General features: G+C 44.7%; 1 protein-coding gene across 1 annotated transcript; it reads left to right on the forward strand.

Moving 5' to 3' along the window:
• Positions 1-34,066: 34,066 nt before the first annotated feature.
• SOX14 (SRY-box transcription factor 14) lies at positions 34,067-34,789 on the forward strand. Its single transcript, XM_077826992.1, has one exon. It carries the CDS (start codon positions 34,067-34,069, stop codon positions 34,787-34,789), a length of 723 nt encoding a protein of 240 aa, XP_077683118.1.
• The last annotated feature ends 37,300 nt before the right edge of the window (positions 34,790-72,089 follow it).

Consider the following 72,089-nt stretch of genomic DNA (forward strand, 5'->3'; position numbering starts at 1 on the left):
CCCCACCACTGCAATGCTGCCTAAGACCGGAGCGAGTGAAGGAACCGACGCCGAAGTGCTTCTGAAGACCTGGAGCGCCGCCGGGTGAGTAAACATGTAAAAGGCGCCAAGTAATTAAAAAGGCGCCACTTCTGCTCGGTGGGGGAGCGGCCGCTGCCCCGCTCCCCCCCAGCTACGCTGCTGGAAGGGGGCCTGGGCTATTGCCTCATCACTCTCTCTTGGGGGTCTTAAAAGAAAAGACTTTGGGGGGAAATAAGGAACGGGAAGTGTAAGGGACTGCGGAAGACTTTGTTACGGCCTAGCTAGGGAACTTCCACTTTCTCGAGGCTGCCCGGTTACTGTAGGACATGGAGAACCAGTTCCAACTGGTTTCAGCCGGTGCTGTCTGCCCTGTATGGCCCTTTGCCAGTTCGCAGAAAGCCCTTTCAGGAAAGTACCTTATTAGATATTCATGAGCTGATTTTGTGTACTGCTTATTAGGGCTCGCTGTTTACCCCTTCGTTGGACTCCGTCCCAGGCAAAGCTCCGGTGTGCTGGGTTCTCCACCTCCGTGACAGCAACGCTTGGAGTCCCCGTTGCAGGTGTGTCACTAACCTTCAATAAAGCCAATAACTCGAGAGCTGCATGTGGGTCTCGTTTTCCAGGGTACCTCTGCCGGCCTGCGGTGCTTCGAACACCTTGGCCCAGAACATGAAGGGAAGGAACAATGGCTGACAGAAGGGGAAGGAGCCAGCTTCTCCCAATGGCTGCCACACCTGTCATCTCCTGGGACCCCAGGATCTACTGGAATGCCATTGGGCCTCCATCATCCTGATCCTGAGAGATGTCTTGACCAGGCTGGGCTAGAGAGAGGGACTCGCATGATACCACCCCTCCCTAGGCGTCGGCAAAGTCCCAAACACCCTCTGGGATATGATACTTTGTCTGCCCCCCCGCACCTCCCAGCATATCCTTTCCTTCCCCACCTTATTCCAAACTCTGTCCTCTCTTGCTCCCTTTTCCTTCTGCCTAGTAAAAGTCCAGCTTAGCCAGCCAAGGCTGCCTACTTTGCAACACTGCTGTGAGCCTGGGACCAGGACAAGGCAGCTAAACTCAATGCCCTAAATAGCCTGATGCTGTTATGAGTTTTTCAGGTCTCAGAGTGGCTAATAAAACAAAGCGCTGTGCCTATTTTTCCAGCAGTGAGGTTGCAAGTGACAGTCAACCCCAGAGGCATGGATTGCTTTGTCTGGCTTTGCCATTCTTTTCTCTCCCCTCTTGTGTTTCTCTTCTTCGGTCACCTAGGAAATAGGACTGGACTTTACCAACAACATCTTAACTAACTTTTCATCCTTTCCCCACAAAGGACAGTTACTACCATTGAAGAAACTGTCAAAGGAGAGGGTTTTCCTTCTGAAGCAGTGATGGGCAACTTGCAGCCCGAGGGGACGCACATGGCCCATCAGGGTAATCCCTTGGCAGGCCACCAGACAGTTTGTTTACATTTTCAAGGCTGCCTGCAGCTCCCAGTGACCGCGGTTCTCTGTTCCTGACCAATTGGAGTTGCAGGAAGCGGTGCGGGCTGCAGGATGTCCACCACTGTTCTAAAGACTCTCTACATATAAATCATAGAATCATAGAAGATTAGATCATCTAGCCCAACAGTCTCAAAGCAGGATCAACCCCAACTTTTAAATCATCCCAGCCAGGGCTTTGTCAAGCCAGGCCTTAAAAACCTCTAAGGATGGAGATTCCGCCACCTGCCTAGGTAACCCATTCTAGTGCTTCACCACACTTCTAGTGAAATAGTTTTTCCTAATATCCAACCTAGATCTCCCCACTGCAACTTGAGACCATTGCTCCTTGTCTGTCATCTGCCACCACTGAGAACAGCCGAGCTCCATCCTCTTTGGAACCCCACTTCAGGTAGTTGAAGGCTGCTATCAAATCCCCCCTCATCCTTCTCTTCTGCAGACTAAATAAGCCCAGTTCCCTCAGCCTCTCCTCGTAAGTCATGTGCCCCAGCCGATCATTGTCGTTGCCCTCCACTGGATTCTCTCTAATTTGTCCACATCCTTTCTGTAGCAGAGGGCCCAAAACTGGATGCAATACTCCAGACGTGGCCTTACCAGTGCCAAATACAGGGGAATAATCACTTTCTCAATCTGCTGGCAATGCTCCTACTAATTCAGCCCAATATGCCTTTAGCCTTCTTGGCAACAAGGGCACACTGTTGATTCAAATCCAGCTTCTCATCCACTGTAATCCCCAGATCCTTTTCTGCAGAACTGCCTCTTAGCCAGTTGGTCCCCAGCCTGAAGAGGTGCATGGGATTCTTCCATCCTAAGTGTAGGACTCTGCACTTGTCCTTGTTGAACCTCATCAGATTTCTTTTGGCCCAATCCTCCAATTTGTCTAGGTCACTCAGGACCCTATCCCTACCCGCCAGTGTATCAACTTCTCCCCACAGCTTAGTGTCATCTGCGAACTTGCTGAGGGTGCAATCTATCCCATCATCCAGATCCTTAACAAAGATGTTGAACAAAACTGGTCCCAGGACCGACCCCTGGGGCACTCTGCTTGATACCGGCTGCCAACTAGACATTGAGCCATTGATCACTACCCGTTGAGCCCAACAATCTAGCCAGCTTTCTATCCACCTTATAGTCCATTCGTCCAATCCACATTTTTTTAACTTGCTGGCAAGAATACTTGAGAGACCAAAAACTTTCAAAAGGTATGCTAAAGTCAAGATATATCACGTCCACCACTTTACCCATATCCACAGAGCCAGTTATCTCATCATAGAAGGCAATCAGGTTGGTCAGGCATGACTTGCCCTTGGTGAATCCATGTTGACTGTTCCTGATCACCTTCTTCTCCTCCAAGTGCTTCAAAATGGATTCCTTGAGGACCTGCTGTAAACAGAAAGAGAACCTGAGAGGTTGTTAAAACGGCAGCCTTACTTAATACTTTACATTTCCAATGCTTTAACTGTTTTCCACCTTTTCTGTACCTTTAATAAAAGGCTTAAAAGGATGTTTAATGGTGTGTTTGCCATGGGACTAAGCAGGCTGGGGTCTCTGTGTACTATGGTGACCAGATGTCCCAATTTTATAGGGACAGTCCCGATATTTGGGGCTTTTTCTTATATAGGCACCTATTACCCCCCACCACGTCCCGATTTTTCACACTTGCTGTCTGGTCACCCTACTGTGTACTAAACCCTGAACCTTGTTTAAAACTGTAATATTGAATGGTTTCAGGGTCATGGTAACACCTTTGACACTTTGGGACTCTTTATTCCACATAAATTAATACAACAGTGCAAGGGCACATACAAGTCTTAGGCATTTTTACCATTGCGTTATCTAAGACTGCGTGGAGCAGGATGGACCTGCCCCTGAGTCCAGTCTACATTAGCTCCCCCACAGTTGCTGTCTCTGGTGGGCTGAGGCAGTGAGAGAATGGTGGGGAGTGTTAAGGAAAAGCCAAGTGTAGACACAGTCGCTCGCTATTGACCATGACAGTAGTTAACCATTGGAACAGCTATCTAGGGATGTGGCGCCCTCTTAAATCAAGAGATGATGTAGCTCAGCCAGAAGTGATGAGCTTGAGGCACAGATCAATGGATGATGTCCTCTGGCCTGTGCTATTCAGAAGGTCAGACGAGATGGTCACAGTGGTCCCTGCTGGCCTTAGCATTGATGGAACCATGAATCCCAGCCTAAGTTTACAGAGCTGGTACCTCAAAAAGCCATTGGCTTACCTGTGAGCTGAGCACGTTTAAGCTGGAATCACCGAGACAATAAGCAGGGGAGAGCAGAATGAGGAACATTTCTCTGTCACTTTTCAGAGCACACCTGCGCTTTAAATGCAGCCTGGGTGATGCTGACGACATGCACAGCAGCCATTCAGAGGGTTCACAATTATTCTGTGGTCACCCAGCTGTGTCTTACTGGTGGGGGCGTAAGAGTTGCACTGGGGCCTGCCTGTACGCCCATTAAAGACACGCACAGACTCTCCACTGTTGGTGAGGGGAGCAGCCTCAGACCCTTAGAGGAAATGAGCAGTGGGGCAGCCACTGGCAGGCATTGTTGTGCATGTTCTAAGTACACAGTGTCCTTCTCAGCAGGCAGCTCAGTGGCTCAGGGTGTAGGGTGGACACAGTGGCTGAGATGCCATGTCTGGAGGAGCAGCAGCCCAAGTCCTGGAGGTATAGGTTGCTTCCAGTGGTCCTTATGGCCCTGGGATTCTGAGGGCTGCCTCTCAGCAGGGATCGCCCCTTCCTGCCACTTGGCACATGCTGTGCTGGTGCTGGGGAAATTCTCCCTGGACCACTCGTGGGCTGTTTGTGGATCCTGCTTGCTGCTGCAGCAGTGCATAGGGGTGGGAACTGGGGCCAGAACCCTCGCACCTGAGTTCAGTCTGCAGTGCCCGCTCTCCTCTGCTCACTTCATTATGAGGCATTGCAAGTGTCACACACTGTGCTCACCAGCCCCGCCGGGTACCTTATCTGCACCACTGCAGGATCAGACCCACAGACAGGGACTCCAATACAGAAGGAGACAGAAGGAAGAGATTTAGGAAGAAGCTGGGGAAAGATGGTTTAAAGAAGATGGAGACATTTATCCACAGGGAGGAGGAGAAAATCAAAGCCAAGTATCAGATGTATACAAATATTATTACATATACTACTTTCAAGAACTGGCTCCTGTGTACCACTGCCTTCTGCTGGATGGAATAAGAACTGCTCACCTGTGTGTCATAGGCTCTAAGAGCTAACAGCGATTCTCCCTTGACTGAAGTGATAGAGGCCTGAGGTTTAGGAGCTGAGGTCTCTCCGTGCTGTCACTGTGAAGTTCCCAACAGCCATGGTGTGTGGCAGAGTGACAACCATAAAGTCCTACACTGATTTGTTACAATACCAAATAAGCAAAAGAATACTTAAAGGGAAAAATAAGAAGCTAAAGAGAGACTCAGAATCAGGAGAGGGAAAAAAAAGTCTTAGGGAGATGAAAGAAGGTTGGCATTAGAGGAAAATAAATAAGAAGATAAAATAAAACATGAACAATACAAAGTATTAAAGAGTCTCTAAAAATATGAGGAAAACAGACTTAAATGCTTCAAGAAATAAACACAGGTCCAAAGATGAAAGTATAGAAGAGAGGACCCAAGAGACATGGTAAGTTTTGCTTTCATATCATTGAAAGTTTACTGTTTAAGGGCCAGATTTGGCAGCCCATACTCATGGGGAGTCGCACTTACTCAAGTGAGGAGTCAGTATGAGTAAGAGTTGCAGAATCTGGTGCTAAATTTGTTACATGATAAAAGACTCTGTGGGATTATAGCAAGAGTTTTAGCTCCAACTAAGGTTATGTCAGGACTTATCTATGTAGAAGTGAATGATTTATAATCCTTAGTTCTTTCAGTCTAGCCACCCAGCAAGTACCCTCTGGGTCCTTCCAACAGGCACCCAGTGCAGATTGTGAATGGTACAGAGCTGTCCTGCCCAGAAGACAGAGAAATTGCTACAGTGTTTCCCTCTTTGTCAAGACGCTAACGCGTCCTTCCATTCAGATACAGCCCTTGGAAAGGAATCGGTGCTGACAGGGCAGTGATATTGGGGTGGAGAATCAGTCGCCATTGCTGCAGCCAGAGCTAGAGTAGAAGCTGGACTCAGATAAAAGACAAAGCCATCCTATTTTCCAATGAGTTAAACATTTATTTTGAGACCCAGGAATGATCCCAACATTACACTGATTTTTCTGGTTACAGTTAGTGGCTCCCACAGAGATCAGGGCCCTGTTGCGCTAGGCGCTGACTGTGCACAGAACAGACCACAGTCCTTGAAGAGAGTACAGACTAAACAAGAAAGACAGGCACAGGGCTGGAGGAAGGACACATTATGATTCCCACTTTACAATGTGGGAATTGAGGCCCAGAGATTAAATGACTTGCCAGAGGTCACATGGGGAGTCCATGGCAGAGTTCCAGCCCAGTGCCCCAATCACAGGATCATTCTTGAACTCACTTCAGCCTTCTCTCTCTATGGGCATCTCTCTTGGGTGATTCTGTAGCTCCTGCCCAAGCCCACCTTTCCTCCTGACCACTCTGCTGTAGATGTTCTGTGCCCTCAATTAGCAGTGTCCCTGCTAAGCACAGCCTCCTCCCTGCTATACTGTCACCTGGGGGCATATGTGGCCCTCTGGCCCCAGGTATTGGCAAAGGCAAAACACAACACAGCATAGACTGCTCGATGCCAGCTCGTTAGGCCTCTGGGGTACTGCTCTGGGTATGAGAGGCTGTGTATTCCTGGTCATGCGGCAAGATCTGCATGAGCCTGTGTTAGGCCCTGACCTAGGCAGGGCCATCAGACTGACATTTGGGCTAGCTTCCAGCCTTTATCCTGAATGTTTCCTTTTGAAAATCCCAACCACTAGATGCTCTTTTATGGCGTCTTCTGTACTGAGGCCACAGTCCCAATGCCGTGCTTGTTCATGTAGGGCCCTTCTAGGGTCTTCTTTCCAGTGTCTTCTCCAACCTTCTACACCCTTACAGCTCTGCCTGAGCATAAGACCCCCCCATGTTTTGTATTACGTTCTGTTTTGAGAGGCCATGCTCCACATACCTTCTAGAAACAATACCTCACCATCCCTCCTTCCGTGGCAAAGGCAAATGTTGTATTAATATTTCTGGAGTCCCTCCCTGACGCATCAATCCCAGAATAAGCCTGCACTCTCCATTAAACTTCAGCGTGGGTCAGAAACCAGTCGGAAGCACTCCCTCCGCTAAGAAGTGGTTCTGGACTATTTAGAAAAGCTGGATGTGCACAAGTCCATGGGGCCGGATGCGTTGCATCCGAGAGTGCTAAAGGAGTTGGCGGGTGTGACTGCAGAGCCATTGGCCATTATCTTTGAAAACTCATGGCGATCAGGGGAGGTCCCGGATGACTGGAAAAAGGCTAATGTAGTGCCCATCTTTAAAAAAGGGAAGAAGGAGGATCCTGGGAACTACATGCCAGTCAGCCTCACCTCAGTCCCTGGAAAAATCATGGAGCAGGACCTCAAGGAATCAATTCTGAAGCACTTAGAGGAGAGGAAAGTGATCAGGAACAGTCAGCATGGATGCACCAAGGGCAAGTCATGCCTGACTAATCTAATTGCCTTCTATGATGAGATAACTGGCTCTGTGGATGAGGGGAAAGCAGTGGACGTGTTGTTCCTTTACTTTAGCAAAGCTTTTGACATGGTCTCCCACAGTATTCTTGCCAGCAAGTTAAAGAAGTATGGGCTGGATGAATGGACTATAAGGTGGATAGAAAGCTGGCTAGATTGTCGGGCTCAACGGGTAGTGATCAATGGCTCCATGTCTAGTTGGCAGCTGGTATCAAGAGGAGTGCCCCAAGGGTCGGTCCTGGGGCCGGTTTTGTTCAATACCTTCATAAATGATCTGGAGGATGGTGTGTATTGCACCCTCAGCAAGTTTGCAGATGACACTAAACTGGGAGGAGTGGTAGATACGCTGGAGGGTAGGGATAGGATACAGAGGGCCCTAGACAAATTAGAGGATTGGGCCAAAAGAAATCTGATGAAGTTCAACAAGGACAAGTGCAGAGTCCTGCACTTAGGACGGAAGAATCCAATGCACCGCTACAGACTAGGGACCGAATGGCTCGGCAGCAGTTCTGCAGAAAAGGACCTAAGGGTTACAGTGGACGAGAAGCTGGATATGAGTCAACAGTGTGCCCTTGTTGCCAAGAAGGCCAATGGCATTTTGGGGCTGTATAAGTAGGGGCATTGCCAGCAGATCGAGGGACGTGATCGTTCCCCTCTAGTTGACATTGGTGAGGCCTCATCTGGAGTACTGTGTCCAGTTTTGGGCCCCATACTACAGAAAGGATGTGGAAAAATTGGAAAGAGTCCAGCGGAGGGTAACAAAAATTATTAGGGGACTGGAACACATGAGTTATGAGGAGAGGCTGAGGGAACTGGGGATGTTTAGTCTACGGAAGAGAAGAATGAGGGGAGATTTGATAGCTGCTTTCAACTACCTGAAAGGGGGTTCCAAAGAGAATGGATCTAGACTGGTCTCAGTGGTAGCAGATGACAGAACAAGGACTAATGGTCTCAAGTTGCAGTGGGGGAGATTTAGGTTGGATATTAAGAAAAACTTTTTCACTAGGAGGGTGGTGAAACACTGGAATGAGTTACCTAGGGAGGTGGTGGAATCTCCTTCCTTAGAAGTTTTTAAGGTCAGGCTTGAGAAAGCCTTGGCTGTGATGATTTAATTGTGGATCGGTCCTGCTTTGAGCAGGGGGTTGGACTGGATGACCTCCTGAGGTCCCTTCCAACCCTGATATTCTATGATTCTATTCTATGAACACCACTCCAGGGGCTTATCCACCGAAAAAGCCTCGGGGAGTTTGGCTTCCTGTTTCCTCTGATCCACGCTTGTTCCAAATGAGCTGGTCTGACCCCACCTCACATGACAACGCTAAAGGGTCACAGAAAGAATTGCTTTCTGCTAACACTGAACAAGGGACTTGGTTAGAATAAGGAAACAGCATCACTATTACTAGTGGGTCTCCCACTCTGTCTCCTTCACTGCAGCCCCTTCCCCAGCCCATGCTGCCTGGTTTCCCTGTTAGAGATTTAAAGAAACAGTCCACAGACCACCACACCAACCCTCCAAAACTCATGGACAATTCAGGACTTCCTGGCTTCTCTGCTGTAGTGGAGAGGGCTGCCAAGAGGGGCAGGACAGATAGCGGTCACTATTTAAACCAGGCTTCACACTGTGGCACCAGAGATACTGCTGCATGATCCTACACTTGGACCAGGGAAATGACTGCAGAGGCTTAGGTGAGCAGTGACTGTTGGTGAATGGGGACCATGTCTGGTAGGTACCAGAAAAACAAAGCCAACACTCTTTACTGAGAGTTGGCTGCAGGGACTAGGACAACTACAATAATTCACCGGCTTTCACCAACCCTGGGTAACAAGCTCACTGTTTATGAATGTCCTGATTCATCAAACTGAAGCCACACCTGTCCTGGAGAAGACGTACCTAGCTAATGGTGACGTCAGAGGCGTTTTGGAGGCAGCATCAGTCATGCAAAAAGAGAAGAAATTTACAATGGACATGAACACAAACCCCTTAGTTTGTGGGGGACCAGCTCTCGTTTGTTTCTAGCTGGACTCACCCCCCTTCCCCTGAAAGGTCAAAATAGGCAGAGAACTTCTGGTGCTGCAAGCAAGACTGGATTAGCAAGGCCTATATCAGAGGGTCAGAGAGAGGCAAGCTTTTAGCAGGATTTCCACTATCAGAATGAAAGCTTTGGGATTTCCCTTCACTTCAAAGAAAAGATGCCAATAGAAGCACATCCACTCCTTGTCACACGGGTAGGCAGAGTCAGTATTAGCATCATTGACATGTAAGCGGAGGAAGCCAGAGGCTCATCACAGTGCTTCTGTGCCGTTAGAACCTTACACGGAAATTTTCAAAGCACTGCACAAAGATTTAGCCACCCAACATCTATTGACTTAAACATTAGCAAAGCTGCTCTATCCCCGTGCACCACTTTGAATTTTTTTTTCCCCTTGGAAAGCATAAAGAGACAGCTTCTGTTTTAAACTTACAGGGAGAATCAGAAGGGACTTTTATGTAGGCATCAAACAAGCCCACAGCACAGCTACTGCTCTGGGCAACCTTCCGACCTATGCGTAGCTGGTTCCCAGCAGCCCATACAATAGTGCAATGCTTACCATGCAGTAGCTTCTGCAGACAGGGTGTAAAGTTCGTACCAGTCCACAGAGCCAGCACAACACCTGTGAGACACCTAAAGTCCCACTTACTCCTATTTTGAGATCTTAAATGAGGCTTAGGTGGTGCATTGGCCACTGCCCAGGGTGGGTTGCACCCTTAATACACATGCTGTGTATCCTTTTGTAAAAGGGACACTCAGTGCAAGAAAAACAAACTCTGTCCTCATGGGCCTACAGGCTGGGAACTTGCTGCTTTATTCAGTTGCATTGTAACACAGAGGCTGTGGTGGGAGGGGTAATCCCAATTGCAAACTAGGAGAGGTGGAGTGTGGCTCCATCCCACAATACTTTGGGTAGCCCAGTTAACCCCATGATGACCACTTTTCTACGTATCCTTCCTTCCAGCTTGCTCATGAAGATTTTAAATAAGATCCAACCTAATATCAGTCCCTATGGGAGTCCACTAGATACTGCCCTCTGTCTTGATACCTCACTGGTTATCACGGCCCTTTTGTCTACAGTCCTTCAACCAACCTTCAGTCCATGTGACAATGCTCAGATCCCAGCCAATTTGGCTTGAAGGCCAGATTCTCAGCTGGTGTAAACTGCCATAGTTCCTTTCACTTCAAAAGCTGATTCACAGCTGCTGATAATTTCGATCTCAGTTTTAAAGTAGGATGTTGTAAGATAATGTGTCAAATGTTTTATAACAATAATAATACCTAGCTCTTATGTAGTGTTTCTCATAGGAGATCTTAAAGCACTTTACAAAGGAGATTAGTTCATTATCCCCATTTCAGAGGTGGAGAAACTGAGGCACGGGCAGGTGAAGGGATTTGCCCAAGGTCACACAGTAGGTCAGTGGCAGAGGCAGGTATAGAATGGAGGTCTCCTGAGTCCCAGTCCAGTGCTCAATCCACTAGGCCTCACTGCCTCCCGTTCAATAAAGTCCAAATATCTTATTCCGTTCCCTTCTTATAGTAATGTTTAAAAAATCAATTAAAAATGCCATCAAGCTTATCTGGTATTAGTTGCCCTGTATTAATCTGTGCTGCCTGGTGCAGTGCTTTCATTGTCCTTGGAGCACATCCATTGCACTGGAGGAAGCATGCAGCGGAAAGGGGAACAGGCAGCAGAGCTGTGTAGAAAAAGGCACCTGTAAAATGTGGCCGAGTTTTCATGGTTATGCAAAGTTGAGCGTAGTACACATAAACACAGCATCAGTCCTCCTCCAGTCAGGATCAGAAGGAGCTGCATGTTTTAAGCTTTATTTATTTTTTAAAGTACATCTGTAGCCCAATTCGTTGTAAAGAAAACTTTCCGAATCTAACACAAGGGCAAACCAATGCTGTGCTTGGGATGCTGCAGAATTTGGCCCCAATCTGGCAGAGGCTTAAAACAAAGGTAGTCCCATGCGACTGCTCATGCCCTTAATGTTCAGCCTGTTTTTAAGGTTTTGTAGGATCAGGAAGAGCCAAACCTGCTGGTAAGACTGCAATTTGACCCCTGGGCCAGCATGGGGCTAGCTGCAGAATCAGAGACATGCACTTGTGCAAAAATCGGAAAAAAAATCTAGATACATTTTTCTAGCCCTTATTACCACAGCATCTGAGCACCTCACAACAGCCCCGTGTGGGAAGACAGTGCTGTTGGCCACATTACATGGATAGGAAAAGGAAGCACAGAGAGACTAAGCACACTTGGTCACAAGAAATCAGGAGCAGTGGGTCTTCTAAGTCTGAATCTAAGACCCTAACCAGTGGACCTTTTTTTCGAAGCCTGTGAAAAAGCGTTCTCTGTCTCGTTATGGTTTGTAAAACACAGGTTTTCTTTTCAGAATTTTCTGCAGAATTGGTTTTGAAACCAGTCTTCAAAACAGGAGTCTTGCTAAACCTGATTATGATTATTATTCTGAAATGGGAAAATTTCAAGTTAAAGGAAGGTTGCAATTTTGAAAGAAAACAGCATTTCACATCTTGAAATTTTCTGCTTGAGAAAAAAATGTCACGCCATAAAACGAAGTTGGGCGAAAGTAGCAAAAAGTGAAAAATGGGAACCCATAACGTTTTTGCAGCGCAACCAGCAGGCTGAATTCTTGCCTCAAAAGCTGCTGCCCAGAATGTTTTGAAAAAATTGGGGAAAAAAATCACAATCACATTTGCACAAGAAATTCTCTCTTAAAAAAATTAAAATAAATCCATCTTTGGGTTTTAAAACACATTCTAATAATTTTGAGCAGCTCTAGTGCAGACAAAGAGCCTTCAACAATGATATCTTAGGACCCTGTCCTTGGGGTGAGCAAGACACTCTACTTCCTGTTTACACAGATTTTTACTTCCTTGCTATATGCCCCCTAATGGCCACTCTGAGTAGTGGTGCTAAACATTCAGAACTAACATAACAGGGTCCGCCAAGGTGAATCTAAGCATGATTGGGAGTGAACTGTGAACTCCTCTTCTCATCTCTACGGGGGATTCTCACTCCCAGCACTGAGTGTCTCTTACACAGCCACAGAGGGCTGGGGACATACAAGGAGGTTTACCCACCTTTCAGGCCCCATGCCCTGGCAGGAACAGTCCCAATCCCCATCTCTGCACTTGGGAGAGTGCTGGCACTGCTCTCTCTATGTGCACACAGGGCCCTTTAGACTGAACATCCCTGACATCCTTTGGCCAGAACCTTGGAATTCAGGCAATGAAATGAGCCAAATCCAGCCACAAATTGCACCAACAGTTGCATGCTCATGCAGTTAGTGCCAGTGCCTTGGTGGGAGAGGAGAAAAGTGGATGCCAAATCTGCAAGGCAGCCAATCAATTCTTTTGTTTTTTATTCTCCCACCATCAGGAAGCAACCCTGCTATTTTTTTTTTTTTTTTTAGTCTGAGGACCTCATACGCAGACCAATAAAATACTCTTTCTTGTGCAAACCAGGATAAGGAAAGATTTTGAATGCCCTAAAATTCTCTTGACTGCTCTCACTGTACCCTAAAATATTCCCTCCCAGACCTGTCTCTGTGAGAGATTTGAAGCCGCAGTGGTTAGTCCAGGCACGCCTCCTATTTTTAAATTTTAGGTCATGCAATGAAGGATCAGAAACAATACCGTCTGACGTAGGTGACCAAGCACACAACTGATACATTATGAGTCATCAAACTGCTCAATTCATGGAGAACATATAGGCTGTAATTTTTTCAGACAAGTGATTAAGTAAACAGTTAGGAACAATGACTAAATCCTGTTCTGTTTGTGAAAAGAAGAAATGGTTCAATTCTTTTGATGAGCAATGCTATGGCAGGACTCACCAGATGGCACTGTTATACATAGTCTTACAAGTTCTTTTTCCTGGTGTGTGAGCAAGTTTTTAGTCTTCGAAGAAATGTTGTGTTATTGATGTTGTTAGCTTTGTCGTGCATTCATCTTTTGAAAGAAGCTGTAGCAGATAGCAGAGAGTTTGTTCTGTTGTTAATTCTTCATGTTTGGAGGCAATTATTAGAATTGAATAGCTTCCTGGGATCTGGGCTTTGGTGTGCAGGCTCAGGTTTGGAAGAAGGGATTGCCTGGATGCTGTTTGTGACTGCCTCAGTTCCAGGACTAGCACACGTGCATAAATAAAGCAAGTTACGCTTAAAATATACCTAGACTCTGCATCACTGATCTCTCCTCCACTGGGAATCTGACCTGCAAGGCCTCGAAATTTTGCTACCTCTCAGCATAGGGGCAACATTGGTGTTCAAAGTGAGACAAGGCCTTGAAATTTTGCTACTGCTCAGCATAGTGGCAACATTGATGTTCAAAGTGGGACGTGATGTCAGAAGAAAGGGCAACATTATTTATCATGTCATATGTAATTCAATTTGCTCTGGAGAGAGTTACTAAATTGTTAACTGACATATTTATGTTGTTTGGACTTGAATTCTTAAGGATTTCTGGAGCATTAGTCTTAATACTTATACTGAAAGGAGAATAAGCTGCACTGATCTAAAGCACCTTTATACTGGATAGCTACATCCACACTAGATGTTGTACTGGTATAACTACACTGGTAAAAAATCACACCCCGAACTGACCTAGTTATACCAGTACAAAAACTGCAAACCAGACCTCAGTGACAGTATAGGGAAAGAAACAACAAGAAATGAATATGTGGAAGAAAAGGGTTTGTTTCTATATAGACAGCAGTGACCAGCTTCCTCAGTTTGGATTTTGACAACGAAATACCCTGTTTTTTCCTGAGTTCGCTGGCCATGGGAAGTGTTTTCTTGATTTCCTGTCTGTAATGTCAGGATATCCCGAGGTGATGGGCAAATTTAAGTCATACAGCCTTGCATTCTTCTATAAATGATGTCACAGCCAGGCTGCTAACTCATACAGTGGCGGTTGGGAGTGAGGGTTGGATGTTTCTTTGAATATAATACTCTTTGAACTGCAGTAAGATCCATCCGCAAGAGCCTGCTTATGCGAGTAGTCCTTCCTTGGGCAAGTGGCCTGACTGAAATCCAGGGCACTGTTTGCACGCGTAAGGATCAGTTCCGGAAACAGCCAGGCCATGGAACAGCCTTGCAGCTTTAATATGGGCTTCATTCTTGCCCTGTGAATTTGCAACTGTTGTTGATTAAATCACTTTTCACAGCAGAATGTGAGGGGAGTTTTGTCTGTCTTCTCAGGCCAAGACCTTGCACCGCCCTGTGGTTTTTCAGTCTCAGGTTGACCATTGAGGCAGAATAATGACACTGATTAGGAGTGTTTATACAGCACTGACTGTTATTGTCTTGCCAATAATGGGATGCTTTCCCCGTCTACAGCAATCTGAAGTAAGCACATAACTCAGGCATCCCAGCCACTGCTCTTCCGCCTTCTCTCTGCCCATTGTCCCCTCAGTGCTGCCCAGGCCTAGTCTTGCAAATTGTTATTCAAAGGTAATAAGCTTTCTTTCCCTCTTTGCCCAACTGGGCATTGTCTATGTGGCATTCTAATAACCTCTGGCTGTTCATTTGTGCTGTAATTGCTCAAACTTGCAAATAGCGCACTTTGAAGAAACGAAGTCTTGACTGATTCGCCAGGCCTCAAGCTTGCCTTGTGTAGAACTCAGGCCACCAGTGCAAGAGAGGGAAGCTAAAGTGGTACATCTCTCTCTCTCTCTAGGTGCATTTCTTTTGACGTGTGGAGAATGTATTGCCTTGATATTTTGACTGACTCTTAAGAGATAGATAGTTGAAGCCAGTCAAGTGCTGCAGAAAGCTCACTCACAAAGGTTGTGGTGAATTCCAATACGTTCTTCAATTTGATCATTTTATTCACAGTTTGAGACATGCACATAAACAGCTCTGTGTCCACACCATTATTTGGAAAATGGCTGTTCTTCGTTCCGATACACACATTCCCATGCAAACCAAGGTATAGCTGGGTGATCAAGTGCATTTGTTATACACTACTCCTTATTCCTCTTTTGTTATCATCATGTTTGGACAGTTTGTCCATCCCCAATCAGGGTGAGGAAGCAATACCATGTGTCCTAAACCACCAATCACATGCCACTAACAATAACAACACCTTAGTGGCTGAAATATGTTTGCATAATCTACTCAGTGCTTACTTATTATGAATGATAAATACACTCTCAGAAATCAGGATCGATTTGCAAATGATTCATGAACATTACCACAAAAACAAACAGGCTAACATCATCTGATAATGTATCTGCAAGGAATAATTTGAGCAGCCCCACATAAAGCAAAACCCGTTCTAAGTGAAAAGGATGCTTCAGCTGCTTATCCCCAGGGTGAAATTTGCAGGTGCTGTGGGTAGGGTGTGCACCATAGTGGGCCCTCCTTCCTGAATTGCTCCCAGTGGAAACTTTCCTGGCTGTGTTTGGAACAAGATATAAAATGCACATTTCACCCAGGCCTTTCATTAATTGTAGGGTCTGGAATCTCCTGCCACTTCTCCTGCTTGTTAAATTGTGCTCCCTGAACCTCTTCCTGGAAGGTTAGCTAGTGTTGCTCAGGGGGAAGGAAAGGGTTACTGAGCTGACACTGTCTTTTGGCTGGGTGGGTGGAAATGTTGTTTGGTTTCATCTCCAAGCCTTAGTGAAGTATGAGCAACTGCTGAGAGATGGGCACCTTGTAAATGGGCAATAAATAAATAATGACTATCTGGTGCACCATTTGTTCTATGCACAAATATACACAGCCACTGGATCCACAATGGTGCACTTGAATAAGTATGCAGCTGCTACGTATTCAGTGTGGAGGATGCCATGACCCCCACCCCTGGGGTATGGAGGGCACTAAACACCATGGCAGGACTGTGTCAACCCACCAGTCAAACCTCCTTCTTCCTCAGTTTGGAGAGGGAGGATACAGAGGTGGAAGAGACCATGGTGGCCCTGAGGTTGTGGGAGTAGCTGTGGAATGGCTCCTGAAGTGCTCCGCAGTCTGTGCGGGGGAACTCTATACAGCCAGCCCTTGCAGAGGACATCAGCTTGAAACCCATTTATTTGGGCTTTACATGGGAGTTGAAGATTTGGTCCTAAAAGGGAACAGCTTTCTAGGTACAGGTCAGTGCCATGTATTATGTTACATGGCTGAGGTTGTTGTTGGTTCTTGAAGATTACGAGTAAATAACTTGCTTTAGCCTAATGCTTCACCTGATAGTCACTGGGCTATCTATTGTGAGCTGCAGGTTGATCCATAGCCCATATTTCTCAGATTTTGTGACGCCACATTGTATTATGATGCATTATTTGTATTTCCATCACACCTGGGAGCCCCATTCTGGGACCAGGACCCCATTCTGCCAGGCACTATACAAACCCAGAACAGAGAGACAATCCCTGCCCCCGTGAGTTCCCAGTCTGAGGCCTGGTCTACGGTACACGGTTATTTTGGAATTAGCTGAGTTAATTCGAAATAAAACTGATTCCATCCACATGATCAAACTGTTTTTTTCAATTTAAAGGGCTCTTTAATCCAATTTCTGTACTCCACCTCGGCAAGTGGAGTAGCACTAAAATCAAGATCACAATTCGGGGTTACAGGTACTGTGGACGCAATTCGACGTTATTGGCCTCCGGGAGCTATCCCAGAATGCTCCCTTGTGACCGCTCTGGACAACACTCTCAACTCCGATGCACTAGCCAGGTAGGCAGTAAATGCCCCGGGAACTTTTGAATTTCATTTCTTGTTTGGTCACCATCAGCACAGGTGACTATCAGCACAGTCCACCATCACAGGTGACCATGCAGAGTCCACCGTCACAAGATACCACGCAGTCCTGGATTCGCAGACAAGCTCCAGCATGGTCCAAACGGGAGGTACTGGATCTCGTTGCATGTTGGGGAAACAAATCTATTATGGCAGAACTACATTCCAAAAAAAGAAACACAAATACGTACACTAAAGTCTCCAGGGCCATGACGGAAAAAGGCTATTCCAGGTACACAGAGCAGTGTCGTACAAAAATCAAGGAGATCAGGCAAGCATACCAAAAAGTCAGGGAGGTGAACAGGCGCTCTGGGTCACAGCCCCATATATGTTGCTTTTACCATGAGCTGCATGCAATTATGGGGGGGTGATGCCACCACTACCCCACCACTGTCCGTGGACACCTGCAAGGAGGGAGGTGCATGGAGCGAGGAGGGTGAGTTATTGGAGGAGGAGGAGGAGGACAGTGCAGAGGCGGCAAGTGGTGAATCCGTTTTCCCCCCTAGCCAGGAACTATTCTTAACACTGGAGCCAATAGCCTCCCCCCACTCCCAAGGTGGGCTCCTGGACCATGACCTTGGAGAAGGCACTTCTGGTGAGTGAGAGCCTGATCGGAGCCATGCGGTACGGGGAAACCCAGCCACGCTGGGCTATTCGCATTTAGTTTAAAGGGCTCATCCCTGCTCAGAGCCTCATTGGAGCCACTCAGTGGGTGCGGGGGGTGGGGAGGTAGGGTGGGGGTGTTGTGTGAAGTGATCATCCCAGAGAGCTCACAGGTCCTCCTTTTATATGGCAAACCCACCAGGCATTGCTTGCTATGGGAAAGGAGCCCGGCAGTTTAAAAGCATTGAAATGAATGCGGAAGAAGCAGAATCCCGCGTGCCCCTCAGGCTTCCCATGGCTGCCTGCAAGCTGAATTCTGTTGCCCGGCCGTGTATGATAGCTTACTCACACCAAAATGGCAGGCACTTCAGTAGAAGAGGCAAAATGCGACCTTGTACAGAAAGAACATGTGCTGTGTACTATAAATTGCCTGTTTCACTGAGAAAGAGTGTCCCCTTTGTTCTCTAAAATGTATCTTTTAACATACTACCCTCCCTTTTCCTTCTCCCACAGGTGCAAATGTTTCAATGTGGCCCCATCTACTCCATCCCAGAGGCTGGTCCAGATTAGAAGGCGGAAAAAAGGAACTCGGGACAACATGTTCGCCGAGCTCATGAAGTCCTCCTGCACTGATAGGACCCAGCTGAACGTATGGAGGCAAACAATTGCGGAGTCGCGTAAAGCGTTACATGAACAAGAAGAGAGGGGGGACACGCACAATGAGAGCAGGCAGGATGCTATGGTCAGGCTCATGGGGGAGCAAACTGACATGCTCCACTGTATGGTGGATCTAATGCAGGAAAGGCAGCAAGACCACATACTGCCACTGCAGCCCCTGTATAACCTCCCTCCCTCCTCCCCAAGTTCCATAGCCTCCTCGCCCAGATGCCCAAGAACACGGGGTGGGGGAGACTATAGGGACCCACACACTCAACCCCAGAAGATTGCACAAGCAGCAGAAAGCTGGCATATCCAAAATTTTGATTTGGTTTCTGGATTTGTCCTTCCCTCCTCCTCCACCTCCCTCCCCCAGAACCCACCCTCCTCCCCTGGTCTACCTTCTGATTTATCTCAATGTGTTATGCAACAAATAATAAAGAATGGTTTTTAAACAATTGTGACTTTATTTCCTTTCATATATATATAGGGGGCGGGTAACTTCAAGAGAAACACACACAACTGTCACACTGTGCCCTGGCCAGTCATGAAACTGGCTTTCAAAGCTTCTCTGATGTGCAGTGCACCCTGCTGTGCTCTTCTAATCGCCCTGTTGTCTGGCTGTGTGAAATTGGCCGCCAGGTGACTTGCCTCAACCTCCCACCCCACCATAAATGTCTCCCCCTTACTGTCACAGATATTGTGGAGCACACAACAAGCAGCAATTACAGTTGGAATATTGGTTGTGCTGAGATCTAACCGAGTCAGTAAACTGCACCAGCGCGCTTTCAAACGTCCCAACGCACATTCTATTGCCATTCTGCACTTGCTCAACCTATAGTTGAACTGCTCCTTACTACTGTCCAGGGTGCCTGTGTACAGCTTCATGAGCCATGGCATGAAGGGGTATTCTGGGTCCCCAAGGATAACTATAGGCATTTCAACATCCCCAACAGTAATTTTCTAGTCTGGGAAGTAAGTCCCTTCCTGCAGCTGTTCAAACAGACCAGAGTTCCTGAAGATGCGAGTGTCATGCACCTTTCCCGGCCATCCCACGTTGATGTTGGTGAAACATCCCTTGTGATCCACTAGTGCTTGCAGCACCATGGAAAAGTATTCATTGCGGTTTATGTACTGGCCACCCTGGTGTTCCGGGGCCAAGATAGGGATATGCATTCCGTCTATCACCCCGCTGCAGTTAGGGAACCCCATCGCATTAAATCCATCCACAATAGTCTGCACATTTCCCAAAGTCACTACCCTTGATAGCAGCTGGTCAATGATTGCATTGGCTACTTGCAGCACAGCAGCCCCCACAGTAGATTTGCCCACTCCAAACTGATTCCCAACTGACCGGTAGCTGTCGGGCGTTGCAAGCTTCCACAGGGCTATGGACACTCGCTTCTCAACTGTGAGGGCTTCTCTGATTTTGGTGTCTTTGTGCTTCAGGGCAGGGGATAGCAAGTCACAAAGTTCCATGAAAGTGGCCCTACACATACGAAAGTTTCGCAGCTACTGGGAATCATCCCATACCTGCAACACTATGTGGTCCCACCAGTCTGTGCTTGTTTTCTAGGCCCAGAATTGGTGTTCCAAGGCATGAACCTGGCCTAAGGCCACCATGGTCTCCCAATTGCCACATGCCATGCTTCTAGGAACATCTGTGTCCATGTCCTCATCAGTATAGTAATTGTGCTGTCGTCCCTTCCTCACCTGGTTTTGCAGGTATTGCACATACTGCTGGATAATGTGCAAGGTATTTACAATGGTCAAAGCGGCAGCGGAGATCTGAGCGGGCTCCATGCTTGCTGCACTATGGCGCCTGCATGGGTAATCCTGGAAAAAGTGGGCGAAACGTAGGAGAGCAGAGTGGCAGCGGAAGAGGTGCTGTTAGGTTCATGATAGCCAAAAAAAAGTGGGAAATGGTTGTCTTCTCTAGCTTTCATGGAGGCGGGAGCCCAGAACAGACAACATGGAGAAGCTCGGTAGTGCGGCAAGAGCGGGAGAGCAGCGTTGGCAGTGGAAGCTGCGCTGCTCAGTCATGATGGCCTAGCAGAGTTGGCAGCAGAAGCGGTGGATGAGGAAGAGAAAGAGTAGACACTTATAGAGATTACATAGAAAGACGAGAAGAAATGTGAGGTGGATTCATAGTACCGGGAAAGAAGAGGTGCACTGTACTGCACAGTCTGCTGAAAGCAGTATGGCGTCTGCACACCAAAAAGGCGTGAAACAATTGTCTGCCGTAGCTTTCACTGAAGGAGGAGCAACTGATGACACACACCCAGAAACAAGAGCGAGAATGTTTTTGCCCCATCATGCACTGGGAGCTTAACCCAGAATTCCAATGGGCGGCAGGGACTGTGGGATAGCTACTGTGACAAAGTTCCTCCTCTGCCTTGGTGGGTCCTGCACTTATTGGCGAATTTTCTCACCTCAGAGGTTCACAGCAGCCCTCAGTTTGGCCACTTTCATGGCTCAAATCTGCCATTCACTCAGTTAGCCTCATCACTGGCCAGCATGGGGAAAGGAAGAAGAACAATCCCCGCAGTCTCTGCTGATCCATTTAGTGGATCAGGGAACAGGCCAGAGATCTTCCCCTCTGGTGTAACCCGCAGTCCAGTTCAACTCCTCCGGTATCAAGTAGGGAGTTGAGGGGATGGAGGGATGGGAGGAACCTGGGCCCGCCCTCTACTGAGGTTCCAGCCCAGGGCCCTGTGGAATGCAGCTGTCTAGAGTGCCTCCTGGAACAGCTGTGTGACAGCTACAACTCCCTGGGCTACTTCCCCATGGCTTCCTCCCAACACCTTCTTTATTCTCACCACAGGACCTTCCTCCTGACATCTGATAATGCTTGTACACCTCAGTCTTCCCGTAGTATGCCTTCTCACTCTCAGCTTCTTGCGCCTCTTGATCCCAGCTCCTCACATGCACCACAAACTGAAGTGAGCTCCTTTTTAAATCCAGGTGCCCTGATTAGCCTGCCTTAATTGATTCTAGCAGCTTCTTGATTGGCTGCAGGTGTTCTAATCAGCCTGTCTGCCTTAATTGTTTCCAGAAAGTTCCTGATTGTTCTGGAACCTTCCCTGTTACCTTACCCAGGGAAAAGGGACCTACTTAACCTGGGGCTAATATATTTGTCTTCTATCACTCTCCTGTAGCCATCTGGCCCCTACCCACAGTACACCGCTCCAACATTCGATGCTAGCCTCAGTACCGTGGACGCACTCCGCCTAATTCACGTGCTTTAGTGGGGACACACAAGACCGAATGTATAAAATTGCTTCCGAAAATTTGAATAGAATAATTTTGAAATAATTTCGTACTGTAGACGTACCCTGAGTAACTGTCGGGCTTTCTCTTTTGCAGATGCTGAAACACTGGGGCATTTTGTTATTTTAATGTTAAAATTCAGAGTGACTTTTTTTTTACATCAAATATCTTTTTTTTTTTCCAGAAAGAAGCGAATGGCATTTGTATGAGCCCTGACAATTGATAAAGGGCCCTCCACAGTCATTTCTGAGCCCAGTGCACAAAATGTAGTTAAAATATAGTAACTTCCTCACTCCATGATCATACCATCTGTCCCATTCCTCAAATGAGTTAGTGAGACTTCCCCTAACATTGGATGTTAGGAGACTGGTTTCCCAGGGGATAGAGGCCAGCTCCAACTGTAGTAGGACAGCCAGGCTAGAAATGGGTATTGTGTTACATGTCCTGATAAGGGGGATATTAAAGTTTTGGGGGATCCTGGGTCCTAGCGAGTTCCATAGTCAAGGAGCTGCCCGTGAGAGCCCCCTTTCCCTAGGTTCTGCAAGCTCAGTTGGAGACAAATAGCTAGAGTCTTTTCAGGACCTGATCACGGAGATAATTGGGCCTTTGACCATTTAGAGCATTTAAGTCATTACTAAGACCTTGAGTTGTACCAGAAACAAATTAAGAGCCAATGCACAGCCCAAAGCATAGATGGAACATGCTGGTGATGTCTTCCCAAAGCGTGCTGGAAACTTTCAGCTAGACCTCAGGACTAGCTCCATGAAAAGCATCCCACAGCCTGGATAGTGACCAACAGATGGATCATTGTCACAGGTGTTAGTAGAGAGGCCTGTTTGTTAGCCTGAGATAGAATTTTGGATTTGATTTTTGATACTCTTATATCCTTACTAATAAGTGTAAACAAAGACACTGTGTATTGCATTTCCCACAACCAGATGGGGCTTACAGCACAGTGGGAAAAGAAAAGGGAGAGAGCTAAAGTGTTACTGGGTACGGTGGGAGTGCAATATACTAGCATGCACTGGAAGGCTGCCTGGCTCCTCTCTCAAGCCAAGGTCAAGCAACCAGTTGGGAGGGGTGAGGGGGATGAGGGGAGAAAGCATACGAAACACTAAAAGCCAAAGAAATGCCTGTCCCTGACCGAAACACAACCTCACTCCCTACCCCTCCCATGGGATACAAAAGAGGTGGTACTGATGCCCCTAGATTCACGACCCTTCAAAATGGACCATCACCACAAATTGTAAGGGGTGGGACCAGGAGCATACACTGCAGGTATACTTGGGCCTGCTCAGAAGGAGGAGGTAGGAATGGGGACACAGTAAAGGCTCTGCGGTGTCACAGCTATGGATTTGCTCGCTTGAAACTAACCCCAATAAACATCACATTGTCTGAACTTCGGATTTCTGGTCTTCCTGCTTTCTGTCTGCATGACAAGAACCAGGAGAGGGGGTGAAGGGAAAGCCCGTAACAAATGGGTCCACCTCTGAGAGGGATGAATGCAACCTCTTGACCAGCTGGAGAAGGGAAACTGTATTCCAGGAGTCTCTTGCTTTCTGGAAGTGCAGAAGTGTTGGATCCATGTTGTTGATTTCTACCCATAGCCTCATCTGGAGGCGAGTTTTACTCTTTGTGATCATTCCGAAGAGTACTAATTCAGTGCGGCAGTCAGAAGGGCTGAATGTTCCATGTGAGCCCAGGTGTTCATGTGGAATCCGGTACCCCAGCAATTAGATCTTTGAGGTGGGCCTGAGACGTTATTTGTGAGACCCGGTCCCCCAGGTTCTTTGCTATCCTGCAGGAGCTGGTACTTGGTTCTGTGGTTTCTTCCTTCTCTAAAAGAGACTGCAAAGGCCGAAGACCAGACCTTAAAAGTATGGTTAACCTCAGACAACCAGTGCAGATTGTTAGGCACTAGCTTGATATACCCATAGTGAGATACTGTGTTTACCATGCTCTCCAGTCTTCAGAGCCTAGATGGTTTTAAGGTGGAGCCTCGTTACAGAGTCTGTGATTTGGTTAAATATGTTTAGGGGCCTCAGAGAAACATGGCAGGTGAAGTCATATCTTTTATTGGACCATCATCTGTTGGTGGAAGGGGCAAGCTTTCAAGCTCCACAGAGCTCTTCCTCAGGTCTGGGGAAGGAAGCAGAGTGTCTGAGCTAATTATATGTTGGGACAGATTGTTAAGCAGAAGGGGTACAGCATACTGGAGGCAGTCACTTGAAGTGAAGTGGGCAATAAGGGGGTAGACTATTATGCAGAAAGGGTTTGATTTAGGTACCTTGTTAGTTTATTTGGGTCTTTTATCTGTATTAAGCCCGTGCAATCTGACAGTCAGAGTTACTGGGATAAAATGATTAACAATTATTTGATGGGGCTTTTATGGGCTGTACCTAGAAAGGAGATGGGTCTGTCTGAGGCACATTGGATTAAATTCTTATCTTCTTTTGACAATGTGGTGGTGGCTGCTGCTTGTCAGCTTGGAGGAAGGCATCAGGAAGGTTAGAATAGAAGTGTTTCCCTGCAAGGGGTTATGGACACACAGCTCTAGTTAGGGTAAGGTCAGCTCATCCTGGAATTTGGCCAGAACACTGGAATTAACACCTCTACTCTTGTGAAGAGTTCCATGGGAACTGTAATGACCAGAAGTAGTTAGATTTTACTATGGTTCATCTGAAAGACTAGATCCCAAGGATTTACATTCTTTGGGACAAATTACATGCCATATAGTTTAAACAGGTGGGTGGAATAAATGAAGCATTTGATGGTTGATAATAGCCTTGGTATTTAGGACCTTATATTGACATCAGTCCTCACGCAGGTTTTATGGCCAGCTTACAGCATCAGCAGAAATTCCACTATGGACTGGAAGAAGCGTGTGAGTTTCACAACTCCCCTATGAGATGTGGATGTATTGTTTTCCCCTGAGATGCAGAGAGGGCAAGTGATTTGCCTAAGGCCACAGGCAACATGTAACACAGGCAGGAATGAGTTGAAGTTCTCCTGACTTGCAAAGCTCTGCTCTAATCCCAAGACTGTTCTTCCTCTCTCTGACAAAGCACTTCAGTGCACACTTGATTTTAAAGCACGTGAGCTGTTCAGTTCAAATCCATGGGACTACTCCTGTGTTTAAAGTTAAGCATGTGCTGAAGTGGAGCTATGATTCTGTGCATTTGTGGTGGCAGACCTTCTGCAAAGAACATCTTTTAACCCAAACAGGGCAGTTTTAGCAACACATCTAACTTAATTGTATGCTCATGTCTGAAACAGGCAGATCTTAAATAAATTTAGTGAACATACCTTTAAACATCCTTTACTAGAATAACTAAAGGTCTTGAAACTCCTTAGTTGTGCAGCTTCTGTAGCTACATGGGCTTTTAAATGCCATTCATCTAATTCAGATATCCAAATGCAAGCACTCAGGGACAACACATTAGATTTGCAAAAATGTGGAGCCCATAAAACAGTGACTAGGTTACACAGATCGATACATAGAGCTTTTTCCTCCGGGCCATAAAAATCTTGAACAAAACTATATTTTTCATGTTACCTAACTGCTTCAGAATGCTATGTGTGAGAAAATACATCAGGATATATACTGCTTTTACAGACTGTTGCAATAGATGTTGGCCCGGTATTTATTTATCTGGGCTTTATGTGTTTTGCAATGTACCAATCATAACTAAGATATTAAAGCTAGTAGCAGGTATTCTATATGTTGGATCTCCTGGTAATATTTGGGGCTGACTGGATTAGAGGAAGGGTAGCCCAGTGTTTAGGGTAGTGGCCTGATATGCTAGAGATGGGGGGCCAGTTCCCTGCTCTACCACGATTCCCTGTCTGACCTTGGAGTGTGGCTCTGGGCCTCAATTCACTATGTGTAAACAGGGGTAATAGCACTTCCCTTCCTGACAAGGGTCTTGGAATGATGAATATGTTAAAGGTTGTGGGGCACTCAGACCCCACAGGGTGTGTGTGGGGGGGTGTGGAGGGCATGTAAGTTCTTAAGGTAGCTAGTTTGGCCTCTGTGCTTTCAGCCTAACATGGTTTATCCTTCACTTTCTCTTGCTCATGGTCACTAAGATTTCCTGATCATGAAAGAGCTAAAAAGTCCACTTGATACCAGGCATCCAGGGCAAAGTGAACATGCTTACTTACAGTACAGACTAATCAGCCCTAGTCTCCCCTACATGGGCAGCTGCTACTCCCACATCAGGGACAGGAGCTGTGACTGGACTCTCACTGGAGTGAATTCTTCATTCGGTGGGGCAGCGGGGGGAGGGGGAAGGGAGGAGGGATTACAACCAGGAGAAGAATCAAGGGATTCAGCCATCAGAACCCCCAACTGAACCCCCAACACCTGCACAGGCCGTGGGGAATTTGCGGAGGGCAGGGCTATCCGGATTGATGCCCTTTATTTCTGCACTGGCTTCTGGTTTCCTCTCCTCATCTATCTCCCTGACAATACCATCCTGCCAGGGACCCACCTGCCGGCCCTGTATTTCCCACAAGGCTTTGCACAGCATGGTAGGGGAAAGTCATTCAGATAATGCAACTATATTCTGTAACCAAGGTCCAAGGCATTAGCAAGGTCACAAAACACAGTTGAGGTTCAAACTCTAACCATATACAATCCACATCATGGGGCAACCACATTTTGTTTACAGCACAGTGCCTGGTGGTCATTTGTATGCTTAGGACTAGCCTTTCATGGCTAGTTCTAGCATAACTAACATGGAATATCTCATCTGTCCACCCATACACATCTTTTCTGAATGTTTTCTAGAGCTGTTTGGAGCCAAAGTAGTACCCTGGGAACATTGCAATTGAAACAATGCCAGGAACAAACATGTTTGAACATGGTTGTTGCTTGCAACGTTCAACGCATTTTTCCCTTGACCGATATGGACAGAGAATGATGCTTGATTTTATTTCCCTAGGAAGCGTATTATAACTATATTATAAAACCATACTGTGGACTATCTCAACTAGCACTCTTGGGGGTGGGGTGGGAAATCATGGTTTGGGAAACTGTTTTAGTCTCATTCTAGCAACAATGGCACTTAAATGCAGATATTGCAAGCAGAGACTCAACTGTAGTGTGGACAGAAGATGAAGAAGAGTAATATGTGCTTAATTTCTTACAACAGAGGCACCAGGTCCCTTAATACAGGTGTCCCCTAGCAGTAACAGAAATCTATGGGCTAGCCGAGTTTAGTTTTACACTGACAGATGTTCATTTTACCTACAGAGTGTGTCCTTGAACTGAAAAAGAGCCTGAGCATGAGAATAAGTCCCTTTCTTATTAACAAGGGACTAACAGAAATGGCAGTTTTAAAAGACTAAAACTGGTGTTTTACTCATTACAATCTTTGACTGCAAAGGGAGAGCTGTGGATATGTATGTAGTACTGCGTTTGGGATTGAAAAAAGGATCATGTATTTATATGGACAGTGAGATCATACGGCGACACAGTGATGACATTTAAAAAATAAACACAACAAAAATCAAGTTTTGGAAGGGCTGTAGACTCATAGGCCAGAAGGGACCATTGTGATAATCTAGTCTGACCTCCTGCACATTGCAGGCCACAGTCCCTCACCCACCCACTCCTGCAATAGACCCGTAACCTCTGGCTGAGTTACTGAAGTCCTCTAATCATGGTTTAAGTTACAGAGAATCCACCATTTACACTAGTTTAAACATGCAAGTGACCCATGCCTCATGCTCCAGAGGAAGGCAAAAAACAAAAAACAAACCCAGGGTCTCTGCCAATCTGACCAGGGGGAAAATTCCTTCCTGACCCCAGATATGGTGATCAGTTGCACTCTGAGCATGTGGGCAAGACCCACCAGCCAGACACCTGGGAAAGAATTCTCTGTAGTAACTCAGAGCCCTCCCCATCTAGTGCCCCATCATCAGCCATTGGAGATAGTTGCTGCTAGCAGTCACAGATCAGCTCCATGTCATCATAGGCAGTCCCATCATACCATCCCCTCCATAAACTGATCAAACTCAGTCTCAAAGCCAGTTAGGTTTTTTGCCCCCCACTGCTCCCACTGGAAGGCTGTTCAAACTCTGCAACTCAGGGCATAAGCCACCTCTAACTAATGGGGATTAGATAGAATCTTTCTCTGGAAGCAGATTACCACAGAGCTGCCCACTGCATGGTTTTTTGCACCATCTTGAGAAGCAGCTGGTACTGGCCACTGTCAGAGACAGGATACAGAACTAGAAAGATCTCAGGTCTGCTCCAGTCTGGCAATGCCTATGTTCTTCTGTCATATAGTTGTAGTATAGTTTCTTGCTCCATTAAAACTATATTCTATTTAAAACTAACTTTTGTTAGTGTATTTGTATATATTACAGAGAGAAGGTGGGTGAGCTTTTATTGGACCAGCTTCTCTTGGTGAAAGAGACAGGCTTTCGAGCTTACACAGAGCTCTCCTTCATGTTTTTTCTCTCTCTATGTGTGTAGGTATATATATATATGGTTTTCTTTGCATAGTGATCTAGCTATATAGTTGAGCAAGGAAGTAAATGTGCACCTAGATATGTGTGTCTGTACTATACACCACTGTTCAATATGTATTATATTTCCCACTATATGTATTTATTATATGTGTATTTATATAGTGTTTTGTATCTGTGTGTGTATATATATATATTTATATATAGTATTTATGGATGGATAAAATGTGTGTGTATATACATATATAAAAACCAAATTGAAAAAATGTATCACCCAATTACAGCCTATTACACTGAGTTGATCACATATATCTTAAGAACATTGCCTCCAGTGGAAATATAGCAAGGCAATTCTGACATAGGGAAGGAAAGCTGAATGCATGCAGAGCATCAGAAAAAAAAAAAACGTTGTGTTAAATAGCTGTGAAAAGCACCAAGGGGCTGAAAGTCTATTGAAAATCTGCACACTATTTTAACACCATTCAATTAAAATCCTTGGGTTTTAGTGCATAAAATGTAATAATATATAAATATAGCTTGGTAGATAGATATAGATCCACTAAATTCCAGCATATCTATATTATTTCCAGCATTTAGTCTGCAACCTAAAATCAGATATAAGTAGGTCTATATTTTTTAAAATCCATTTTCTTCAGGAACTACAAATTTCCAGCAACTAAAAGTTTGGAAGAGGGACAACTTCAAGTTCAACACCTGCTGTGCTGGCTCGCTAGACTTCAATATCTGAGGGAAAACAGAGAGACCCAGTTCATTCAAAATGGCCTTGACTGTATATTCTGAGCTCTTTGTCAGTTACTTTTGTGAGTTACAATAGTGTCGCCCTGACTGTAATTCCCATGAAGAAAATATGGGGGGTTTTAGTTTTTTTTTTTTTTTTAAATTACAGTTCTAGTTATGGCTGATGTTAGGTTACAGGCTAAATGCTCTAATCGAGTTTAAAATTATTCCAAATGAGCTATCTCCGAGAATAGAATTGTAATGCTTCCGTATCATTTTATGCTTATCTTTCTGTATTAGCACGGTGTCATTCAGGAATAATAATTACACTGTTAGTTTTCGTGTCTCAACAACCTGGCAAAGGGAAACGGATTTCAGAGCAATCGGGCGTCCTTGTCTTTGGTGGCATTCATAACTAGTAGCATAGCGGGAAAACAAAGTTTTTAAAAGCCGGGAGACATCTTTCTTTCTTTCTTTCTTTCTTTCTTTCTTTCTTTCTTTCTTTCTTTCTTTCTTTCCTTTTTTTTTTTTTTTTTTTTGCAACAGGTATCCTTCAAGAGCAGATCACATACATGAGAAACAGGAGTTTTTAACGGTGGGGGTGGACGTTTTGGCAATTCAGATTAACTCTCTCTTTTTTAAATGGAGGCATATACAATGTAACAACAAAAATAGCGGAAAGTGTGGGGACAGTCATATCTATCTATCTATCCATATACGCTATACTACAACTATGTGACAGAAGAACATATATATATAGGGTGTATTAATGCAGAAGTGTCAGCCAATCAAAGTACAGATGCGTATTTTCTATCATCAATATGCCAAACAAACATGAACTGATTCGCAAGACTCTTCAGTAGCAGACAGGGCTTGCAAATCATCCCTCATTTCCAAACGATTTGTCTTGCTATCTGCCTGCTTGAAAAGGGGGCCAAGTTTCTCTTGTTTCGTCTTCACGGGCAATGACAAGCGATCCATCTAGATCTATAGATACCTGGAGAATCGGACCCTAACCATGAAAACAAAGGAGGGGTTTGGATTGTAACATAGTTTGTCTGAGAGAGGAGCGGTATGGAAAGCGGGGGCTCTAAAACACGGACACTTTCCCCCAGCCAGGATTGTTAACGTGACCTTTCCTTCCCTCTCACATCAGTCTCTTTAGCTAGGAATTGCCGCAGCAGCAGCTTCCCGGGGAAGAGAGGCAAATAGGCCACCCAGGGAAATATTTCCTTCCCGCGGTGAGGCTGAAGGGGTCCCGGAATGGTGTGTTTTGCCTGCCCAGAAAGGGCTGGCGCCTGGCTCATCGGGCTGGGCTGCGGGGAGAGCTCCCGCAAACTACCCAGCGAGCGGGGCTGCACCTGTAGAGTCTTTCGCAAGTCCTCAGCTAGCCCTGATCTTCTCCCGCGGGGAGGGTCCCACGGGGGGAAAGCGGCCCCCCGCCGCTGACATGCCTGCCAGGAAATGTGCCTCCGCAAAGGAAGGGGCAAGCGGGGATAGGCCAGACCAGCAAACAAAGACGATCCCCTGGCTGTCCCCACGTCCCTTCCCGGGGCGGGGGTTCGCCTCCTGAGGCTGCCTGTGCCAAGCCAGGCGCGCTGAACTCCGGGACTTCGCCTGGTGGGTGAGACAGCAGTACCCACCGCAGCGCTTTGTCCGGGCTCCCCCGCACCCCTGCTGGTGGGAGCTGGCAGTGAGCTCTGCCCCGTGCGCCTCTCCAGCTTGGCCTGCACCGCCCAGCCCGAGAGAGGCGCGCGTGGGAGCAGCCCCGCTTGCTACCCTCCCCAGTGCCGGCCTGTCTGTATCTGGAACCCGCGGCAGGAAAGCCCTGGGAACCAGGGCGGCCTTTGCCGGTGGCCGCGTTGCTGAAAAGCCGTTGACCAGCCGTGCCCAGGGGAGCGCGCCCCAGCCCCCGGTGGCACCGAATTAAAGGGAGCTGCGGAGCCCAGACGCTAAAGCTGCCAGAGAACTATCCCGGGACGTTGCTCTGTCCCTGCCTGTGTCCCCCTCCCGGCCGACCCTCAAGGGGCGTTTTTCCAGACTCGGGGGGAGCGAGGCAGGCACCTGATTGCCCCCCGCTCCCCGGGAGTCACTTCTCCAGCAACTCGCGTTGAACTCTGCAAGGGGCAAGAGAGGAGAAGGGGTGGCAATGCGAGCAGGCGATACCCTCCTTCCCATCCTCCTGCAATGCACCCCGTGGAGTTGGCAGGACCAGTTGCTTCCTTGAGGCCCGTCTCAGTTCCTTGATGGGAAACCGGGGCTTCAAGGAAGAGCACAGAAAGGTGCTGCCCCCACCCCCCTTTCCCTCTCTGCACCAGGTGTCGGCTGGGAGAGGTTCGGTGCCTGTTGTTACTGACCGAGGCAGGGCACTGCCTACCGGATGCAGGGCGCAGTGCGTTTGATGACACGAAGCGTCTCTGAGCGTTTCTCTGCAGCAGTTCAGTGCGTTATCACTAGCGGAAAACAGGGTTTGCACACACGCACACACAGCCACCCCCCCCCCAATCCACCCAGAACCCCAGTGAAAGCAGCAAACATTGGCTGTGGTATTAACTGCTCCATCCTTGGAGGGTGTGTGCGCGGGGGTGGGGGGGCTGAATTCGCTATATTTAGTTACAGTCCTTACTCTGATTAACACGAAAACGACTCTCTTCAGTGCCTGAGATTAGTCGGCTGGATGACTGCGTATTTGTGCAGGGTGAAAAGCAGGGGAGTTAAAGGCTTAAGTTCAGAAACTTCAGGAATCACTCAGCGCCAGATTGGAAACAAACACACAAAAATATCAGGGGGCAAAGGGTGGCAAAAGAAAAAAAAAGGGGCCATTTCCGTTTGAATCACAACCTACAGGATTCCCCTTGGCTGACGGTGTGTGGAGGGAGGCAATTAGAAGTAGAAATGCCAATACATACTCCTGCGTGCATTCAAAATACTCCTTTTTTAATAGGCATGAACTAGCTGCTCAGAAGTAGCCTCTAAATATACACTGGGGAGCAAATGTTGAGTGCCCAAGGCTAGGGGGGAATGTATTGTACTGTAAAATTAGTGGTGTGTTACAAATATGTCCCATCTACTGTCTACTCCGTTCCAAATAGGTGTTAATTTGCAGCTTGACTTCGTAGCAATAAATAAATAAATATAAAACATCCCTGAATCCTGAGTCCTGCACAACGCATTTCTCTGTATAACGAAAAATCTGTTCCGATCTTGCTAAATGCACAAGTCCAATCTAAGTAGCAGGTGGCGCCCCGGGCGCCGGGCAAACCCGTACAGGTGAATGGACTTTAAATCATTCCCCGCATCGCTTTAAGACTGACATTGAATTAAACTAATTTATTGGAGACGCCAAGTGTGGGAAAAGTAGAAAGCAGGGAACAGGGCTATAATTTCAGTGAAAACGGGGCGGGGAGGGGAGAAGCCCCCCTAAAGACTCCAATCGTCGCAGCTATTTCCAGTCTATATACGCACCCAGTACGTGTATCTGCAGATGGATTTGTGTTGTTATAATTTGCATTGGGGGCTGTTGTGGAAATAAAGGCTAAAGACTTTGCAGCTAAATTATATATTGATGTGTTTCCATGTCCTCTGCGTTAACGAGGTTCTAAAGTCTGCACTGAGAGGTGGAGATATTTCTTGGCGAATTTAACTGAACGTAGACTATCCGGTCTGAAAGGGTCGATTTAAAGAGAGAGAAAGATAACTGGCAAATATTTAGAGCTGTCAGACTGGTAGAGTTCTCCCCTCCAGATTCTATTTTAAATAGATTATTAAAGCTGAACGCTGCATATAGGAACAACCGAAGGTGCTTAGGCGTTATTTTAGACAAGTCTTTTAAACCAGGCAGGTGCAGTTGCCAATAACCCTTTAACAAACCCAGTCTCTACAGGGACTCGGGACAATTGTTTCCATTTAATAAATATTTTCCCCAAGGGCATTTCACATTAGGCAGGCAATTATTCAAAGAAAACAGGCATGCAAGTTGATTCCTAGGGTTATTTAGTGTTCCTTACCCGAAGAATTATAACCTGCTTTTTTAAAAAAAGCAAACCACCAGAGAATAGAAACACACCATTCTCCAAGCAGTACAAAAGCAAGGTACCAAGTGTTATTAACCCAGACACCGGGCCAATCCCGACGCCAATCCATCTAATTCATCCAACTAGTGGACTTCATTTTTCCAATTTAAAATAATTCTGGAGGCTTTTAAGAGAAAGAAAGAAAGAAAGAAAGAAAGAAAGAAAGAAAGAAAGAAAGAAAGAAAGAAAGAAAGAAGAAAAGCCTTGTTAAACTGCTGGTGTAAAGTTAACTGTTATCCGCAAAATCAAAGGTAGTTTATCTTCTATATCAAGCCCTGTTTGCCATTTGTCTTACATTCCCTAATGAATACTGAAGAGGTATGCACGGGGCTGATACACGATGTATATATAGGGACAGTATGTATAGGCAGGGGGGTTAGATTGGCATGCTTTGCAGTTAGACATAGAATGGGAGTGCATAGATGTACCTGTATTTTGCAGGTGTTTTATAATAGCCGCAGTAATATACGCTGCCTTTAGATGTTGGTTTTAATTTTTCGAAAGAAATGCTGTTAGCTGCTCCCTGGGATTTTGTTTGTCCCGAGGTTGGCCAGGAAGGGGAAACGCTGCCTTGCAGTTGACTTGTGGTGCCTGACTTACAAACTCACACGCTGCTGTTTTTTGTTTCTTGTGTGACTGGTACAACACGTCCCATCTCCCCAGCAGCCCGGAACTCTAGCTAGGAGGCGTGCGGAGTTTCATTTGGTGCTATTAGCGCAACGTCTAACAAAAGCATTCCCTTTAATCCCATGTAGTTAGTGCCTGCCCCCCTTCTCCCCCCTCCCCCCCTTTTCTCTCCTCTCCCAGACTGTCTCTTTTCAAGGTATTCGTCTCTCCAAGCTGATTGGGCGCTCAGGTTAGGGAGTGAACGCCCTGCGATTATGTCAGATTGCGTGCAATCCGGAGCAGGCTAGCCTTTGAACTTCACCGCTTTTGGCTCCTGGTCCTCGGCTGTTCCTCATTCCCAGCCAGGTGCTTTGCAGGGCTAGACACCTTCGGCAGCAGCATCTCATCACAAAAGCAAGCCCTCCCTCTCTCTCCCGCAGACAAACCCTTGAGAGGCTGATCACTCCGACCTGAGACACTCCTGGATTTCTTTTTTTCACTCCTTTTCTCCTTCTTGTCTTCTTCCCCCCCCCTCCGTTGACCCCCCCTCCCCCCAGTAGCTGCCTGTGGATTTGCCGGAGAACTGGTATGATCAGCTGAGAGTTTTGGAGTTCTTTTTGGGTGGCGAGGCAGGCGAGTCGGCTAGGTGAGCCCAGCCCCGCTGTGACTCCTCAGAGCGACCCCCCCACAGCACCATGTCCAAGCCGACCGATCACATCAAGAGACCCATGAACGCCTTCATGGTGTGGTCCCGGGGCCAAAGGCGGAAGATGGCCCAGGAGAACCCTAAAATGCACAACTCGGAGATTAGCAAGCGGCTGGGCGCGGAGTGGAAGCTGCTGTCGGAGGCTGAGAAACGACCCTACATCGACGAGGCCAAAAGGCTCCGGGCGCAGCACATGAAGGAGCACCCTGACTACAAGTACAGGCCGCGGCGCAAGCCCAAGAACCTGCTCAAGAAGGACAGGTATGTCTTCCCTTTGCCTTACCTGAGCGACACGGACCCGCTCAAGGCGGCCGGGCTGCCCGTGGGAGCCACGGACGCTCTGCTGAGCTCCCCGGAGAAGGCTAGGGCTTTCCTGCCTCCCACCTCCGCACCCTACTCCTTACTTGACCCCAGCCAGTTCAGCTCCAGCGCTATCCAGAAGATGACCGAAGTGCCCCACACCTTAGCCACCAGCACCCTGCCCTACGCCTCCACCTTGGGATACCAGAGCGGGGCGTTCGGCAGCTTGAGCTGCCCCAGCCAGCACACCCATACTCACCCTTCGCCAACTAACCCTGGGTATGTGGTGCCCTGTAACTGTACAGCTTGGTCGGCTTCCAGTTTGCAACCTCCAGTTGCCTACATATTATTCCCAGGCATGACCAAGACTGGAATAGACCCCTATTCTTCAGCACATGCGACTGCCATGTAACACACCCACATACCCGCAAGCGAGACTTGCTTTGCAGTCAGAACTTGAATTCACTCATGGGCATGTACATAGAAACTGCAGAAGCAAAAAGCCACCTGCATGGGAGAATGATGCCAGTGTATCTGATGGCACCTGGGGAAAGACAGAAAGACTTCTCCTGGAACTCAGAGACTCTCTAGTCAAATTAAACAAACAAAGATTTCTCTCTCAGCCTGGGGAAACTGGAATTGGAGGCTCAGCTAGGTGCAGAAACCTTTAAGAACTGTAAATGTGTTAAATCTTGACCTGCCCTTTTGGACTAAAAGCTAGGCGGTTTTGAGTTTTATTTATTATATTAATGTATATGAGTTCTATATTACCTGCTGTTATTTGGACTTGAATTTCTGAAGTCCTGGTATTTATTAATATCATTATTATTATTTTATTTCCTTTTGCACATTAAAAGACAAGATTAGCTGTGTTATATTATATATATACATATATATTTTGCCATCAAGCACTAATAAGTAAAAATTGCTTTTCATGTCAAAAAGGCTCTTAAAAGTTACGGAAAAGGAAACTTTTCTCTTTACAACATGATATGATAGTGTTTGCTTAATTTAAAACAGATAGTCCTTCAATTTGTGTGATCCAGTGCAACTAGACCTAAGTTCATTTTAGACAGAGCGTCAGGTATGAAGTCAGGCAGTAGAATTGTAAAAATAACTAAATAAACAAATAAGAATAAGACTTTAAAAAAGATGGTAATTTCAATATGTTTCAACCATGTCTTTGAAAAATGTATCCAGAAGGATTTTACCTCGTTAACCTGTTCATTTGTTGAACAAAGACATTTTGAATAAAGACAATCTGTCATTAAACAAGCAAACCATGTGGTGTGAATAAAGTCCCAATTCTGACAAGCTTCCTCCTAAAAGCACGAAAGCAAAGCTTAAAGACTGAGTTGAATAGGACTAGCTCAGATGCTTCTGGCCAGAAAAGCATTTTAGGGCCCGATCCGGAGGGAAAAAACTTAGGTAGTGAGTAACGCTACACGGGTGAGGGACCCTACGTGAATTCAGTGGGACTACTCACTTGAGTAATATTACTCCCGTGACGTTTGGCGGGGTCGGGTCATTTATAGATTATACCTATACATAATTTTTAATCTCATCTCCACTGTCAACTAAGAAGCCTTTTGCTGCGGTTTCACTTTGACAGGTTTATACCTACACAGATTTTAATAACCACTTCGAGTGTTCAATTATTTGCTAAAAGTGAAACAATGAGTCAGTAACACACGGGAGAGGACAGCGTGTGTCTCATCTGCTTTCAGGAGAGGTTGGAGTACCTGATCTATTGGAAATACCAGTTCATAGCTAAGTCTAACTTAGCTGATTTATCAGGACTTTCCCCAATGTTTAAAAACCAGGCTCCTTTGCATTTCCTCTTCTTTCCTGGCTACAGGGGGAAAGAATAGAAATTGACAATAGACAGAATCAGAGTAACAGTGTCTCTATTTCGGATCCACGGGGCTGCGTGTTTTTAATAGCCTTCTTCAGGAGAAAGTTTTTGCGGACAAAACCCATGTGGCTGGCTGGACTGTCGGGGAAGGGGACTGGCCTTCACAGGTAGCTAGCTTTGAGCATCTCGGAGTCATGCTTGGATGCGAGTCGCTTGCTTCGCCAAATGCCCGGCCCCTTTAAACGTGTCCACATCTTTTTTGGATCTGTCTCCCTTTCCCTCTCTCGGCGAGCGTGTGTGGCATCCGACTTCCGAAGAGGTCAGTTCTTTTTCCCCCTCAGCAGCGCTCAACGTAACTTTTACCACTCAATATAAGCAGCCGGCCGAAGCCGAAAACAGCGGATTAGCATATTGTCCTGAGCAATTAGCAATGTTGGGGGGGCTATTCATCAGGTCCCCTTTGTTCGGGAGGGATTTTCATTTTGAAAAAAAAAAAGAAAGAAAAAAGTCGCAGTTGTCCATCTGGTTTGAGCTGAATGGCAAAGCGATCCGTGTTGTAGATGCTTTTCTCATGAAGTGCTCTTTTGAGACCGGAGTTAGAATTAAATGGCATAACACAATTAACATACATGGGACCTGAATGGAAGGGTAAGCATCTAGATAAATAAATGGGAGATCGGGCGGAGGTAAACAAAAGAACAGAGGAGAAAGGGTTTGAAAGGGGAGGTTAGAATGGCTGGACCACGCTCGTTTAGCATGACAAAGCACGCTTACAAAGCAGGACAATTAGGGAACTGGCTTGACTAGGGCTGCAATCAGGGGCACGGTGCTTTGGGACACTCAGGGAAAGCCCCAGTGAAAAGACCCCGGCGTGGCTCTGAGAAGGAGAGGTAGGAGCTGGGAGCCTGGTGGGTTCCTCCGCTGATTTAACCCCAGCTGACAGTTGCTGTCAGGCTCTGTGATAACACTCATAGCTCAGTGTCCTTTAACATCTACCCAGATTAGTTTTACAGTGGTCTCAGGCAGAGCTGGGCCCAATCTGCGGCGCTTGCTGCCTTCTCCCCACCAGACTTTGGAGAAGAAAGGGGAGGTGGGGGAGAGGGGGGCAGAACCCTCCCCAACCTATAGAACTGAGCAAACCAGGGTATTTTTGCAGAGCCTCCCCCCCCCCCCCAAAAAAAAAAAGCTAGGTACGGAGGCTTTAGCCACTGGTGACTTTCATAGCCATTGACTCCTTTCCTGGTAGCCGATCACACCCTCTTCTTATACGTGAGGGTGGATTAGTATGGGCAGGGCAAATCTGTCCCGAGGGTCAGGATCTTGTCCTGTTTTCCCACCCTAGCGTGTAGGGAAGTGAAGCTCTGCGGGGAGGTTTTAAAGAGAAGGATGCCGGGGTAATTCCCCTCCCCCAACAGAAATAAGCCTGGCCACAATGTTCTGGGCAAAATAATACCCCCGCCCCTTGTTGGCTTGATCCAGCACACCACGTAGAAAAGCTACAGGGGTGGACGCTTTAACGTCGGTCTTTCCTCTCTTGCTCTCTCTCACCCATTCCCATGTCTCTCTTCACCTTGCCAGCACATTCCCCCCCCCCCCCCCGCCCCTTGACTCAGCCAAATTATCCCTTCAACTGGCTTCTCCGTCTGCAGGTGTGCAGCTATTTTACTCGTGGAGATAAACATATTAAATAATCGTCCTGACACCGAAATGAACCGATTACTGACTTTGATGTCAAAAGGAGACCAAAAAAAGATACTCCCCAGAGGGGGGAAATGCAGCTCCTTGTCAAACCTGTTTCCCCACAATTGTCTGCCTCTTGCAATAAAATCATTAGGCAGAGGCTGCAGGGGTGTTAGACTCCACGCCTTCAGCCCGCTCCAAAAGAATTTTGGGAGGAGATGGGACAACTCAAGGTCTTTGCTGGATCTTGGGTGTGGGGTACTCTGCGTAGCCCGCAAGGAGTACAGCTGAAAAGCACACCGGGCGGGCTAGCAAGGAGCGAGCTGCAAAGTTGTTTCATTTTAAAATCTACCTGAAAATGAAAGAGAGATCAAGGGAATGAAGGACTTTGCCAGGCAGTAGCCGTCGCATTTTGAGCTTTCGACACTTGTCACTGTTTCTGTTGCTTTCCTGCTGCCTTGACATTAACAAGTAACCGAGTGAAGAAGTAGGGGGCTCATCCGGTTGATTTCTTTTGTTTGTTTTCGTGGAGTAACTTATTTTAAGCAATTCTCTCTGCTGCCATAAATCGTCTTTCCTCCTGTCAAGCGAATTACACAAACGCGTAGAGATGATTTCTTTTCCCTTTTTTTTAAAAAAAGCCCAATAATAAACCTCCCCGAAGAGTTGTTTGATTTTGTTTAGGGTTCTGGCCGCAGAAAGAGAGAGAGAGAGAGAGAGAGAGAGAGAGAGAGAGAGAACCAGGCAGCTTGTCAAAATAATTTTTTTCTCCTCTACCCACCCAAAAGAAGTCAGAAGGAAAAAAAGTAGACAGTCCCTAATTTGGTTACAAGTATAAATGCTTAATTGTTTAATAACTTTGCTGTGTGTGTGTCAGAGAGGTAGGATATACAGAGAAGCATTACATGGTGTTAAAAACTTTATTTTAAAGGACACATTAAGCCATAAGAAGTCTCTGAGAGATATTACTTATTTCTGCTTATTAGTGATAATAGCAGAGTAAATTTGCTATTGAGTGTATCAAGGCAATTCAAAGAGACTTTGAAACATCAAAAAGATTTCAATTCTGATTTTCCGGTTTTATTCCAGCCCCGACCTCCTGGCTACAGTCCTTGATTGCACTGTTTAAAAGCTGGTGATCAGAAATATACCTTTATTCTGTGTTCTAAATACCTCATGAATTCAAGAAACAAAAACAACCTCCCCCCCCCCCCCACACACACATACACCTCTGTGATAATTAAACAGCGAAAATCCACAGCGGCCATCAGTGGAAGGCTGAGAATTTTGAGCTGTCCGTTCTACATAAGTAATCCTTATCTAGATTATACACGCATGTGCTTTGCCGTTGCAGTAGCTTCAAAGGTATGATGTAAAGTTGTGCAGGTGAGAACTTGTCCTCATATTACAAATCAAATAAACAACGCAAGCCCTCAGCTTTCTCTGAATGGGATGTTGGCTTTAAGATCCAGGCATACAAGGGACGTGAATGTACTTAAGGACTATAACATTTCAAAAAATCCCACAACTTTTTCCACACCTAAAATAAGAGAGGTCTTTTTACACCTTGCTAAGTGCCTGAAATCGAGGCTGCAATCTCTTCTCTTCATCTTTGCTCCTCCTTTCAACCCCAAGTGGGTTACCTTTTAAAATGGGGTGGGGGTGGAAGTGGGGAACATGATGGGTGAGGAAAGAATCAGCAAAAAATTGCACGTTCATTTTTAAACCGAATGAAATTGACGACCCGCCCGCCCACCCCCCAGACACACGTGAGACTTTATAATTGTGGAATCAACTGGGAAAAATGTGAATTTGTATCATCCAGATGGGAACGGGGCCCTCTAGGTGAGAAAGGGACAATGGGTGGGGAAACTGAACAGCAAAAGAAAGAGATCAAAAGTGTGGAAAGCGACAGTCTGTGCTTTAAAACAAAGAGCAGGTGGAAGGGTATTAAACAAGGACGTGCGAGGATTAGGGATATTAGAAAAGGGGGCGCAAAGGAAAGCGAGTGGGGGTGAAAAGGGGCGAAACCTAGAGACACTTTGGGAGCGATCCAGTGAAGCTACAGGAGAGGGAAGAATGACAAAAAATAATCTGACTGGAGAGTTAAAGCAAACAAAGGGAGCGGAGGGGAAAAGCACAGAGAGGATGGCAAGGGAGACAAGAGTTCTCTAGTCTCTTCTGAAAATGGCACCTGAAGTTAAAATTGTTCTCCAGACAGGTCGCTACTTTTAAATTCGGAGCCAGAGAAGAAGCCCCTGATGGTGCTTTGGATGTGTTTGTAATTTATCTTTCCCTCTTCGTTCTTTAATTTTACCTCCTGCCTTTCTTTCATTCTTTCACACGCCTCTGTTTCAGCTGGGGTTGTTTTATAGGAACATCAAAGGGAAAAGCCAACCCTTTTTTATTAGGGCAAATAACAAAAATACTTCATTATTCCTGAACATGCCACATTTGAATAGCTAAACAAGAAATAACGTGCAGGGTCTGTAAAGATCACATTCCAACAACCAAATATTTGTACATGAAGAGCCGAGAAATTAAATGCAGGTTGATGCCAAATTAAGGAGGAGAGAGACAGGGGAAAAGAGCCTCTTTGAGGGTGTGAGAGAAAGAGAGGGGGGGGAGAGATGAGTAGCTGGTAATTATTGAAATATAAGATGAGATTAATTCAAAGGAAACAAACTATGAAAACAATTGGAGCTGAGTGAAAAGCAAACCCAGATTAGAATTTGCTTGTGGTTGTTGTCTGTGTGTGTTTTTCCCCCCAACCCATTGTCACAGTGCAAGGCAATGGGATTTGCACACTTGAGGTGTAATAGCATTACTGCATTAATTAAAATTTTCATTTCACGTCCAGATTGTTTACTTATCAGCTGGAAACATATGTTGAGCGAAGTTAAGATTCTGGATTCCGCACTGTTGCCCAAGGTGCAATTCAATATGGGGTGTGTGTGTGAAAGGACGGCTTCAGATTTTTTTTTATTACATCCTCCAACCTTATCTTGGTGCCGTAAATTATAAGGATACTCCATTGAACTGAATATGAAGATTATATTTTGAACATCGCTTCCTAAAGCACGCACAGCCCCGCTTTGAAAGGAAACAATCCGCCCTGCGCCAGAGTGGATTCCCTGCAAAACCTTCCTGCCCCAGAAGCTCCCATTTTATGCCCCCCGCACTGCCCACTTTAGCGCCTTGCCCCTCCTGGACAGAAGGCGTTTGAAGAAACAACTGCACCAGGGAGAGCATTGTGAAAGAAACACTTTCCTCCCCGGCATGAGTCCAGATCTCCCCAGTTATCACTGCTTCGAGACTAACCCGCGTGTGCCGCCAGATCAGACATACATAGCAACCAGTTCCACGCACGTGTGTGTTGCTGTTACCTCTCTAAGGTCATGTGCACATTGTGTACACAAGAGGTAGCTCATTTCCCCCAAAGCCTTTATTTTTAAAGGGGTCCCTCAGCCTTCAAGCAGACTCGGCAAAACAAAAGCATAAATTTGAAACAAAAACTGGAGATTTCCCTACAAAACAGAGCAAAGGTAACTAAGTTTCCCCTCCTTGTTTTCTGTCCTTAAAACCAGGAGCCCTCTCCTTTTCAGAAACCCTTAGAATAAATAAATGAATAAATAAACAAGCAAGGGAGCCGCGCGTGAATATGAGCGGACTAGCTCCCTAGTCAAGTGGCTCCGAGTCTATTTTATTTCAGAAGAACAAACCGAGAGCAGCTCCAGAAGTAAATCCAATCTCTCTTATCTCACTCAGGCTCCTTTCAGGCTGAGATCAGAGAAGGGAGGGGAAAAAAAGAAGAGAGAGTAATTGTTCTTTCTTTATTTTTTAATTTAATGCGACAGACACCGCTTTCAGGTCATTTATATGCCTAATTTAGTGATACAAGTCAATAAGCGAGGATCACAGCACTGTCCCCTCCTAGTAAATATTTCAGAGTAACGAGGGAAACCACAGTTATAAAAAAATGCACTGGACTCTTCAAAGCTGCTTTCTGCCTCATCATAATTGTAATACGTGTGTCTTTATCATGTAATTAGTTGGATTTTTGTTTGGCGGTGACAGTCAAACAAATGGGCCTCTTTCTGGCGGTTACATTTTTATCTGGCTCCCTGTGTATCTTTAATGTAGACACTCCCTACACACTCACACACACACGCACCCCCCGCCCCCGCACACACACACACACACACACCAGGAAAAATACTTTTCAACATGTCACTTTCATGAACACAGCCAGCCCCTTGGAGGAAATATTGTGGGTTTTGTAGCACAGACATGCCATTGAAGTTAAGCAAGATATAATAAAATATAAGTGGGGGACAAAACCCAAAGTTGAAATAAACACATTTCTTTCCCTTCAGGGTTATTGTTTATTTGTCTTTATTTATTTATTGGGGTGTTGGTTTTTAGGGGGAGGGGAGGTTTTTTGTTTTTCTAATTTTTTAAGAGGACCTCTATGAAAATGGTAAGGTGTCATCCTCTCCTCTAGGTCTATCTGTAATTGAATCTAGGTCACTATTCTAAAGCAAGAAAAGTCTGCTTCCCACTTTTCTACATCAGCCTGGAATTTGGGGGAAGGAAGGGAGGGGGGGGTCTTGCAATTTCATTTAAAATGTAATGGTGGATGAACTGATAAGCAAATAGGGAAAAAGGCTCTGCTTAAAAGAAAAAAAATGGCATGGTTTTAATATGCTTCCAGATGGGGGGAAAATGATTTACATGGGAGTTTATTTCCTCTTTGCTGATATGAAAGAATTACAGATACAAAACCCACTGATCTATAGAATAAAAAAAGAAAAGAAATGTTATTTTCCTGTAAAGGTATCAGTTCATTTATATTCATTTAACCATCCATCCATCAATTCACTTTCTCACTCCTTGCACATTCTCCCTGGCTCTGTTAAACCTTCCCCACCAATATACTTTTCTAGAATATACAATGAAGTTTCCTTTTTTAAAAAAGGAAGAAAGCGAGATTGAGTTGAAGTAGGTAAAGAGAAGAAGGTTTTCCCCTTGTGGATTTTACATTATGAATTTTAGGAGAATTTTCAGTATTTTAAATATACATGTTTTTGCTTCAATTTGGAGAGATTTTGTACATAAACACATGTACACACTGTATATTATATACACACACACTATATATATAAGTATATAATATATACCTTGTGTATATATATGTATGAGATACACAAATATAAAAACATACATATATTATGTATATACACACACAACATACATATATGCTGTTTACAGCTATAGAGTATTCATATATACAATGTACATATATAGTGTGTATATATACACATCATCTCTCTCTATATATAGACACAATGTTTCAAAACTGAAGCAAGTATATATATATATGATTTTAGATGTATTTTATAATATGCGTGTGTGTACAGGCAGAGTGTGTTAAAGGAACTAGATGGTCCCGTCTTGTCTTAAAATTTAGGGAAGAATTATATCGATATAAATGAATTTTAAGTAATTTTCAATTTTCCACTCAAGGAAGGGCAAATATATATATATTCACTCAATGAAGGACATGGAACTGAGCTACAATTTCCTTTTTGTAAATAGTAACCAGCTATAGCAATGAATAAATCTTTCCTATTGGTAGCAGTGCATTCTAATATTAAAGCAAATCCACTATATGCAGGCTCTTGCTTATCCCTACTGCCTGTGTGTATTAGGCAGTGCTATACATTGCTGGAAATGGGCAGCTCTTCACCATGGTCTGGATTTGACAGCCCTTATTCAGTTGCATGGTTACAGTTGTCAGTGGGACTACTCACCTAAGAAAAAGGTTGCAGCATCAGGCTTCCTGTTAGCTTATGTAAGTAATTTTCTGGAGGGCTTTCCAGAGTTTGAAAATGGGATGGGGTGAAACAATGTAAATTTCTAACCCAAATATTGTTGTAAAAGCCATTTTAAAAGTTGCCTTTTCATTGTACAAAACCAAATTGATTTATTTTGGTTTTTACTGCTCTCTGTTTAAAGAGCCCCATTCAGTGCTCTGGGCATCCTTGATAATCTTTTAAAAATACACATATAACTAAACTGCTCCATCAATTAATCTCAGATCAAACAACCCGGCAATAACATAGATATCAGCAACTCAGTGGAGACATTCTGCGTGTAGATCCACTATGAAAACATAAACCAGATCAAAGATTGAAGTTACCAGAGTCCATATTGTAAGTGAGACTTCTAGATGTTAAACCTGGTTTGTGTTTTGAACCCCTACCCGAATAAACACATCATAATATCACATAACATAATTTATAATAATATTGCCATGAAGGACTCTTAAAAAATAGGCAGTTGGAAGAAGGTTCCTAAAGACGATCCTTTAAAAAAGGTTTCCTTAAAATGCAAGCACTAGTGGAAGCAAGGCAGGTTTAGTTCCAATGTCTTAATGCACTGGATGTTACAGTTCAGCTCGTGTAATATGTTTCCTTTATCTTGGCTTTCATTTCATTGTGGAATAAACTTTCTTAAGGATCTCATTGCTGGTAAGATTTTAAAATGAGAAAATTAACACAAAGGCCCAGTCCAGCTCCCATTTAAATCTATGGGAATTTTGCCATAGACTTTCATGAGAGCCGGGTTAGGACCAAAGGAACTGAAAAAAAACCCATATTGGTCTGGAGTTCGAATACTGTCACATGATATTTAATTTTTAAATCATTTTAAAATATCACTTTTGAGAAAATGTCAATGAAAAACAGTTTTACATAATTAAACATTTAAGTCATTTTGGAGGTGCTTCTTAATTTTTCTTTTTATCCCTGGTTCTGTGAAAAATCCATTGAAACCGAGCCTGCTCTCTCTTGAGCTGTTTGCTTGGAGGTGTCTTCGGACTTCCCTGTCTTGCTATGGAAAGAGTTGATCACACAGGACCGCATCACCTACTAGATTCGGTAAGTAACTTGCTCTTTCAATCCCTTCTCTTCTGCAAGACCAGATGCTGCTGTATCCATTTAAGACACTGTGGAGCCATATGATAAATTGTATAGCTATGGGATAAATTACAGTGTTCATGCTCTCTTGACGGCCTCACCTGCACTCTGCCCACTAATTCATCCTAAGCGTGACTTCTTTTATCTTAATTCCCCCACCCCCAACCTGTCAGGGTCCATTGTGGGGAGCAATATGGGGCAAAGGCTTGAAATGGGGGACTCAGAACAATTATTCATTAAGGAAACCTGAAAAACTGTGGGATTCCTTCCTTTCTACAGTTCCAGTCTCATGACTCTATCTTGCTGGCATAAATCATTTTCAACTGGAAAAGTGAGGAGCTGCTATATTTGTGTGGAACATAATTAACTTTGGGACCGAAATAAGCAACATCCCTTGAAATGAGGGACAATGGACTAAACCTCTGGGCAGATTCAAGCAGCCGCATTTAAAATGAAATTAGCCTGCCAGAGAAACATCTTGTGCTTTGTCTTCCAAAGGTGGGCTGTCCCCTCCAAAATTAAACTGGTGCCAACTCTGGACAGGCAATATTCTCTTTTGGACCAGGAACAGGTTTGAGTCCCATATTTTGTGACCCATGAAGGAGTTTTATTCTATTGGAAATCCAGGAGGAATCTCCTTTTCCAAGGCTATAAGGACCTCAGTAGATTGTCAGATATCAAACCATTACATTGTGGCATTGTTATGTATGGCGAAACTATTTTAGGTCAGCTTAATAGGTTCTCTGAAATATATTAGTTACAATTTTCCTGGTACAGCTGGACAGCTGCTACTATGGAAACCTGTCCTAAGAGTTGGAGAAATATGCAAGACAACCAACATCAGGCCTGCTCTCATTGGAAACAATGGCAAAACTGCAGTTGACATCAGTGATAGCAGGATCAGGTCCATTAATAGTCAACTCTCAAATAGTTTGCCTGTAAAATATACAGTGTGTACAGAATACATAATGATGCATTGTTATATAAAGGTTTTATTGGCACCCATTAGGATGACTGCATAATTTGCTCACGGCTTCTCCACCAATGAGTAATGTGGACATCGTGCTAATGAAACCCTTACACTACACAACGCCATCACGTGAGCTCCCTCTATCCAGAGATATGTGCACACATACACAGTCCAAGGGCTGGGGTTTTGGAAGCATACATCAGTGTGTGTGCAAACTGAGCACAGAGAGGAGATGGGCATGCATTCAATTTGAAGACGTGCAGATGACGCCCATCAAGGCAAAGTGCACCTGTAAAACAGATCACACAGGCTGGGGTTTGTAAAGGAGCTTAAGGGGCTGGGCATCTAACTCCAGTAGGCTCCTTCGCATATCTCAGCTGTAGTCAGTTTTCTGAATTGACCCCCGTGGGAGCAGCCTCACAGGAGCTCCATGGGCAGCTGCTGTAAATTAAAATCAGCAGCAGCTGGGATGGGCCAAACTCTTATTGCTGTTGAGCTGGAGTGAAGGTGAGATGGAGGCAGGCTGGCAAATCCCTGTCGGCTATAAAGAGTAGGTCGAGTGGCACCTGCACAGTGAGCCATGAAAACTGCAATAACCTGGAAACAAATCACACCCCCAGTATTAGTCCTGCAGTGTAAGATCCAAAAAGAAGAGGGCCCCCCATTGAAAATTTCTATTAACAACAAAGTGTAGAATCCTGAGGAACATTGGGGAGAAATCCATAATGAGTCCAAACCAAGCCAGCAATCATGGACTCTAGAAAACACAAGGAAACAAACAAACAAACCTGCCTCATGTAATGGAAAGGGTACTCCTCTTTTCCCTTGGCCTTTTCTAGGGAGACTCTGAGGCTGGTGGAGAATATGCCCTTCCTAGCAGATCACAGGGCAGATGAAGACTATGGGGGAAAGTGGAGTGTTTTCACCAGTTGATGTGGAAGTCAATGACATCTAAAGGTGGAAGGGCACAGTCCAGGAGAAACTAACAAGTTGTTTCTTCTCATCAGATGGTATTCATTCCCCCAAAAGGCTGGGCCACTAGAATGGAGAAGGTCAGGTTTTGCCTTACTGGTTTAGAGCATTCTTAGGCTATGTCTACACTACCGCCGGATCAACGCTCCAGTGATAGATACACCAGGAGTCGATTTAGTGAGTCTAGTGACTCCAAATCAACTGCAGATTGCTCTCTGGTTGACCCCGGTACTCCATCCCAAATGAGAAGAATAAGATAAGTAGACAAGAGACACTCTCCCATCGACCCAGCGCAGTGCAGACACCACAGTAAGTCAACATAAGTGATGTCGACTGGAGCTGCGTAACTTAGCTCAACATACCACTGCAGTGTAGACATAACCTTAGAAACCTACAGATGCTCCTGACTGCAGGTCCAAACTCTCTCTGTCCAAAGGGTCTGATCAATATGGATCTGGTTGTCTCGTAAGTTCTGCATGCCTGGGAACCCCTGAGGCTGCTAGGGGTGCTTGGAGATGCTTGGAGCTATCAGAGTCAGGTTCTGAGGACAGGGAGATTGCACTGTTCTCTAGGGAGGTCAGATGGGTCTCCTTGCTAGGAGGTGTGGAGGACCAAAATAGCAACATGCACCTATCTTCAAAAAAAGGGATCTTTAGCAATCATTCTCTCCAGTATGGCGCCCATCTGCAGGCCCAGTGGGGTTACCAGCCTAGATGTTTCCTGATCCTGGGCATACCCGCTGGTCACTGCTCCTGAACAAAAAGTAGGTCGCTATCTGGCAGAGCCAGCCAAGGTGCAAAGGAGCTGACTGTGATGGAAGAAACCGATCATATGAGGAGAGAAGACAGAAGCTTGTGGCAGCCACAAACATGTGAAAAATGTGTTCCACATGGAATTACCAAGGCAGATAACTGGGGTGTTCATCTGACCTGTAGTTCCTTTCCCTTCAGAGATCTCCTGTGGCTCTTCATAGCATAGATTCTAAAGACAGTGTCCCGCCTCCCATATGGGCGCTCAGCTAATTTCAAAATGGAATGGGGGCTGGGTGTTTGTTCTCCTTTTGGTTCCTTTCTGATATGTAAAGGGGGACTGGACCTTTATTTATGTATCGGCTTGTGCTTTAATCTCAGAAATATCTGGGTTATCATGTCTGGTCTTTCCTGATTTTGATGGAGGGATTGCTGGATGCATATTGGGTCCAGCTCACATAATTTTCCCAAGTTTTGAAATTCTGAACTTTTTGGGGGGTTAATTGTTTTTGCAGTGTGTGTGTGTGTGTGTGTGTGTGTGTGTGAGATAGCTTATAGAGCTAGTTGAAATTTTTGAAGTTTGAAGTCTTGATGAATTTTTTTTTCACAAAACCTTGTGGCATTTTTTTATGCAGCTCTAATATTAGGCTCGTCTCCACATGATAACTAAAGAAGTAAGGGTGCTGAACCTTTATCTGAGACTTTCTTTCTCCCATATGTTGATTGAACATTGGCATTAAATAGACATTAAGGGCAGGGGAGGGGGAACCCACTCACACAGAGCCTGACTAAAACATCCTTTCCCCTCTCCTGCTCAGTTGTCTGTCTCTTGTGAAGTTACAATTTCACTCGTTCTCCAGTGGTCCATACAATTCCACTGAAGAGAAGAGCTTTGAATTTCTAATGGCAAAAGTCAAAGGAAAAATGCCCCCTCCCTATCTTTTCAGGCTTTCTTCAAGAAGAAGCAAAAAATAAGGCCACACAATCCTTTTTGTCTTTTATTTGCATGTCACCTTGGCGGGTGGATGAGTGACTCCTTTAACAGTGATTTTTCCTTGAAGAGCATTTCCGTGATGAGTATAGCAAGATCCTCATCAGTGACATCCCCCATTTTCACAGGGCTTCTTATCTTTGTCTTGAGGAGCTGTAAGCAGCAGGACACCTTCTCAGTATAGCCATTTCAGTCTACTGGCTGCACCTCAATCTCTTTTAAAAGAATACAAGAGTTTTGCATACATGCAGATTAACCTATGTTCATGAGCCATTTTAGCATGTGTGGGTGGCACATGCACATCCAGGAAGATCTGCACACTGAAGAAGATTGGCATTCAAGTGTTGATAATTGCTCTGATCAATGTACACACCTAAGTCCACTGGTCATGGATGACTGCTGGGTTTTTCACACCTGAAGTCTGTGAATTGGCAGGCTCTTGCTTGGGGCTTGCAAGACTCTTCTTAACATTGTGTGTGCACAAAAGGTTAACATCTGCAAAAAGCTGGGACTCAGCGAGCTGCAGGCAACCAGTCACACGACAAAAATTCAAGTACCTTTATAGCTTAGACCACAAGGAACCACTGGTACAGACAAATAATAGCTCAAGCAGCTACTGCAGAGCCAAGTAGCCACTGCACACTTAAAGAAATACCAACACTTTTCTTCACATGGAAACATACACATTTTTAATTAAAATATATAGAAATATTTTTTTAAAAAATAAATCTTTGCAATTATTTTGCAACAGTGGCACCTCTCCAGAAAGGAGAGCACAGGGGATCATTAAAAGGAAAATTTGGTGTGGCAGATGTGTGGGGAACAAGCAGATTTAGAGATTTATGGATTCCAATGCCAGAAGGGAACATTCTGATTGTCTACTCTGACCTCCTGTGTAACACAGGCCATAGAACTTCCCCACTCTAATTCCTAGAGCAGAGCTTTTAGAAAAAACATCCAAACTTGATTTAAAAGCTGTCAGTGATGGAGAATCCACCATGACCTTTGGTAAATTGTTCCAATGGTTAATTACCCTCCCTGTTAAACATTTATGTCCAATCTGAATTTGTCTAGCTTCAACTTCCACCCACAGGATCGTGTTAGACCTTTCTCTGCTAGATTGAAGAGCCCATTATTAAATATTAGTTCCTCATGTAGGTACTTACAGACTGTGATCAAGTCAGCTCTTGACCTTCTCTTTGCTAAGCTAAATAGACTGAGCTCCTGAAATCTATCACTATAAATTAGGTTTTCTAAATCTTGAATTATTCTTGTGGCTCTTCTCTGAACCATCTCCAATTTTTCAACATCCTTCTTCAATTGTGGACCCCAGAACTGGGTACAGTATTCCAAAACCATGAGTAGTAGAAGAATACTCTTTTAAAAAAATGAACGCTAAGATTCTCATATCTTCACATTACTGGTGCTTTAAACAAAAACCCAAATATTCTGAGGTTATGTCTACACTACAGCAGTATAGTGATGGTGCTGCAGCTGTGCTGCTGTAGTGTAGACGCTTCCTACATTGATGGAAGGAATTTTGTAACTAAGAAGCAGTAGCTAGGCTGAGAAAAGAATTCTTCCATCCACCTAGCCAAGTCTACACTGGGGGTTAGCAAAAACAACCAGGAGTCCTTATGGCACCTTAGAGACTAACAGTTTATTTGGGCATAAGCTTTCAAATAAATTTGTTAGTCTCTAAGGTGCCACAAGGACTCCTCGTTGTTTTTGCTGATACAGACTAACACAGCTACCACTGGGGGTTAGATCGACCTAATTATGGCATTCAGGACATCAAGTTTTTTGCAGCCCTGGGTGACATTTCGGTTCAATCTAATTTTTAAGCGTAGCCTAGGGCTGAGAGTTGGCAAAAAAGTGAGCAAGAGGGAGGAGTTTTGAAGAAGGTGGACAGAGCCCTGATAGAGGATTGCTCAGGTGGAGTATACAGCAGAGAGCATGCTGTAACTTCTCTCTGAAATGGAGGATCCTTTGTCAGCCTTTCCTGAATCTATGAAAAGCTTGGTTTTGTTCTGCAGGACAGACCGGAGTTCCAAGTATGCATGTGCCTTATTTTAATCTGAGTGGTTTTGCCAGCCCTAACTGATAAAAATCCTTTCACCTACATGTATATATAGAAATTCAGACAGATGAAGGATGGATAGATAGAAAGAAAGATGATATAATGTATCTGTATGCTTTTTAGTGGGTATTTAATATACAATAGGTTGCATTCAGTTCTCAGACTCCTATGGCCGCTCTTGGTTTCTATTTCTCATTGTTGTTTTCACATTTGTCAAGTTTAGATGAAGGAATAATGAAGTAAGTGGATGTTAACTACAAATTAATCATCCCAGCCCTGATAATATAACATGGATGTCTGTTCCCTTACCTTCTTAACCCAGAAGCATTAGTACACTTTCCATCTTTGTAGCATCAAAAACTGTCAGGAAATATAATAAAATATAAAACCTTGAGAAGGTGAAAATGCTGATTGAAATTCCTGTAAATAGTCTGAGTTTTAACTGTAAGAAAAAAATTTAGGCATTTTTTGGAAATATAAACATTGTAAGAAGAGCTTGTTAGGAACAATTATTAATCAAAATCAGATTTGATTTGGCTCTGTTCACCTACTTAAAGGAATATAAGATTTTTCTGAATTTGGTAGTTTTTGGTGGCTGTTCAATGAAGAATGAAAGTATTTTTGAACATATTGGGGTTTTTGCAAACTCTGCTTTTTTGTTTTGGAATTTGACATTTGATCTGAGTTCTCCTTTGGGTATTTCATATTTGGAATTAGCTCTGTGTGGTTAGTCACCTATGTCACGTGTGCGGTTTCCTAACCTTTATGAACCAAAGCAGTGCCTGAAGAAATCACTCAATCTCTTGTGAGAGGCTGGAGGGCACTTCAGACAAAGATAAATAGCAGAAGCTAAACAGGTATGAGAAATTGTAGAGCATTTAAAATCCTTTGCTGTCTTCTCTTAAAAACAGCATTATATCTGACTATGTATACAAACTCAGATTTCGTACTTTCTTTTGTACTATGCAGAATATCACGCAGTTTCTTATTCTTAATTATTAATTTTTATTATTATTATAGTGCCGAAGAGCCTCAGTCGCAGCGGCTCATCAACAATTGCTTCCACCCCATCTAGACCACCAAAGATCTGGACATGTTACTTTGGTGAACCTCAGGTGCTGAGGCAACTCTGAAGGGAAGTTGCTAACACATAGATCTACCAGAAGGTGCAGAGTTCTGAACTTTTTATATTGAGTTGGACCGGCCAGAACCCTTTGCTTGTCCCCCAGACTCTTGCATCTTGAACTTTAAACATGGCCTTTTCTCATGGGCTGTGCTAACATTTGACACTCATTCAGATCTTTCAGATCTATCTTGTTTTGTTTCATTGTGGTGACCATTCTGTTCACCCTGTCAGCTGGTGTCCATGTTCCAGGAATAACATCTGATTTTGCCATCCAGTGAGGTTCCACTTTTACTGCTCAGTGCATGTGGATCTTTATGTGGTGCATATATTTATGGCAGCACTCTGTGATCTATATGATTGGATACATTATCTCTCTAATACATTCCGGTCTGTTAAGCATGCCATAAAATTCTTTAAGTATATCTTTTGTATCCTATTCGGTAGACGCTTTGATCATTTGCATTTGCAGTTTGGATTTTGACCTATGCAAATATGGGAATTTCTCTTCTACTGTTTCATACTCAACTGAGTGATATTTGTCTTTATACAGATCTGCCAGTGTATCTTTGCCAAATGGTCTCATTTTGTGCTCGCTATAGGAAAAAAGCTAAGTTTTCAATTTTAACATCAGGTGGTCACTAATCACTTTGTACACAAGTGCTGTGATTACTTGGCACCCAGCTCCAATATCGATTTTGAAAATCACTCTTGTTCTACTCCCAATGTCAGAAACCAATCCGTTGTGGAACCTCAGTGCCCCATCTATTCCCGCTACACCTCATGATGGACCATGTTAATAGCAGCTGACAGACCCAATAATATCAGCATGGAGTCATGATCTTCATCCATTGTCAGGAGGAGATCATCTACCAATGCAAAAGAGCATTCTCAGTGTCAAATCTATCTCAGTTCCCAGGCTGGCAAAACTCTTAGAGACCTGAGGATACCAGATAGCCACCTTCATCACAACTTTAACCAGAAAAGGCAGATGAAATACAAAGCGATAATTGGACAGCTTGTCAGTGTCTCCTGGAGAGAGGGCAGATTGACCAATTCTCTTAAGGTAGCATTGGCACAGTCTCTGCTCAAGACATTACTGCTTGACAGTGACAATCTCCACCAATAAAGGACTCAGTTCTTCCTCAGATATATTGGGAGCTCCTTACCCAGCATTAAAGGTGTCCACTGAAAGACCAAGTTAGAATTTACTTGAATGATTGATAATGTTCTGTTGCTCCCTTTGAGGAATACCCGATTGCTGTAATAGTCTGTAAATACTACACTATTATTTAATTTGAATGAAAGGAGTAATATGCAGCAGTCCTTTAAATTTTCAGTCCAACAATTTGTCACTTTTATCGTCCTTCTCATAACACTTTTTGTTCCCATGCCCTTTTTCAGTAGTCTCTCTCATCAGGACACTATGTTTTCCTCTTGTATTGATCAATTGTTTGAGGACCTTTTTTGACTCAGATGATTTATTAATATTTTCCAAGCTTTGGTTTTCTTTAATTTATTCTGGGTCCTTCCTATTTTCAAATGAGCGACTCTAACCTTATCTTCCAATGCTCTTACAGTACATTTCCTTTCCTGTTAGCTCTGCCATTTGCTTGGAAGTATTGAGCAATGTCCTTCTGAACAGCTTTGACTTGGTATCCTGTACAAGCAGTTAAATCTCCATGTCTGCATTTCTGATTCCTTCTTCTACAGGTGCATGGTCAGACCCAGTAATATCCCCTATGTTTGCAGATTTTACCCTTTGCATTAGTGAGCTACACATACACGACACATTTTAATGAATTCCATAGCAGTCTTGATGTTTCCTTACTCTTCATTTCTACACATTCCCTCCCTCACTGTCTCTCCCCACCCCAGCCAGTGTCAACAGTTTTATTGCCAGTGTAAGAGGTAACAATGCAAGCCCCCAATGGGCTGGATTTTGTTTCTCATCTATCACATTCTGTACACACTCAGTAAGTCAATGACCTCTATTCATTTTACAGGTCACTTTATGTTACTATTGATTTCTGACTCCCACCCTTAAAGGGAGATCTAATAAGGCAGAGGCCATTTCACTCTCCCCATTACACTCCCTTAATTAATAGGCATTTCCTCCATCCTGCATCCAACAGTGCCCCTGAACTCACATCCTCTGTGCAGGGATCTTGCTGGTTCTACTAAGTGTGAGCATCCATTGCTTTCTCTCACTATCAGGTACTTACAGGGAGGAAGGGTGGGGAGGAAAGACAGGCCCTCAGCATGCATTGGGACTCCTCTAACCAAACACATTCTGTTATGTCACCAGTGCTTTCGCATCTCCAGATCGGCAGTTCATGGTTGTTGTAAGGCAGTTTTCTAACAGTCATGTTGTTGCTTTCCCCCCAATAACTTAATTTAGTACCACATCCTCAGCTGGTGTCCACCACCATCGCTCAGCTCAAGTCAGTGGAGCCATGTTGGTTGACACCAGCTGAGGATCTGGCCCAGCATATGGGTTCCTTACAAGGTGAGAGCTACCTAGCTGTTTGTTTTCCATTAGTTCCCTTTTGCTCTGTGTCTGCCCTTGGGGCTATGAATCCGCCTCCATATTGTCAGTTCACTTCTAGAAACTCTTTTCTTTTTCTTGTCTTGAAGCAGCCTCCCCCATTTGGGTTTTGCTGCTTGCCCAGATCTGATTCCTTCTCTTCTCTATTTACTTCTTGATCTTCTTCAACTGCCCCCTTTTCTCAGACCAAACATAGAAAGAGCTTTCATAAGATAGCAGTAGGGGAGCTGAAAGGAAAGCTCCATCTGTAATGCCATTGGCTGTCATTTATCCTGAGCTCCCCAGTTGTCTAGCTCATTTCTCTGTGCAGAATTAAGGCAGAGAGAGCCTAGAGTATCTGTATGTTCTGATATTCTGGCAGCCCTTTAATTGTTGTATTACTTCTCTATTCTCTAGTCTCTGTGGGCATGTCCCAAAGTCCTGAAGTCAATGGAAAGACTCCTGTTGATTTCAGGGATCTTTGGATCACACCCTATGTCTTCTAGATTATTTTACGGCTGTCTCTTATTCTCATCTGCTTCGCTCTCACTTGCAGTCTGACAAACTTGATCTGAGTTTTCAAGTGCTCCTGTTTCCTCTCCCAATTCAGTGGCTTCTTATTTTCAAATGGTAGAAATATCTACTTGGATATTGGGCCTTAAAGCCTAGAAATCTAGCAGCAGTTCCCTGATGCCAGCCTTAGTCGCTAGTACGTTCCGATCTTTCGCTGCATTGTGCTGCCTGGGAGCCATCTTGTTTTCTGTTCCAGATTGAGTGGGTCTCCCTGCAGGAGAAGATTGTTATTTTTCTTGGAGAAATTAGTTTTTATCCTGGAGACTTTTATGAGTTTACCACACGCTTGTAGAAGATACAGGATTGAGGGGACCATGCATCTGTTCCTGTAAAGCTAAGGCCTACGTAGCCATCAACAACAGGATGAAGTTCAGCCTGAGGAGAACCTTTGCAGACCTCACTGAAGTGCAGGTTATGCTGGGGTAGCAGCTCACCCCTAGTGCCATCATGAACCTCTGAGGTGAGATGAATGGGGAGCCACACAGGGAAGCTAAGAGCAGCCATGTGGCAAACTTCTCCCCTCCTCCAGGTGGTTGATGGCACACAGTCCTGATGCTTCCATATGAGGAGAGATTAAAAAAGACTGGCACCGTTCAGCGTAGACAAGAGACAACTAAGGGGGCGATATGAGAGAGATTGATAAAATCATGAACGGGGTGGATAGAGTGAATGAGGAAGTGTTATTTACTCCTTCATATAACACAAGAACCAGGTGTCACCCAATGAAATTAATAGGCAGCAAGTTTAAAATAAACATAAGGAAGTACTACTTCACACAACAGACAGTCAACCTGTGGAACTCATTGCCGGGGATGTTGTGAAGGCCAAAGGTACAACTGGGTTCAAAAAAGAAGTAGATAAGTTCATGGAGGATAGGTCCATCAAGACACAAGATGGTCAGGGGTGTCCCTAAATCTCTGACTACCAGAAGCTGAGACTGGATGACAGGGGATGGGTCACTCAGTAAATTGCCGTGCCCTGTTCATTCCCTCTGAAGCATCTGGCACTGGCCAGGGTTGGAAGACAGGATACTGGACTAGATAGATCCTTGGTCTGACCCAATATGGTTGTTCTTATGTTCTTAAGTAGGGAGAAAATGTTAAGGCTGTTTGTTGAATAGAAATCATCTCACTCTCTCGCCAACACACATCCTGATACCCACATACAATCATGCCCCCATATTTGTTTGTCAAAAGGCACAATCACTCACCAGAATCAAGTCCCTGCTTTTCCCCCCAAGAGAAAAAGGATATCAACTTTGAACCTGCCTGTTGATCCCTCAGCCCTCCAACATGCTCATAGGGAAAAAAATAATAGCTTCATAGTGTTTAAGGCCAGAAGGGATGACTGTGATAATAGAATCATAGAATATCAGGCGTGGAAGGGACCTCAGGAGGTCATCTAGTTCAACTCCCTGCTCAAAGCAGGACCAATCCCCAACTAAATCATCCCAGCCAGGGCTTTGTCAAGCCTGACCTTAAAAACTTCAAAGGAAGGAGATTCTACCACCTCCCTAGGTAACCCATTTCAGTGCTTCACCACCCTCCCTAGTGAAAAGTTTTTCCTAATATCCAACCTAAACTTCCCACACTGCAACTTGAGACCATTGCTCCTTGTTCTATCTTCTGCCACCACTGAGAACAGCCAAGCTCCATCCTCTTTAGAACTCCCCTTCAGGTAGCTGAAGGCTGCTATCAAATCCCCCCTCACTCTTCTCTTCTGCAGACTAAACAAGCCCAGTTCCCTCAGCCTCTCCTCATAAGTCATGTATTCCAGTCCCCTAATCATTTTTGTTGCCCTCCGCTGGACTCTCTCCAATTTGATCACATCCCGTCTGTAGTGGGGGACCCAAAACAGGACACAATACTCCAGATGTGGCCTCACCAGTGCCAAATAGAGGGGAATAATCACTTCCCTCAATCTGCTGGCAATGCTCCTACTAATACTGCCCAATATGCCATTAGCCTTCTTGGCATCAAGGGCACACTGCTGACTCATATCCAGCTTCTTATCCACTGTAATCCCCCAGTCCTTTTCTGCAGAACAGCTGCGTAGCCAGTCAGTCCCCAGCCTGTAGCGGTGCACGGGATTCTTCCGTCCTAAGTGCAGGGCTCTGCACTTGTCCTTTTTAACACTCATCAGTTTTCTTTTGGCCCAATCCTCTAATTTGTCTAGGTCACTCTGGACCCTAACCCTACCCTCCATTATATCTACCTCTCCCGCAGCTTAGCGTCATCTGCAAACTTGCTGAGGGTGCAATCCATCCCATCATCCAGATCATTAATGAAGATATTGGACAAAACCGGCCCCAGGACTGACCCCTGGGACACTCCGCTTGATACCGGGTGCCAGCTAGACATTGAGTCGTTGATCACTACCCGTTGAGCCCGACAATCTAGCCAGCTTTCTATCCACCTTATAGTCCATTCATCCAGCCCATACTTCTTTAACTTGCTGGCAAGAATACTGTGGGAGACCATGTCAAAAGCTTTGCTAAAGTCAAGATATATCACTAGTCTGATCTCCTGTAAACACAGGTCAGAGAACTGCCCTGAATAAATTCCAGTTTGAACTAGATCTTTTAGAAAAATAGCCAATCTTGATGTAAAAATTGCAAATGATAGAGAATTCACCACAGCCCTTGGTAAGTTGTTCTAATGGTTAATTACCCTCACTGTTAAAAAATTATGCCTTTTTTCTAGTCTGAATTTGTCTAGCTTCAATTTCCAGCCATTGCATCTGGTTATACCTTTTTCTGATAGACTGAAGAGCCCATTATCCGATTTCTGTGTCCCATGTAGATACTTCTGTGATCAATCCACCTCTTAACCTTCTCTTTGTTAAGCTAAATAGAATTGAACTCCTTGAATCTATCACAATCAGGCAGGTTTTCTATTCGTTCAGTCATTCTTGTGGCTCTTCTGTGAACCTTCTCCAATTTACCAACATCTTTCTTGAATTGTTAACACTAGAATTGGACACAATATTCCAGCAACAGTCACACCAGTGCTAAATACAGAGGTAATATAACCTCTCTATTCCTATTTGAGATTTCCCCATTTATATAGGCAAGGGTCACATTAGCCCTTTTAGCCACAGCATCACAGAAGGTGCACACATGCAGCTGATTATCCACCATGACTCCTAAATCTTTTTTCAGAGTCACTCCTTCCCAGGATAGAGTTCCCCATCCTGTAAGTGTGGCCTGCATTCTTTGTTCCTAGATGCAATTTAGATTTAACCATACTGAAATGTATATTCATAGATCCTAAGTCCAAGAAGGGACTCTCTAGTAATCATTCTAGTCTGACCTCCTGTATAACACAGGGCATAGACCTTCTGCAAAATAATTCCTAGAACAGATCTTTTAGTAAACCACCCAGTCTGGATTTATTAGTTGCTTATACCCAGCTTATCAAGTGATCCAGATCCCTCTGTATCAGTGGCCTGTCTTCTTAATTATTTACCATCCCCCCAATATTTGTGTCTTTTGCAAACTTTATCATTAATGATTTTATTTTTTTCTTCCAGTTCATTGATCAAAGTGTTAAATAGCATAGGGCCAAGAACCAATCCCTGTGGGGCCGTAATAGAACTATACCTACTTGGTGATGATTCGCTATTTACAATTACATTTTGAGTTCTATCAGTTAGCCAGTTTTTAATCCATTTAATGTATGCCATATTAATTTTATTTCACCCTAGTTTTTTTAATCAAAATTTCATGCAATATCTAGTCAAAAACATTACCGAAATCTAAGTATATTACATCTATACTATTTCCTTTATCAACCAAGTTGTGATCTCACTAAAAAAAAGATATCAGATTAGTCTGACAGGATTTATTTTCCATACACCCATATTGATGGGCATTAATTATATTGAGCTCTTTTAAATCTTTATTAAATCTTTATTAAATAAATCTTTAAATCTTTATTAAATCTTTATTAAATCTTTAAATCTTTATTAATCAATACAAACAGGGCTGTAAAATGTATTAAATGGGTTATAAAGAGAGCATTTGGAATCTTAGAAATTAGATTCAGGTGCCTTCACCTAATTGGTGGGACACTGCCATATGGCCCAGAAGAGAGCAACAGGACACTCCTAGCGTGTTGTGTGCCCTGCCAACATTGCCACCGGACGTAGCTTTGCCAATATCAGTGTTGCCATCGGATGGGGCTAACAATAATGCATGGAGGAGCCTGAGGGGTACCAGCAGGACAATGCTGGCAGAATGTGAAACAATGACCACAGCCCAGGACTTGATCTCAGAACTACGAGGGACAGCATGGTTGCCACCAGTTTTGCAGGTAAACTGTTAATTAAAAAGGACAAGCACAATAATAAGAGACAGAGCAATGGCTCTGGTGAAGAACTGTGCAGGGTATGCAATGTGAAAGGCATGGTAAGTATTATTTATGTGATAATAATACGTAGAGGTCTCAGACAAGAATGGGGCCCCATTGTGCTAGCTACTGTATGAACACAGACCATCCTTGCCCCCAAAAAGCTTATGACACGCAGGATAGGAGAAAGACAGTGTTATTTTCTCTGTTTTAAGATGGGGAACTGAGATTCAGTCAGTGTACCATGCTCTGTGGCAGGGGTGGAGATCAATGCCTGCGAGACCCAGCCCATGTCTTACCCACAAGGTCATGCTTTCTCTGAAAAGGATGGCCCAATACTCCAGCACAGAATAGTGTCCATAGCAGAGAGGGAAAAGATGCCCATTTACAGTGTGCTTATTGGGTGGGATGGGGGTAAGGGATGGAGAGTCATCCCTCTATTACCTCTTAGGCTGCCTGCCATCACTGGCTTTTGTGGTAAGTGAAGGGTGAGTACTGTTGGTAGGCTTAGGGGCGTGCTGTGGGTAGGCCCAATAGAATCAATGGACAGATACTCTGAGGCTGTGCAGATGTTGTCCCAAACAGTACACAAGGTGGCTTGATGCTGCTCAGCAGGAATGAAGGGCTGTGGGAAACTCCAGGATGCTGCAGGTAGAGTCTTAGCAGCTGATGTGCATTCCCCACAAAGGGTGCTGAGGACTCTGCCTGCATCCTTTGTACAGAAGCCACAGATGTTATGGAAGTCCTTATTCCTTGGAGCGCATTAAGCGTCCTATGCTATGTAATTGATCTGATATGGGTCTGTGTTGAGTTTGCTGGGGCAATGACAGTTGTCCATGTTGTACCATCCATCTTTAGACTTTTTCATGTCTGTAGAACCTCTTTTCAGAAGCTCAGGAGATAAGACTCTTCTCCCATTGGGCATCCCAGGGGAGGTGTAGCTTTCTGGCTAGTTGGGAAGATCTGTGGCTCCAGAGTTGACTGAACGTAAAGAAGGAAACAGGTAGAACTTACTTCTGCTGTGTCCAAACTGTCACCAAGGAGGAGGTCATCGGTGAGAAGGAGAGCCTGACTGGTCCATCTCCTGTTACCCACAGCCTAAGTGTGATACTGGCAGGCAGAGTTCATGAGCACTTATCGAACACTGCAATCATTCCTCCGGGAAGGGGATGAAGGGGTCAGCAATGGGCCACTATAGGTGGCTGCCTCCTCTCTTGTCTTTTCTGCTATCTCCCCCACCTCATCGATGGCATAATTTTTAAAGGATAAGAATGGTAATATGGAGGAGTTTGAGCAGTTAAATATTTCACTTGTTTCACTGGTATTCAGAACCTTGTTATCTTTAGATAGCCATTCTACCACATGCAATTCAGGATTTCCCCCCCCCTCATGACCTGAACTTCAGGGCTAAGATTTACAAGTGCTCCTTAATTTCTTAGAAACCTACATCCCATTGACTTTCAATGAGGCTGGGGCTTCTAAGTCACTGAGGCACTTTGGAAAATTGTAGCCCAGGTCCAAGTCTTCCCTGGGGAAATTTGCACTATTTCTTATTGGAGTCAGACAGTAAGAAAGCACCAAGGTGTAATTTAATCCTAATTTTTTCCCATATACCAGTTGTTAAATTAATAAGTGGCTGAGAACAATTCTGACAATTTCTCTGCTGTTTAGACAGGCACATCAGAATAATATGACTCAGTGTTTACCCACTTTTCGCCTGGATATTCCTGGAACTGCACCACTCACAGGGAGAGCTGTGCTGCAATTTGGGGCTGCAAAACCTCCCTCTACATATGGCTGCGCAGGGTTTGCTGGATGGTCCCAGGTAAATTTTCACTTAGGTGAATTTCACCATGGAAGGGTGCAGTACTTAAAAGACTTGGTAGTGTGAAAAAAAGGGACATTTTGAGTAAAACGGTTCATATTCATGGCTGGGAAGATGTCCTCCTTGCAAGCCAGTTGGCTACATTTTTTTCTCTGACCTTTCTGAAGTGAGTAGCATCCAAAGGATATCACATGAAGAGATGATTTATACTCCCAAAGAGTGACATAATTCATGGTCCATTTAAAATTAATCCTATAGATTTCCCAGAATTGTATGAGTGAGCCCCTCTACGATTGCCTTCAACTTGGAATAATTGAGTTTAGAACCAGAGTCCTCTTCAAAGTCTTCTATTTGCTGCATGAGATGGAGCATTGAAGGCCTGGCATTTGTTAACATCAATAGCACATCATCTGCATGAAGTGCCACTTTATGCTCTGCACAACTGGCCTGTATCACATATGTGCACTTGGAATATCTATTTCACTGAGCAGATAGCTCTATTATTGTGGATGCTGAACTATGGAATGCTTCAGTCCAATGCACACCATTCTTTTCTCAACTCAGGTCCCAACGGGACTCTCGGCAGCTCTCTCCACTTGACACCATGAAATAGATCTCTGCAGTGAGGGAAAGCAGTGCACTCGGTACTGCCCTAGACCTAGATGAACGGGTATGCCCTGCCCCATGATGATTACCTGATGATTGACATCATGCCGGCATGAAATCTGTTTGCTCTTTACTCACATTGCCAATACAGGATCTCAGGGCCTGATTCTCTTTTACACTAAAACCCTTTCATTATTAATAGCAACAACATCACCACTTAGCTCTTACAAAGCACTGTTCATTGGCAGATCTCAAAGGAGGTCAGTTTGCACATGGCACAGAGAGGGGAAGTGACTTGCCCAAGGTCACACCCAGCAGGCCAGGAATAGAACAGAGGTCACTCAACTCCCTAGTCTAGCATTCAAGCCACTACTCCACACTGCTTTCTACAAGGCCCTTCACGTGGGTCCAAAAGTACTGTGCTCTCCCTCTTTAAGGCCCCTTCACATTGCCAGCGAGGGATAATGGAGCTTTTCTGTAAATGAGAATCAGCCCCTAAGTCTTTGCTCATAGATTGACATGTACATTAAGTAAGGAGTTGGCACCATTTGATCTTTGTTTTTAAGGTTGTGCCCAGTAAGTGCACTTACAAAAGGACTGTTTCTATGGCTCATTGTTTCTGCCCACCTGTTGATGCTAGAGCAGTAGCAGAAAGAAGCAGCAGAATGGCTCTTCTCTGACATTCTTTTTGCTACTATTCCACTTTTGTGCACTAGGTAGACACCCTATCTCTGCATCGTGCAGAGACTCGCACTCTTGTACAAGTACTTCCTGGGTGTCCTGCTTTTCAAAACACACAAAGGTTGGCTGCTCAGTCCCAGCACATCCCCCAGGCTGTACTGAACTGGTTAAAGAGTCAGTGAATTCTGAGAAGTATCCTGCTTTTCCAATGCATTTTCCACCATCCCTGTGGTGCTGGGTTTTCCATACCAGATACTCAGAGGGTCTCCTCATGAGCCATATCCAGCTCTTTCCATCTCTTCTGGATTCTTGTTGAGTGAAGCTCAGTTACAATAACAGGGTCCCTAGCTGTATTTGGTTGTTTCCATCTCTTCTCACTCACTATCCAAAACAGCTCAGCTATTTAGTTTTCCATTCCCCCTTCCCAAGCCAAGGTTCCCTCACATTCAGCTCTTTCTGTCTCCTCTTAAAACCACCTTACTTACTCCTGCTGCCATTCCTCATGAGCTATGTTAGACTCTTCCCATCTCCTTTCTCTCCTTTCCAGATGCTCTACTATCTGGTGGTGCTCTGCTATCATTGACAAAGGACTCTTTGAAATGTGGGCTGCCCTAGTTCTCTCCACTTCTGAGCCCTTGCATCTATCAGTATGTTCTCTCTCCTTGTCCAGCAGGGAGATGGGATATTTCAGCCACAGTGCGATTTTCAAAGCCACGTAAGAGATCTGAATTCCCAATTTCCATTAAAATTATGAGGTGAGCATCTAAATGCCCTAGAAAGAAAAGGAGTACTTGTGGCACCTTAGAGACTAACCAATTTATTTGAGCATAAGCTTTCCGATGAAGTGAGCTGTAGCTCACGAAAGCTTATGCTCAAATAAATTGGTTAGTCTCTAAGGTGCCACAAGTACTCCTTTTCTTTTTGCGAATATAGACTAACACGGCTGTTACTCTGAAACCTGTCATAAATGCCCTAGGTTACTCTGACACTATCAATCAGAAGGGGGATGAAAGCTTCATACAACCTTCCTCCTTAGTGTCCACCCGTCTGAGAGCCAGGCACATTCTGAAGTTAATGGGAACCGCTAATAAGGTGCAGATATAAGACGAATAATACTTCCCTACCTCACAAGGGTTATGTAAGGTTAAACTCATTCATATTTGTGAGGTATAAGATACTAGACTGTTGTGAAGGCATAGGAGAGCCTATAAACAAAGAAGATGTATGTCATGATATATCTTAAACAGGAAGCATTTATTGAAGAAACCAGCTCCTGACTGTAGACACAAATAAACAGGCTTCCACCCTGCTTGAGTTCTACTTTTGTCTACCTCATTTACCAGGGACCATATCCTGTCTGGAGCTTTAGACAGCACGTAGAGACATCTAGTGGCTGAATAATATACAGTAAGTAAACATTTCATTAGTGCACACGCGCGTGCGTGCGTGCACACACACACACACACAAAGAGGAAAAAGGAAAATCAATACTTTTATAAACTCTTGAATTGTGATAGACTAACCTCATTATATGAACAGGTGACCAGTTAACACCACTGTGTAGTTTTGATCTAGCATATGGACCTGACACTCACTACGGTACTCTTCTTATTTCATCTTTCTGATTGTTCAGGGAAGGATTCTTGTTGGAAGCTAACAAAAACTGACAGAGAAAAAATGAATATGCTTTGAAAAACCTGGCTTTTTAAGAGGAAACCATTTTTTTTTAATTCAAACTTTAGAGCAGGGAGCAGGCCAGGTTGGAATGCTCTGGAATGCTACTCCAGAAGTGTGTTTAGGCACTTGTTTTTTTAGGACTCTCACACTGCTTTAGAATCTCAACAACTTCAAACTAATCAGGACTTGTTTTGCTTTCTAAAGCAGACTTTTCTGATCATCCTGCCAGCCCCAGTGAGTTTCAAAGAGTCAAAAAGATGCTGGCATCTTCTGTTTCTGCATACTGAGCTTCTCTCAGTTCTTGCTCAGCGGGGCTGCTCAATTGACATTTCAGAGGGAAAAAAATCAACTTCCCTCAAAAGGAGAAAAAATTTACCATAACTGGGAATATTTACAGAATAAATTAAAGGTTGAAAGTCCATTGCAAAAAAAAAAAAAAAAAAGAAAGAAAAAAAAGAAAAAAACGGTTCTCTGCTAAATTTCATCACACATTGTGGCAAGACAGGAGTCTTTCTATTTTAAAGACTGTAATCACCATTCCATGAGAAGCTCCATTTTGAACCCTGCTCCACATGTTCCTCAGAACAAATCTATCCCACACACATTTTTAAACTTGCATCTCTTGCAACAGTAGAATACTTCCGTACGAGCCAAATGTGAGGTGACTCAGATAAGACGTTTTGGGGATACAGAATTATAAAAATAAGAGGGTTTTCACTTTTTAAAGGGGCTTGCAATGATTTATTAATTATTATTATTACTATGAACAACAACAACACCAATAATAATGTTATATCTCCAGACTAGTATGGCCAGGTAACTCCACAGTTCCAAGTCCCTTCTCCTGAAAATCAATATGCACCTTCTTAACTGTAAACATCTGAGTTATTTCCTTGAATTCCCTTGTGCAAAGTGTGTGGGTTGAGGTAAGATTTGGCCCTAATATATAATATATATATGTATATATTTCCTCTGTACAGTTCAGGCCCAGGCTCCCACTGCTCTACCTGCTGCTGGAGAGGACAGGAATGTGCGCTGGCGAAGAACTTGCTTAAAGAATTAAACCATTTTGGCTCCACAAAAATGTTGCCATCTTGGCGCTCAACATGCATGTTCTGGATTTATGATTAAATGCTTCAGAATAATAGGAAGCAGTTGATCAGCCCCATCTTTGCTATCTCCATGTCCCAGTTGTGATACCAAGAGAGCTGCTCAGCTGCTAATTGCGCTTTCTATCGGTTCTTTGTGTGTCGGTGCAGAATGCGTGGGTGTGTCAGCACCCAGCGTACGAAGGAATCTGAGTTAGTTTGTGTGTATAAGAGACACATCATTATAACACATGAAATGGCTTTTCTCCCCCCCTTAGGCAGGCTCTGAAAGGCCACTAGAGCTTCCATTTGGACTCCAGAGTCCCATTGAGATCATGACAGCACTGTTTATGTGCTATTCTAATGCTGGTTTTAGCGGCATAAGTGCTTTTTAATGCATAGCATTACAGCTAGTGTGTCCTATTCTCTCCCTTACAGAATGGCTGTCTGGAGGGACGTAATTCCAGCCTCTGCCTTCTCACGCTGTTATTTACAAGCACAGTTACATGCCCGCGTCAGGCATGGTTAGAGCCACTATTGAGCTGTATTTAGTTAGAGTAATTTGGCAAGTGACACAAACCCAGCATAATAACCACCCAGATAGCAGAACCACTCTCATATACGGCATGCTAATGCTGACTGCATTTTTTCAGAGAAGGGGCAATTCATCAGGCCCAAAGGGGAGAGCCCTGCCAAAAGAACAATATAATTAGTCTCCATTTCTAAGGACTTGCACTGGATGCCTCAGTCACTAGAGGTGTCTATGATATAATGCATCCTGGTGAGTCCACCATAAAGACCTTGCCACACATTCATGCATGAATCCATGCTAGGAGCGCGGGGCACACACTGGGTGAAATCCAGCTCAGAGCAGCTCCCACTGGGTCAGCCCCTGGCAAGCTTCAGTTTAGCTCCCAGCCCCCAAACGGGGATTTCCTTAACTAGCTACATTCGCGCAAGGTTTCCTGGTTCACAGACACACCTTCACCAAATACCTCCTTCTAAAGGCTCTGATTATTCAACATGCGAGTGCAATAGAAATCAGATTGAATATGAATTCCTAGAAACTTTAGCCTATGTGGATGGCTTGGAGGGAACTGTCTATTATAGCAGCATTTAGTTCTGTTGTCTCACTTCCTGCTCTGATGGACGACTCGCTCTGAGGGGCTGGAAAGCTCTGATTTCTGGAAGGCAAGTGTGTTCAGCAGCCCCTTTCATGCTGTATGTCAGAGAGTTAGAGCGCTGCACCTCTTCCATTCAAATGAGCTCACGAGTGGAGAAAATGACACTCATTACTGTTTATAAGATTCGTAACAGACTCTTAAAACAAACACTGTTATTGTGCTTTGACTGATTCGATGCATGAGCCATAGTCTGTTTCAGTGATGATTTCCTGAAGTGGTAGGTAGCAAGCTTAGGAACATGTAATTGACACAACTGCGGGGAAATGGGCACTGTGTTCAATACAGAGGGGCGAATAATCACTGGGAATTATTGGTCTTGTGAGACATCCCCAGAAGGGGTGCAATTAGGAGCCCCTGGCTTGTTAGCCTTTGGGTAGGAAACCCTGGTCACCTCTTTCCCAGCGTATAATACTGAGCTCTTATACAGCACTTTTCCTCCACAGATGTTAAAGCACTTTACAAAGGAGAGTGGTACCATTATCCCTGTGTACTTATGGGGAAACTGAGGCACAGAGAGGCAAACGGACTTGCTAGGGCAGTGGAGGAGTTGGGACCAGACTCCAGGATTCCTGAGTCCCCGTGCAATGTTCTATCCACTGGACTCACAGTAAAGCATTTGGGTAAAATAACTCCACCCGGTTGAATGTGGTTCAATTACTTTATGGGACCTCTGGGTGGGGAATAACAAAATAACACCCACACCAGTCAGTTCAAAGGGATAAAACAAAGGAAACATAATGATAGCTCATCTCCCCGGTGATGGGTGAGTTTGTGGGGACAGTGCATATGTGTTGTGGGGGGAGACACCAAAGAAATCTATCACCTGACCACAGAAATCTCTTTCTCCAAAAATCTGGCCATCACTTCATCTTCTCCTGCTGCGGTTAACGCCTGCCTAGAGCAGACTAAATGAAAATTATCCATGTCTGCCTGCTTGTCTCTTTTCCACCAGAGGGGGGAGGTCCAACCATTTTAACTACACGTGCCAAAGCAAAATTTAAGCCTGGACCTAAAGGGGAAAGTGCTTCCCAGGTAAGCTTCTCTGACCAGGGCAGGCCTGACAGGCAGCCCTCCCCTCCAGGTAAGAAACCAAAGCCTTCCTAACCTTCCTGTCCCCAAATATCTAGTGCCATGTCCCCTTTCCCCATCCCCTGCTGCTCCCCTCTCAGGGTCTGGGTCACTTGCACCAAACTGCTGCATCTCCCATCTCCTTCCCTCTGGTTCCCACCTCTCCCAGCATCCAGGATCAGTGGGTCATTAGAACCTGGACTTTCAATTCCCCAACAAGGCCTTGTGTATCTCTGTGGTAGGGTGACCCTGGACTGGGCAGCAAACTGGTCATTAGGCAATGGCCTGGCATGTGTGGAGAATAGGGTGACCAGATAGCAAGTGTGAAAAATTGGGATGGGGAGGGGTGATAGGCACCTATATAAGACAAAGACCCAAATATTGGGACTGTCCCTATAAAATCAGGATATCTGGTCACCCTAGTGGGGAAGACTTCAGATCCAGAGATTTCTAAAAATCACATTAAATAGTAAGTGATCCAAAACTGTAATTCAATATACAAACTAATGTACTGCCTATTTTTCTATACCCCTAGTGTTACTCCAGAAAGTCCAGCTTGCTGGGAAATCCAACAGCAAATTAATTACCAAGGCCATTTCCTGGATGGCAACGGGCCTGAAAAGATACAAACCTGGATGTCTGAATGGGTCAGAAAGGCAAAATGTTCCATGGAAACTCAAAGCTCTCCTTTCCCAGGAGGCCTGCAAAAAAGTGGCAACAGCTCTGCTGCCGGTGTGCGGGCCAGTACTGTCTCATTGTACTCCTCTCTCTGTCTGTCTCCATCTGTTGTCTCTTGTCTCATTCTTAAATTGTCAGCTCCTTGGGGCAGAGACCATCTTGTTCTGCGTTTGTACAGCGCCTAGCGCAGTGGGTCATGGCCCATGACTAGGACTCCTAGGCTTTACGATAATACAAGTAAATAATAATAATCATGAACTCTGGAGTCTTCCTCTCCAGGGTAATTCTGGCTGACCCTCCCTGTAACCCACTCCCTTGGGTTATGAAACTCTACCCAGATCACGTACGCCTTTACCAGGTATTGCTTCAGCTACTGCCTCAGCAAGAGCCTGTGGGAAACGTAAGGTGACCTGGAAATTGCTGCTCAAGCGCACATGCTGCTGAATGTCTATCCCCCGTGCAGAATGTTACGCAGCACTTGTCCATCCCTGGACTGAGTTTGGACATCACTGCATTTCACCATTCGGAAAGTCCAGGGATGCAGGAGCAATAACAGATGAGCTCTGATTCAGGATGCCCTCTGTGAAGGCCACAGCCAGAGGCAGAGACATTTGCTCTTCTATTTTGGCTGTTTTCTGTTGTTGTATTCTCTAATGATGATTTAATGCCTAAAATTCTGGTGCATTACATCAAATTTCATTGCCAGGGTAGGGGAAAGAGGACAAGAAAACTATTTACTAGCCCAAATATTAAGTGAGAGTTCTTTAATGGAGAATTTTATCTCCAATACATTGTTATCTCAGTTAGGTTTTCTGTATCTATTAGGTACCGAATAAATAATGGCTAAAGCATTCAGTATTCGCTCCTCAATCGTAAAACACAACACCACGCCAGTTATCCAGCCCCACTCTAAATCAATAAACAAAAGCTGGTCAGTGGAGTGGGGGTGGCGTGGGGGGTGGAGAGGAAACAAAATGAAGTTCTAAAAGGTGAGCATGAGGTTTTTGGGGCAGTGGGGGCATACATGGCCGCTGGAGAGTGTGGGGGGTGAGGTAAGGGATGGGGAGTCGAAGAGATCTGTAGGGAAGGTGCATCAGACAGGAAGAGGCGTGGGAGTGGATACGGTGCCCCAGCGCCTGGCTGTGCCATGGCAGGCAGTTCTTAAGGAAGCATGTGATCCCTGAATCCTCTTGCAGATGAGCACAGATTGGTGCTCTGTTTCTGTCACTCTCAGGCACTTCACATGTTCCATCTACTCTTGAGGAAGCAGGTTTCAGGAGATGCTTTTATTGAATAATTGGGAGGGATAGCTCAGTGGTTTGAGCATTGGCCTGCTAAACCCAGGGTTGTGAGTTCAATCCTTGAGGGGGCCATTTAGGGTCTGGGGCAAAAATTGGGGTTTGGTCCTGCTTCAAGCAGGGGGTTGGACTAGATGACCTCCTGAGGTCCCTTCCAACTCTAACCTTCTATGATTCTATGTGGAAAATACATCAACACTGTGGATGATGCCACATTCAGTGTCTGACTCGGAACCCCTAAACATTCTGTCTCCATGCCTCTCTCTAGAGTACTTCCCATTAGATACCTGCAGGATCTACAAGGTCGTGCTGTGCTTTGTACTCCTCCTTCTCCAGCTGCAGGCATCTGCCGCATCACTCACTCAGTTTCCTTCTGTACTCTGACCTCATCCAAAGATCCCCCTCTAGTGGCTGCAGCCCATATGAGCATATCTGCTTGCTACCATCCTCAGCCCATTGACGTAGTCATTTATCTCAAGTGGGAGGGGTCTGTGCTTTGGTTCTAGAGGTCCTCCATTCATTTCCCAGTGATGACCCAACTAGGGGGTCCTTATGAAGATATTTCTGCAGCTTTTCCCTCTCCCTTGTGGCAAATAAAGCTAGTGTCTGAGCACATCTTGAGCAATTGCATTATGTGACTCAGGGCCCAGGCTCCATCTGAGCACAGATCGTGGGAACGACACAAAACAGGAAGAGTAAAGACTGAGTTGTGGCAACTGCCTGCCCGAAATCAGCCACTCACAGAGTCCATTATTCAGTGTCATGGCTGTGCACTCGCTAATAAAATACAATGAAATACCTCCTAATTTCTGGAGGTTTAGGACAACATCCGTCATTTCTGCCTGGAGGGCAATGCAGATAACACAGGCCTGTCATTATGGTAACTACATTTGAGGAAGCTTGCTCTATATTTTTGAGGTGTGTGGCATGCAGATTGGGTTAGTCCCAAAAGGAAGTGGCTGGACAATGATGGGGCGCTGCTGGACATTGCACAGGAGAACAGATCCTTACTGTGTTTCTTCATGTTGGAGAGGTCACTGCCAAAGATTACCTTGATACACATTTACTCAACTTAATCTTTTTAAATGAATGCCCCGGGCCCATTGGAAAGGACTGGCATATCAATATCAATAGTGACCAGAGAAAAGATTCTGGGCCTTGTGAACTGGTATATTGCAGATGAAATCAGTGTTAATAAATACACATCAGAAGGAACAAGCACAATACTGGGTTCTGAATTAACATAGGGAACAGTCATGAGCATCGGGTATCTACATGGACACTACCAAACTCATTTCACTGTCAGAATTTCAACTCAGATTTCCAGGGGGAAAAGCATGTCCATTAACCTGCTATAGAACTGAGCCATTTTGGGCAGGAAACCCTTCCATTTGTGTAGGTTTTTATTTCCATAGCCATGCTCATTCTAGAAGTATGAAATTGTAAAAAACTAAATCTCTTACATTAAAAAAAGCCTGAATCTCACATTTCTGAGAGCTGTATAATGCTTTTTTCAAGAGTAAACAGGAACTCGCCACAAGAGAGATTATCAGAAATTCATTAGAAAAAAATAACTTGTCATTACAAGGTCTAATGAGTTGACATTGCTGCTCAAGCTGGATTCATCACTATGGAAATGATAAATATTAGGACAGCAGGATAAACAATCATAGCAATACAGCAAAGACTTTATCTGCCCCCTCTCTTTTCCTGGTGGAAGGCTTAAGCTTTTCCAGTGCAATGGTCCTTGGAGAGGCTTCTGTGTTATTTAACTTTGCCCTTAATACGGGTGATTTTGTCTTAAAATCCAAGAGAGATTGGTCTTCAGTAACTTTTGCGTTGATCTGCTAATGTCATTGCTATCCCAAGGCCTAGCCACTTAGTCAGATTTTTCAGCCTGTCATGTCTTGGAAAGACCATGATGTCCATGGAAAGAAAAGACACAGGCCTGGCTTACAGTGTCCTTCCACTGCTAAGTGTAATTGAACAACCCCTTCTGCTGAGGACAAAACACACCGCAGTGTTATGGTGCCGCCTAGTGGCAGTATCATGTAGGGGCATTTAACCTACATACTGTAACATCATGTCTTTCAGGTAGAAGTATGAAAGATTCAGCTGTTTCCAGGTCAAAGATTTGTGAATCACAGCAAGTGATGCTGCTGAAAAATGTGCAGCTGTGTATCTTTAATCCCATAGTTAATTGCTGGAGCAAACCACAGAAACCGGGGATTAGAATCCTAGATAAATTGATAGAACTAATTGTAAAGATTTGAGGAAGGATTGTGATTACATTAGAGGTCAATTAACTTGTCAAATCACAGTATTCTTCAGAAGTCTTAGTAAGGACATGGGGATAATGTTGTCTGGTGCATATTTTTGGCATTCCCTGTTTTAATATTTGTAGCCCTGACTTTGGAGAGAAAGTTACTACTTGATTGCTAATGGTAGTGGGATGTTTGCTGAAACTTCTCCTTCTCATAGTTATGTGCTGTTCAGTCACAGCAAGCAAGTCAGATTACTTCCCCCTTCTGCTAAGTGTGTGACCATCACACAGATGTTTAAAAAATCTCCTTATGTGTGGCTGAAAACCTGTGCTTGGTGAACACCTAAGAAGCACCTGTGCCATCTACATTTTGGGAACAATTGACATTATCTACCTAATGACTAGAGACTCAAGTAAAACCCTTTTTGTTAAGGTCTAGCGACATAACTATGCTGCTACTTATAACAGGGCTCCAAAAAGAAAAAGTTAATGGAG

The sequence above is a fragment of the Eretmochelys imbricata genome, chromosome 9 (assembly GCF_965152235.1).
Source record: "Eretmochelys imbricata isolate rEreImb1 chromosome 9, rEreImb1.hap1, whole genome shotgun sequence".
NCBI lineage: Eukaryota > Metazoa > Chordata > Testudines > Cheloniidae > Eretmochelys > Eretmochelys imbricata.

Coding starts and splice junctions, on each gene's coding strand:
- SOX14 (XM_077826992.1), top strand. CDS start 34,067: ATGTCCAAGCCGACCGATCACATCAAGAGACCCATGAACGCCTTCATG.